The sequence below is a fragment of the Zea mays genome, chromosome 5, assembly GCF_902167145.1.
Source record: "Zea mays cultivar B73 chromosome 5, Zm-B73-REFERENCE-NAM-5.0, whole genome shotgun sequence".
Classification (NCBI taxonomy): Eukaryota; Viridiplantae; Streptophyta; class Magnoliopsida; order Poales; family Poaceae; genus Zea; species Zea mays.
The window spans coordinates 219528755-219600843 of NC_050100.1; the positions used below are offsets into that span (position 1 = coordinate 219528755).

The 72089-nt window shown below is 45.4% G+C and overlaps 2 protein-coding genes across 9 annotated transcripts in view; both read left to right on the forward strand.

Annotated features, from left to right (window-relative positions):
* The first annotated feature begins 35125 nt into the window (after nucleotides 1-35125).
* On the forward strand, nucleotides 35126-46431 carry LOC100274011 (uncharacterized). 8 transcript variants are annotated; one of them, XM_023302428.2, is made up of 14 exons: nucleotides 35126-35731; nucleotides 37046-37445; nucleotides 37664-37999; nucleotides 38101-38719; nucleotides 38810-38981; nucleotides 39950-40313; nucleotides 40782-40892; nucleotides 42852-43206; nucleotides 43588-43807; nucleotides 44179-44400; nucleotides 44954-45568; nucleotides 45663-45742; nucleotides 45817-45904; nucleotides 46000-46431. In XM_023302428.2, the coding sequence occupies exons 1-11, from the start codon at nucleotides 35226-35228 to the stop codon at nucleotides 45105-45107; spliced, it is 3459 nt and encodes a 1152-aa protein (XP_023158196.1). In that variant the 5' UTR covers nucleotides 35126-35225; the 3' UTR covers nucleotides 45108-45568; nucleotides 45663-45742; nucleotides 45817-45904; nucleotides 46000-46431. The 8 variants fall into 8 exon arrangements, with proteins under 8 accessions (XP_023158196.1, XP_020408764.1, XP_008681521.1 ...); XM_020553175.3 differs by having other exon boundaries at nucleotides 38813-38981; XM_008683299.4 differs by having other exon boundaries at nucleotides 45663-45904.
* Nucleotides 46432-71492: 25061 nt separating this feature from the next.
* Nucleotides 71493-72089, forward strand: part of LOC100193673 (Adenine nucleotide alpha hydrolase-like superfamily protein) — a 1543-nt gene continuing 946 nt past the window's right edge. The window contains exons 1-2 of the mRNA NM_001138766.1: nucleotides 71493-71702; nucleotides 71820-71929. Coding sequence (NP_001132238.1) covers nucleotides 71525-71702; nucleotides 71820-71929 — 288 coding nt within the window. The 5' untranslated portion in view covers nucleotides 71493-71524. The remainder of the gene's footprint in view (nucleotides 71703-71819; nucleotides 71930-72089) is intronic.

Here is a 72089-nt window from a genome sequence, read left to right on the forward strand (position 1 = left end):
TGTTTTTGCGAATTACAAGGGCGAATCAGCCCTGATGAGTCAAACAAAAAATTTGCGGAGGTTGTCGATGTTCCAGGAGTGCTCCAGGTCTTCGTCGTTTGGCGTTGTGAGCCTGTAAGCGCTGGGGGAAGCCTTCGTCTTGACTATAAAGGGGCCCTCCCACTTGGGCTCCAGCTTGCCCTTGGACTCGGTCCGAGCTGTTCGGACGAGTACGAGGTCCCCTTTGCTAAATTCCCTCGGGATGACTGCGTGGTCGCGCCATGCTTTTGTCTGGGCTTGGTATTTGTTTAGGGCTTGTAGAGCGAAGACCCGGTCTCCGTCAATGAGATCCTTTGAAGTTGGCTCGTCCACGTCGGGGACGGCTGACGGAACTGTTCGCGGGGACCCATGTTTTATTTCTTGTGGGGTCATGGCCTCCGATCCGTATAGAAGGCGGAAAGGAGTAAACCGGTCGCCCTGCACTCAGTCGTGTTTAGTGCCCAAACTGCCTCGGGTAACAAATCGGTCCATCTGCCCTTTTTTCATTGAGGAGCGTCTTTTTGACAGATGTGAAGATTTTTCCATTGGCGCGTTCCACAACTCCGTTGGACTGCGGATGATAGACTGAGGCGAAGGCGAGCTTGGTGCCAATGGAGAAGCAAAAATCCTTGAAGTCTTGGTTGTCAAACTGCTTGCCGTTGTCAACTGTTAGTTCGGACGGTACTCCGAAGCGGCAAACAATGTTTTGCCAAAAGAACTTTTGTGCAGTTTTTGACGTTATTGTGGAAACAGCCCTTGCCTCGATCCATTTGGTGAAGTACTCGACAGCGATGAAGGCGAACTTAAGGTTCCCCTAAGCGGTGGGCAAGGGCCCGACAATGTCCAGGCCCCAGCGTTGGAGAGGCCATGTGTGGGCGATCAGCTTTGTATACTTCGAGGGGCTGCCTGACCGAGGGGAAAACTTCTGGCAGGCTTCGCAGGACCTTGTTACCCGATTTGCGGCGCAGATCATTGTGGGCCAGTAAAAGCCTTGGCGGATCACCTTAGCAGCTAGGGCCCTTGGCCCTGCGTGTGAGCCGCACGTGCCACTGTGGACTTCGCGTAGTATCTGGATGCCTTCGGCTTCGGTGACGCACTTAAGCATTGGCTGACTGACCCCTTTTTTGTAGAGTTGGCCTTCAATCAGTGCGAAGTCTCGGCTTCGATGTCTGAGGCGCTTGGCCTCACTGATGTCGGCTGGATGATAGTACCCCTGTAGGAACAGGGTTATTGGTGCCCGCCAGTCTTCGGTCATAATAAGGTTGACTATGCGGTGGCCCTCGCTGTCGTTGGTTATTTGGAGCCCTTCGGGGCTCCGGACGGCTGGCGTGCCGATGACGTGAAAGAACACGTCGGAGGGCAAAGATGCGCCCCTGGCGGCAGCCTTGGCCAATGCGTCGGCCTCTTCATTTTTGGCCCGATCCACATGCTGCAGGGTGAATCCCTTGAATTGTCTCTCGAGACTTCGGATGGCCGCGAGGTACTGCATGAGCGTGGGGTCCTTTGCTGCATAGTCTTTCTCGACTTGGCCGGCAACTACCTTGGAGTCTGTTTTGATGATGCAGGTGGTGACTCCGAGGGCTCTTAACTTGCGGAGGCCGAGGATGACTGCTTCGTATTCTGCTATATTATTTGTGCATCTGTCGGATTCCAGAGCGAAGCTGAGGCGTGCTGCATATCTGTGCTTGACCCCGACTGGTGAGGTGATGACTGCAGCGGCGCCTGCCCCCGCATGGCACCATGCGCCGTCGCAATGGATCGTCCAAACCTTTTCTGTGGAGGGATCTGGCTGTGTTGTTGGCCCAGTCCAGTCAACGACGAAGTCTGCCAGGACTTGTGACTTGATGGCTGTCCTGGGCTCGAAGCTGATGTGATAGCCGGAGAGTTCGGCCCCCCACTTGGAAATCCTCGCCGATGCCTCCGGGTTTCTGAACAATTCGCCGAGTCCCCTGTCGGAGGTGACTCGGACCTTGAATGCTTCGAAGTAATGGCGCAGTTTGCGTGAAGACATGACGATTGCGTAGGCAATCTTCTCCAGCTCTGTCATGTTGCATTTGGACGGTGTCAGCACTTCGGAGACATAGTAAACGGGGCACTGCCTGACCACGCCCTCAACTGTCTGCTCCTGCACTAGTGCCGCGCTGACCGCATGCGGCGAAGCCGCGACGTAGAGCAACAGGGGGAGCGAGGAGTCGGGGCTTGTAAGGACGGCCAACTCTGTCAGGTACTGTTTTAATGAGGCGAAGGTCGCCGCCTGCTCTGGTCCCCAGGCGAAATCTTTTGCACCACGGAGTGTTTTGAGGAAGGGGAGACTTCGCTCGGCGGACCTGGAGATGAATCTGTTGAGAGCGGCCAATCTGCCTGTCAGGCGCTGGACGTCCCTGACGGACTGCGGAGGCGTCATGTCTATGATGGCCTGAATCTTGGTTGGGTTGGCCTCGATGCCGCGGTGTGATACCAGGTAGCCCAATATTTTGCCTTGGCGAACGCCAAAGACGCACTTTTCCGGGTTTAGGCGGAGTTTTGCGTCTCGCATGTTCACAAATGTTTCGGCGAGGTCGACGAGATGGTCCTCCTTGCTCTTGCTGGCGACGACGATGTCGTCCACATATGTGAATATGTTTCTGCCAACTTGCCCTTCGAGCACTGTTTTGGTAAGCCTGGAGAAGGTGGACCCGGCGTTCTTGAGTCCCTCCGGCATTCTGATGAAGCAATATGTGCCGAAGGGTGTTATAAAGCTGGTGCTAGCTTTGTCTTCTTCCTTCATGTATATCTGGTGGTAACCGGAGAAGCAGTCGAGGAGGGACATGACTTCACATCCGGCCGCGCTATCGACGATTTTGTCGATCCGCGGCAGCGGGAAATTGTCCTTCGGGCAGGCTTTATTGAGACTGGTGAAGTCGATGCACATTCGCCACTTCCCGCTCTTTTTCTGCACCATCACGACATTGGAGAGCCATGTGGGGTAAGCCACCGGCTCGATGAATTTGGCTTCCAGGAGGCAATGCACTTCTGCCTTGGCGGCCTCCGTTTTCTCGTCGCACATCTTGCGAAGCCGCTGTTTTTTCGGCCTTACCGAAGGGTCGATTCCCAAACTGTGCTCAATTATGGAACGGCTAACCCCGACCAGATCGAGGGCTGACCAGGCGAAGACATCTTTATTCTTGGACAGGCAGCAGAGGAGCTTCTCCTCTTCATGCGAAGTAAGGTCTTCGCTGATAATGACTGTCTGCTTGGGCGTGGCCTGGTCGAGGGGGACAGTCTTGGTCCCGTCGTTGCTCTGTAGCTGTACCTTGTCGTGCTGTTTATTGGTTGGGCTGGCGGGCGCGGGGACCTCGCGCTGGGCCGTGAGGCAGTGCACGTTTCTTTGACCGGGTACAAAGTCCCGCTCTATGTTGCGCGCAGTCTGTTGATTGCTGAAGACCGTGATGACGCCTAACGGACCTGGTATCTTCATACATAGGTACAGTCCGTGAATGGCTGCTTCGAACTTATTGATGGAGCCCCGGCCCATGATGGCATTGTATGGATATACCATATCCACGATATCAAAGGTTACTTGCTCACTTCGGGCATTGGGTGCTACACCGAAGGAGAGAGGCAGCTCTATTTTGCCGACAGGGAAGGTGCCCTTGCCGCCGAAGCCATACAACGGGTTGTCCGAAGGCTTAAGCAGGCTGTGGCTTATGCCCATGCGATCGAAGGCGTGGAGGAAGATGATGTCCGCCTGACTGCCGTTGTCAACTAGGACTTTGTGTAGGTCCCAGCCTGCCACGCTGCAATTGATAACCATGGCGTCGCAGTGGGGGGCGCTACGCAGGTCGACGTCTCGTGCGTCGAAGGTAAGCGGTATGTGGGACCACTTTGTCTGCACGACTGGGCCGGTGACGGCGACGTGGTTGATGCTGCGGTAGTGGTCCCGCTTCTGCCGCTTTGTGTCGAAGTCGGTGCTGGACCCCCTAGTTATCATGTGAATGACTCCGCAATATGGTTGATCGGCGAAGTCTTCCTGCTTTGGTGCATGGGGGATGTTTTGATGTTGCTGATGTGGTGGTGGGGGTGGGGGACGTACGATTTGTACTTCCTGATGGTGTTGGTAAGCGTGGTGCGGTGGATGCGGAGCGGGGGCGTGGATATATGGTGGAGGGGGTTGCTGGTAAGTGTGCGCGACAACCCGGGGGTTGTCGGCTGGTTGCGCCCGTGCCATCCTGTCTCTGGTGGCCTTCGTCTCTGGGCAGTCTTTGGTTTGGTGGGCGCAGTCTTCACCGTGGAAGAGGCAGTAGAATTGGCGCGGCGGCTGCGCGCGCCCCCGACCCCTACCACGAGTACCATTTCCGCGGCCCTGGGGGGGTACTCCTGGCGACGGGGGGCGTCAGCAGCGGGGTGCTAGTTGGTGATGTTGTGCACTTGCTGTTGACTGCGACCGTCTCGACCGGAGTCCGTGAAAGGGAAATGTGCCCTTGGGCCATTTCTAAGTATTTTGGTGATTGAGTGCCAACACAAGTGCTTAAATGTGAATTTATGCTCATGGATGGACAAAGTGCAAATCAAGAACAAAGGTATGTTTCTAAGTCTTAGTACATTGGTTTTGTGTACTAATATACTTGTCTAAGTATTAGAAACAGAAAGAAGAAGAAAAGAGAAGAGTTGGCTGTGTACAGCCAAAAGGCTGTTTCGGTCTGGGGGCACCAGACTGTCCGGTGGTGCACCGGACAGTGTCTGGTGCGCCAGGCTGCCTCGAGCGAAGTGGCCGCTCTCGGGAATTCGCCAACGGCGTACGGCTATAATTCACCGGACTGTCCGGTGTGCACCGGACTGTCCGGTGAGCCAACGGTCGGCTGGGCCAACGGTCGGCCGCGCGATCTGCGCGGGACACGTGGCCGAGCCAACGGCTAGAAGGGGGCGCCGGACTGTCCGGTGTGCACCGGACATGTCCGGTGCGCCAACGGCTCCAAGTCTGCCAACGGTCGGCTTCGCTATTTAAGGAAGGAAATCGGGCACCGGACAGTGTCCGGTGTGCACCGGACTGTCCGGTGCACCCGACGACAGAAGGCAAGATTGGCCTTCCAGATCTGCTCTCAACGGCTCCTAGCTGCCTTGGGGCTATAAAAGAGACCCCTAGGCGCATGGAGGAGAACACCAAGCAACCTTAGAGCATTCTTGATCATCCACACTCAGTCTTTGCGCATTTGTTTGTCATTCTCAGTGATTCGAGCTCCGTTCTAGTGAGAACTTTGAGATAGTCTTTTGAGCTCGATTCTTGGCCGTGTGTGTGCGCATATTTGCTGTGGATTTGTGTGTGTTGCTTCCCTCCCTTACTCCGTATTTCTTTGTGAATCTCAAGTGTAAGGGCGAGAGACTCCAAGTTGTGGAGATTCCTCGCAAACGGGATATTGAAAGGAAAAGCAAAACACTGTGGTATTCAAGTTGGTCTTTGGACTGCTTGAGAGGGGTTGATTGCAACCCTCGTCCGTTGGGACGCCACAACGTGGAGTAGGCAAGCGTTGGTCTTGGCCGAACCACGGGATAAACCACTGTGTCATCTCTGTGTTTGATCTCTTGTGGTATTGTGTTTTGTTGAGACTCCTCTCTAGCCACTTGGCGATTATTGGGCTAACACTTAACAAGTTTTTGTGGCTATAAGTTTAAGTTTCACAGGATCACCTATTCACCCTCCCCCTCTAGGTGCTCTCAATTGGTATCAGAGCCGTTCTCTTCACAAAGGGACTAACCGCCCGAAGAGATGGATCCTTAAGGGAAGGGAATCGTGATCAACGACAAGGAGAAGGAGTCCTTCGTCAACGAGCCAAGGGATGACAAGTCCAACGACTCGGGCTCGGGTCACAGACGCAAAGATGGGAAGAAGAAGAAGACAAGACGCATCAAGGAGATCGTCTACTACGACAGCGATGAGTCTACTTCCTCCCAAAAGGACGACGACCACAACGACTACGAGAAAAAGAAACCGGTCAATTCGAACTTTTCTTTTGACTACTCTCGTATTCCGCATAGTTCAAGTTCACATTTGCTCTCCATTCCACTCGGCAAGCCCCCACACTTTGATGGAGAGGACTACGGATTTTGGAGCCACAAAATGCGTAGTCACCTATTCTCTCTCCATCCTAGTATATGGGAGATTGTAGAAAGTGGAATGCACTTTGATAGTTCCGATAGTCCCATGTTCATTAATGAGCAAATACATAAGAATGCACAAGCTACTACTGTTCTTCTAGCTTCTTTGTGCAGGGATGAATACAACAAAGTGAGCGGCTTGGATAACGCCAAACAAATATGGGACACCCTCAAGATCTCTCATGAAGGGAATGACGTCACCTTACTCACCAAGATGGAGTTGGTGGAGGGTGAGCTTGGACGGTTCGCAATGATAAGGGGCGAGGAGCCAACTCAAACATACAACCGGCTCAAGACCCTTATCAACAAAATAAGGAGCTACGGGAGCACGCGATGGACGGACCACGACGTCGTTCGCCTAATGCCAAGGACATTTACCGTTCTTGATCCTCATTTGGTGAACAATATTCGTGAAAATCCCAGGTACACCAAGATGTCGCCCGAAGAAGTTCTTGGGAAATTCGTTAGCGGGCGAATGATGATCAAGGAGGCGAGGTACGTGGACGACGCCTTGAATAGTCCGATCAACGAGCCGCAACCCCTTGCTCTCAAGGCAACACGAAGCAAGGAGGCGCTACCTAGCAAGGTGGCACAGTTTGAGGCGGCCAGACTTAATGATGAAGAGATGGCTCTCATCATCAAAAAATTCAAGACGGTGCTTAAAGGTCGCAAGGGACAACCAAGCAAGACCAAAGCCAAGGGGAAGCGCTCATGCTTCAAATGCGGTAAGCTTGGTCATTTTATTGCTAACTGTCCCGACAATGATAGTGATCAGGATCAAGGGAACAAGAGGGAGAAAAATAAGAACTATAAGAAGGCAAAGGGCGAGGCTCATCTTGGCAAGGAGTGGGATTCGGACTGCTCTTCGTCCGACTCCGACAATGAAGGACTCGCCGCCACCGCTTCAACAAGTCATCCCTCTTCCCCAACGAGCGTCACACTTGCCTCATGGCAAGGGAGAAGAAAGTAAGCACTCATAACACTAGTACTTATGCTTCTTCAAGTGAGGATGAGTCTAGTGATGATGATGAGATAGATTGCTCATGCTTATTCAAGGGATTAGATAGAACCAAGGTAGACAAAATTAATGAATTAATTGATGCCTTGAATGATAGGAATATACTCTTAGAAAAGCAAGAGGATTTGTTGTATGAAGAGCATGATAAATTTGTAGAAGCTCAGAAATCTCTTGCTCTAGAAATTAAGAGGAATGAAATGCTCTCTAGTGAATTATCTTCTTGTCATGAAACTATTGCTAAGTTAAAAGGTTTTAATGATGATTTAAATGCTAAACTAGAAGTAGCCTGTAAATCTAATTCTTGTGTAGAGATTGTTGAAACTTGCAATAGGTGTAAAGATTTTGACATTGATGCTTGTAGTGAACACCTAGTTTCAATTTCCAAACTTAATGATGAATTGGCTAGTCTTAATGCCCAACTTAAGACTAGCAAAAGCGAATTTGATAAATTAAAATTTGCAAGGGATGCCTACACAATTGGTAGACACCCCTCAATTAAGGATGGACTTGGCTACAAGAGGGAAGCCAAGAACTTGACAAGCCATAAGGCTCCTATCTCCGCCAAGGAGAAAGGGAAGGCTCCTATGGTTAGTAGTGCTAAAAAGAACCATGCTTTTATGTACCATGATAGGAGACAAACTAGAAATGCTTATAGGAGTTATAATGCTTTTGATGATTTTGATTCTCATGCTATGTTTGCTTCTAGTTCTTCCTATGTGCATGATAGAAATATTGGTAGGAGAAATGTTGTTCATAATATGTCTAGGAAAAATGTTGTCAATGTTCCTAGAAAAGTTATGAATGGTCCCTCTACAATTTATCGTGCCTTAAATGCTTCCTTTGCTATTTGTAGAAAGGATAGGAAAATAGTTGCTAGAAAATTAGGGGCAAGATGCAAGGGAGACAAAACTTGCATTTGGGTCCCTAAGGATATTTGTGCTAACCTTGTAGGACCCAACATGAGTTGGGTACCTAAGACCCAAGCCTAAATTTGCCTTGCAGGTTTATGCATCCGGGGGTTCAAGCTGGATTATTGACAGCGGATGCACAAACCATATGACGGGGGAGAAGAAGATGTTCACCTCCTACGTCAAGAATAAGGATTCCCAAGATTCAATAATATTCGGTGATGGGAATCAAGGCAAGGTAAAAGGGCTAGGTAAAATTGCAATCTCCAATGAGCACTCTATCTCCAATGTGTTTTTAGTAGAGTCTCTTGGATATAACTTGCTATCTGTTAGTCAGTTATGTAATATGGGATATAACTGCTTATTTACAAATGTAGATGTGTCTATCTTTAGAAGATGTGATGGTTCACTAGCTTTTAAGGGTGTACTAGACGGCAAGCTTTATTTAGTTGATCTTGCAAAAGAGGAGGCCGGTCTAGATGCATGCTTAATTGCTAAGACTGGCATGGGCTGGCTGTGGCATCGCCGCTTGGCACATGTGGGGATGAAGAACCTTCAAAAGCTTCTAAAGGGAGAACACGTGATAGGTTTGACTAATGTGCATTTCGAAAAAGATAGACCTTGTGCAGCTTGTCAAGCAGGTAAACAAGTGGGAGGAGCGCATCACAGCAAGAATGTGATGACCACTTCAAGACCCCTGGAGTTACTACATATGGACCTCTTCGGACCCGTCGCCTATCTAAGCATAGGAGGAAGTAAGTATGGTCTAGTTATTGTTGATGACTTTTCCCGCTTCACTTGGGTATTCTTTTTGCAGGATAAATCTGAAACCCAAGGGACCCTCAAGCGCTTCCTAAGGAGAGCTCAAAATGAGTTTGAGGTCAAGGTGAAGAAGATAAGGAGCGACAACGGGTCCGAGTTCAAGAACCTTCAAGTGGAGGAGTTCCTTGAGGAGGAAGGGATCAAGCACGAGTTCTCCGCTCCCTACACACCACAGCAAAATGGTGTGGTAGAGAGGAAGAACAGGACACTCATTGATATGGCGAGGACGATGCTTGGAGAGTTCAAGACCCCCGAGTGCTTTTGGTCGGAAGCCGTGAACACGGCTTGTCACGCCATCAACAGGGTCTACCTTCACCGCCTCCTCAAGAAGACGTCGTATGAGCTTCTAACCGGTAACAAACCCAATGTATCTTACTTTCGTGTATTTGGGAGCAAATGCTACATTCTAGTGAAGAAGGGTAGAAATTCTAAGTTTGCTCCCAAAGCTGTAGAAGGGTTTTTGTTAGGTTATGACTCAAATACAAAGGCGTATAGAGTCTTCAACAAATCATCGGGTTTGGTTGAAGTCTCTAGCGACGTTGTATTTGATGAGACTAATGGCTCTCCAAGAGAGCAAGTTGTTGATTGTGATGATGTAGATGAAGAAGATGTTCCGACGGCTGCTATACGAACCATGGCGATTGGAGAAGTGCGGCCACAGGAACAAGATGAACGAGATCAACCTTCTTCCTCAACAATGGTGCATCCCCCAACTCAAGACGATGAACAGGTTCATCAACAGGAGGCGTGTGATCAAGGGGGAGCACAAGATGATCATGTGATGGAGGAAGAAGCGCAACCGGCACCTCCAACCCAAGTTCGAGCGATGATTCAAAGGAATCATCCCGTCGATCAAATTCTGGGTGATATTAGCAAGGGAGTAACAACTCGATCTCGATTAGTTAATTTTTGTGAGCATTACTCCTTTGTCTCTTCTACTGAGCCTCTCAGGGTAGAAGAGGCCTTGCTAGATCTGGACTGGGTGTTGGCCATGCAAGAGGAGCTCAACAACTTCAAGAGAAATGAAGTTTGGACGCTGGTACCTCGTCCTAAGCAAAATGTTGTGGGAACCAAGTGGGTGTTCCACAACAAACAGGACGAGCACGGGGTGGTGACGAGGAACAAGGCTCGACTTGTGGCAAAAGGTTATGCCCAAGTCGCAGGTTTGGACTTTGAGGATACTTTTGCTCCTGTGGCTAGGCTAGAATCAATTCGTATCTTGCTAGCATATGTCGCTCACCATTCTTTCAGGTTGTACCAAATGGATGTGAAGAGCGCGTTCCTCAACGGGCCGATCAAGGAGGAGGTGTACGTAGAGCAACCCCCTGGCTTCGAGGATGAACGGTACCCCGACCACGTGTGTAAGCTCTCTAAGGCGCTCTATGGACTTAAGCAAGCCCCAAGAGCATGGTATGAATGCCTTAGAGACTTTTTAATTGCTAACACTTTCAAGGTTGGGAAAGCCGATCCAACTCTCTTTACTAAGACATGTGATGGTGATCTGTTTGTGTGCCAAATTTATGTCGATGACATAATATTTGGTTCTACTAACCAAAAGTCTTGTGAAGAGTTTAGCAGGGTAATGACGCAGAAATTCGAGATGTCGATGATGGGCGAGTTGAACTACTTCCTTGGGTTCCAAGTGAAGCAACTCAAGGACGGCACCTTCATCTCCCAAACGAAGTACACGCAAGATCTGCTAAAGCGGTTTGGGATGAAGGACGCCAAGCCCGCAAAGACGCCGATGGGAACTGACGGACACACCGACCTCGACAAAGGAGGTAAGTCCGTTGATCAAAAAGCATACCGGTCAATGATAGGGTCTTTACTTTATTTATGTGCTAGTAGACCGGATATTATGCTTAGCGTATGCATGTGTGCTAGATTTCAATCCGATCCTAAGGAGTGTCACTTAGTGGCGGTGAAGCGAATTCTAAGATATTTGGTTGCTACGCCTTGCTTCGGGCTCTGGTATCCAAAAGGGTCTACCTTTGACTTGGTTGGATACTCAGATTCCGACTATGCTGGATGTAAGGTCGATAGGAAGAGTACATCAGGGACGTGCCAATTCTTAGGAAGGTCCCTGGTGTCGTGGAACTCTAAGAAACAAACCTCTGTTGCCCTATCCACCGTTGAGGCCGAGTATGTTGCCGCATGACAGTGTTGCGCGCAACTACTTTGGATGAGGCAAACCCTCCGGGACTTTGGCTACAATCTAAGCAAAGTCCCACTCCTATGTGATAATGAGAGTGCTATCCGCATGGCGGAAAATCCTGTTGAACACAGCCGCACAAAGCACATAGACATCCGGCATCACTTTTTGAGAGACCACCAGCAAAAGGGAGATATCGAAGTGTTTCATGTTAGCACCGAGAACCAGCTAGCCGATATCTTTACCAAGCCTCTAGATGAGAAGACCTTTTGCAGGCTGCGTAGTGAGCTAAATGTCTTAGATTCGCGGAACTTGGATTGAATTGTAGCATACATATGTTTATGCCTTTGATCATGTTCATTCTGCATTTTGTTGCTTATTGTGGTGCTCAAGTTGTACAAACATTCCCTGGACCTCACAAGTCCTTGTGTAAGTGATGCACATATTTAGGGGGAGTTGTGTTACAACTTGACCCTTTGAGACTAACCATATGCTTGAGTTTACTTGATTTAGTCTCAAAGGAGAATTGAAAGGGAAAAGGTGGACTTGGACCATGAAAGACTTCCACTGCACTCCGATGAGAGGGTAACTTATTCCAAGTTCATCTCATGAACTCTTATTGCCATTTGCTCTTAATTGAAGATTTTGGTGAGGCAATGGGGTTATCGGGCCAAGATTGATCCCGTTTTGGTGCTTGATGCCAAAGGGGGAGAAAATAAAGGCCAAAGCAATAGATGGATCAGCTACCACTTGAGAAATTTTGAAAATAGTAGAATAGATCTTTTGGTTTGTCAAAACTCTTGCATTGTCTCTTTTGTCAAAAGTTGGCCTCTTGTGGGGAGAAGTGTTGATTATGGGAAATAGGGGGAGTTTTTGAAATCCTTGATCAATCTCTTTTGGAATGACTCTCTTTATGCTTCAACATGTGTGTTTGACTTAGAGATAGAGATTTGAGTTTGATTTGCAAAAACAAACCAAGTGGTGGCAAAGGATGATCCATATATGCCAAAAATGAATCAAAATAAATTTGAGTTTTATTTGAAGTGATTTTACCCTTATTTTAGTTGCTTTATGTTGTGTTGGCATAAATCACCAAAAAGGGGGAGATTGAAAGGGAAATGTGCCCTTGGGCCATTTCTAAGTATTTTGGTGATTGAGTGCCAACACAAGTGCTTAAATGTGAATTTATGCTCATGGATGGACAAAGTGCAAATCAAGAACAAAGGTATGTTTCTAAGTCTTAGTACATTGGTTTTGTGTACTAATATACTTGTCTAAGTATTAGAAACAGAAAGAAGAAGAAAAGAGAAGAGTTGGCTGTGTACAGCCAAAAGGCTGTTTCGGTCTGGGGCACCGGACTGTCCGGTGGTGCACCGGACAGTGTCCGGTGCGCCAGGCTGCCTCGAGCGAAGTGGCCGCTCTCGGGAATTCGCCGACGGCGTACGGCTATAATTCACCGGACTGTCCGGTGTGCACCGGACTGTCCAGTGAGCCAACGGTCGGCCGGGCCAACGGTCGGCCGCGCGATCTGCGCGGGACACGTGGCCGAGCCAACGGCTAGAAGGGGGCATCGGACTGTCCGGTGTGCACCGGACATGTTCGGTGCGCCAACGGCTCCAAGTCTGCCAACGGTCGGCTTCGCTATTTAAGGAAGGAAATCGGGCACCGGACAGTGTCCGGTGTGCACCGGACTGTCCGGTGCACCCGACGACAGAAGGCAAGATTGGCCTTCCAGATCTGCTCTCAACGGCTCCTAGCTGCCTTGGGGCTATAAAAGGGACCCCTAGGCGCATGGAGGAGAACACCAAGCAACCTTAGAGCATTCTTGGTCATCCACACTCAGTCTTTGCGCATTTGTTTGTCATTCTCAGTGATTCGAGCTCCGTTCTAGTGAGAACTTTGAGATAGTCTTTTGAGCTCGATTCTTGGTCGTGTGTGTGCGCATATTTGCTGTGGATTTGTGTGTGTTGCTTCCCTCCCTTACTCCGTATTTCTTTGTGAATCTCAAGTGTAAGGGCGAGAGACTCCAAGTTGTGGAGATTCCTCGCAAACGGGATATTGAAAGGAAAAGCAAAACACTGTGGTATTCAAGTTGGTCTTTGGACTGCTTGAGAGGGGTTGATTGCAACCCTCGTCCGTTGGGACGCCACAACGTGGAGTAGGCAAGCGTTGGTCTTGGCCGAACCACGGGATAAACCATTGTGTCATCTCTGTGTTTGATCTCTTGTGGTATTGTGTTTTGTTGAGACTCCTCTCTAGCCACTTGGCGATTATTGGGCTAACACTTAACAAGTTTTTGTGGCTATAAGTTTAAGTTTCACAGGATCACCTATTCACCCCCCCTCTAGGTGCTCTCAGTCCGGCTGCGGAGTCCTTGTCCACGTGCGGCTGGACTGTGGAGCATCTTTTGGCTTCCTTTGGGACTCAACCTTGCGCTGGTGGAGCTCTTCGGATTTGGCGTACTTTTCAAACAGCTGATATAACTCCTGGAGGTTCTTTGGCGGATCTCTGATGCAGTGGCTGTAAAGGACGCCGGCGCGAAGGCCACTGATAGCGTAGTGGATGCCGATCTGGTCATCGACTGAGGGCAGCTGTGACTTGAGTGTTAAAAATTTGCGGTAATACTCCCTCAGAGTCTCCTTTTCCAGCTGCTTGCAGAGCGATAGTTCGGCCAAGGCGTCGGTGTCTGGGCGGTACCCTTGGAAGTTGAGTAGGAACTTGTGAAAGGGAAATGTGCCCTTGGGCCATTTCTAAGTGTTTTGGTGATTTAGTGATCAACACAAGTGCCTAAGTGTAAAAAGGTGGACAAAGTACAAATCAAGAGTTAAGGTATGTTTCTCAGACTTAGTACATTGTTTTATGGACTAATGTATTGTGTCTAAGTGCTGGAAACAGGAAAAATCCAATTGGAAATGTCTTGGCTCGAGCAGCCAAGAATCTGCTGAGTCTGGGAGCACCGGACTGTCCGGTGCGCCAGGCTGGCTCGAGCGAACTGGCCGCTCTCGGGAATTCACCGGCGACGTACGGCTAAAATTCACCGGACTGTCCGGTGTGCACCGGACTGTCCGGTGAGCCAACGGTCGGCCGCGCAATCTGCGCGGGACACGTGGCCGAGCCAACGGCTAGAAGACGGCACCGGACTGTCCGGTGTGCACCGGACATGTCCGGTGCGCCAACGGCTCTCAAGCTGCCAACGGTCGGCTTCGATATTTAAGGGAGGAAATCGGGCACCGGACAGTGTCCGGTGTGCACCGGACTGTCCGGTGCCCCCGACGACAGAAGGCAAGAATGGCCTTCCAGATTTGTGCTCAACGGCTCCTAGCTGCCTTGGGGCTATAAAAGGGACCCCTAGGCGCATGGAGGAGAACACCAAGCATCCTTTGAGCATCATTGATCACTCACACTTCATTCTTGCGCACTTGTTCGACATTCTAGTGATTTGAGCTCCGTTCTAGTGTGCTAGTCTCTTGAGCTCAAGTCTGGGTTTTGCGTGTGCGTATTCGCTGTGATCTTTGTGTCGTGTGTGAGTTGCTCATCCCTCCCTTGCTCCGTGATTCTTTGTGAACATCTTTTGTAAGGGCGAGAGGCTCCAAGCTGTGGAGATTCCTCGCAAGTGGGATTAAGAAAAGCAAAGCAACACCGTGGTATTCAAGTTGGTCTTTGGACCGCTTGAGAGGGGTTGATTGCAACCCTCGTCCGTTGGGACGCCACAACGTGGAGTAGGCAAGCGTTGATCTTGGCCGAACCACGGGATAACCACAGTGCCATCTCTGTGATTGATATCTCTTGGTTATTGTGTTGTGTTGAGATCCTTCTCTAGCCACTTGGCAAATTACTGTGCTAACAATTAATCAAGTTTTGTGGCTTAAGATTTTGAAGTGTTACAGGATCACCTATTCACCCCCCTCTAGGTGCTCTCAATTGGTATCAGAGCCATTCTCTTCAAGAAAGGGACTAACCGCCCGAAGATATGGATCCTAAAGGCAAGGGGATGGTGATCAACGACAAGGAGAAGGAGTCCTTCGTCAACGAGCCCAATGATGACAGGCCCACCGACTCAGGCTCGGGCCACAAAAGAAAAGACGGGAGAAAGAAGAAGACAAGGCGCATCAAGGAAATTGTCTACTACGACAGCGACAAATCTTCCTCCTCCCAAAAGGACGACGACGACCACGATAGACGAAAGACGGTTAACTCAAACTTTTCTTTCGATTATTCGCGCATCCCGCATAGTTCAAATGCTCAATTGCTCCCTATTCCACTTGGCAAGCCCCCTCACTTTGATGGAGAGGACTACGGATTTTGGAGCCACAAAATGCGTACTCACCTGTTTTCTCTCCATCCAAGCATTTGGGAGATTGTGGAAAGTGGAATGAAATTTGATAGCTCGGATAGCCCTGTGTTTATTAATGAACAGATTCATAAAAATGCACAAGCTACTACTGTGTTGCTAGCCTCTTTGTGCAGGGACGAGTATCACAAGGTGAGCGGCTTGGACAATGCCAAGCAGATCTGGGACACCCTCAAGATCTCTCATGAGGGAAACGACGTCACCTTGCTCACCAAAATGGAGTTGGTGGAAGGCGAGCTTGGACGGTTCGCGATGATAAGGGGCGAGGAGCCGACACAAACATACAACCGGCTCAAGACCCTTATCAACAAAATAAGGAGCTACGGGAGCACGCGATGGACGGACCACGACGTCGTCCGCCTAATGCTAAGGTCATTTACCGTTCTTGATCCTCATTTGGTGAACAATATTCGTGAAAATCCCAGGTACACCAAGATGTCGCCCGAAGAAGTTCTTGGGAAATTCGTTAGCGGGCGAATGATGATCAAGGAGGCGAGGTACGTGGACGACGCCTTGAATGGTCCGATCAACGAGCCGCAACCCCTTGCTCTCAAGGCAACACGAAGCAAGGAGGCGCTACCTAGCAAGGTGGCACAGATTGAGGCGGCCGGACTTAATGATGAAGAGATGGCTCTCGTCATCAAAAGATTCAAGACGGTGCTTAAAGGTCGCAAGGGACAGCCAAGCAAGACCAAAGCCAAGGGGAAGCGCTCATGCTTCAAATGCGGTAAGCTTGGTCATTTTATTGCTAACTGTCCCGACAATGATAGTGATCAGGATCAAGGGAACAAGAGGGAGAAAAAGAAGAACTATAAGAAGGCAAAGGGCGAGGCTCATCTTGGCAAGGAGTGGGATTCGGACTGCTCCTCGTCCGACTCCGACAATGAGGGACTCGCCGCCACTGCCTTCAACAAGTCATCCCTCTTCCCAAACGAGCGTCACACTTGCCTCATGGCAAGGGAGAAGAAAGTAAGCAGTCCTAATACTAGTACTTATGCTTCTTCAAGTGAGGATGAGTCTAGTGATGATGATGAGATAGATTACTCATGCTTATTCAAGGGATTAGATAGAACTAAGGTAGACAAAATTAATGAATTGATTGATGCCTTGAATGATAGGAATATACTTTTAGAAAAGCAAGAGGATTTGTTGTATGAAGAACATGATAAATTTGTAGAAGCTCAGAAATCTCTTGCTCTAGAAATTAAGAGGAATGAAATGCTCTCTAGTGAATTATCTTCCTGTCATTAAACTATTGCTAAGTTAAAAAGTTTTAATGATGATTTAAATACTAAACTAGAAGTAGCTAGTAAATCTAATTCTTGTGTAGAAATTGTTGAAACTTGTAATAGGTGTAAAGATTTTGACATTGATGCTTGTAATGATCATTTAGTTTCAATTTCTAAATTAAATGAGGAATTAGCTAGTCTTAATGCCCAACTTAAGACTAGCAAGAATGAATTTGACAAGCTAAAATTTGCAAGGGATGCCTACACGATTGGTAGACACCCCTCAATTAAGGATGGACTTGGCCACAAGAGGGAAGCCAAGAACTTGACAAGCCATAAGGCTCCCATCTCCGCCAAGGAGAAAGGAAAGGCCCCTATGGCTAGTAGTGTGCAAAAGAACCATGCTTTTATGTACCATGATAGGAGACAATCTAGAAATGCTTATAGGAGTTGTAATGCATATAATGCCTTTGATTCTCATGCCATGGTTGCTTCTAGTTCTTCTTATGTGCATGATAGAAATGTTGGTAGGAGAAATGCTGTTCATAATATGCCTAGGAGAAATGTTGTTAATGTTCCTAGGAAAGTAAATGAACCTTCTACAATATATCATGCTTTAAATGCTTCTTTTGCTATTTGTAGAAAGGATAGGAAGATAGTTGCTAGAAAATTAGGGGCAAGATGCAAGGGAGACAAAACCTGCATTTGGGTCCCTAAGGATATTTGTGCTAACCTTGCAGGACCCAACATGAGTTGGGTACCTAAGACCCAAGCCTAAATTTGCCTTGCAGGTTTATGCATCCGGGGGTTCAAGCTGGATTATTGACAGCGGATGCACTAACCATATGACGGGGGAGAAGAAGATGTTCACCTCCTACGTCAAAAACAAAGATTCCCAAGATTCAATAATATTCGGTGATGGGAATCAAGGCAAGGTAAAAGGGCTAGGTAAAATTGCAATCTCCAATGAGCATTCTATCTCTAATGTGTTTCTAGTGGAGAGTCTTGGATATAATTTGCTATCTGTTAGTCAATTATGCAATATGGGATATAACTGTTTGTTTACAAATGTAGATGTGTCTGTCTTTAGAAGATGTGATGGTTCACTAGCTTTTAAGGGTGTACTAGACGGCAAGCTTTACTTAGTTGATTTTGCAAAAGAAGAGGCCGGTCTAGATGCATGCTTAATGGCTAAGACTTGCATGGGCTGGCTGTGGCATCGCCGCTTAGCACATGTGGGGATGAAGAACCTCCACAAGCTTCTAAAGGGAGAACACGTGATAGGTCTAACCAATGTTCATTTCGAAAAAGATAGACCTTGTGCAGCTTGTCAAGCAGGGAAACAGGTGGGAGGCTCTCATCACACCAAAAATGTGATGACAACATCAAGACCCCTGGAGCTGCTACATATGGACCTCTTCGGATCCGTCGCCTATCTGAGCATAGGAGGAAGTAAGTATGGTCTAGTTATCGTTGATGACTTTTCCCGCTTCACTTGGGTGTTCTTTTTGCAGGATAAGTCTGAAACCCAAGGGACCCTCAAGCGCTTCCTAAGGAGAGCTCAAAATGAGTTTGAGCTCAGGGTGAAGAAGATAAGGAGCGACAATGGGTCCGAATTCAAGAACCTTCAAGTGGAGGAGTTTCTTGAGGAGGAGGGGATCAAGCACGAGTTCTCCGCTCCCTACACACCTCAGCAAAATGGTGTGGTAGAGAGGAAGAACAGGACGCTCATAGATATGGCGAGGACTATGCTTGGAGAATTCAAGACCCCCGAGTGCTTTTGGTCGGAAGCCGTGAACACGGCTTGCCACGCCATCAACAGGGTCTACCTTCACCGCCTCCTCAAGAAGACGTCGTATGAGCTACTAACCGGTAACAAACCTAATGTATCGTATTTTCGTGTTTTTGGGAGTAAATGCTACATTCTAGTGAAGAAGGGTAGGAATTCCAAATTTGCTCCCAAAGCCGTAGAAGGGTTTTTATTAGGTTATGATTCAAATACAAAGGCGTATAGGGTCTTCAACAAATCATCGGGTTTGGTTGAAGTCTCTAGCGACGTTGTATTTGATGAGACTAATGGCTCTCCAAGAGAGCAAGTTGTTGATCTTGATGATGTAGAAGACGTTCCAACGGCCGCGATACGCACCATGGCGATTGGAGATATACGGCCTCAAGAACATTTGGAGCAAGATCAACCGTCTTCCTCAACTATGGTGCATTCCCCAACCCAAAGTGACGAACAGGTACCTCAAGTGGAGGCGCATGATCAAGGGGGAACACAGGATGTTCAAGTTGAAGAGGAAGAAGCACCTCAGGCACCTCTAACCCAAGTTCGAGCAACGATTCAAAGGGATCATCCCGTCGACCAGATATTGGGTGATATTAGCAAGGGAGTAACTACTCGCTCGAGATTAGTTAATTTTTGTGAGCATTACTCTTTTGTCTCTTCTATTGAGCCTTTCAGGGTAGAAGAGGCCTTGCTAGATCCGGACTGGGTGTTGGCCATGCAGGAGGAACTCAACAACTTCAAGCGCAATGAAGTTTGGACACTGGTGCCTCGTCCCAAGCAAAATGTTGTGGGAACCAAGTGGGTGTTCTGCAACAAACAGGACGAGCACGGGGTGGTGACGAGGAACAAGGCTCGACTTGTGGCAAAAGGTTATGCCCAAGTCGCAGGTTTGGACTTTGAGGAGACTTTTGCTCCTGTGGCTAGGCTAGAGTCAATTCACATCTTGCTAGCATATGCCGCTCACCATTCTTTCAGGTTGTACCAAATGGATGTGAAGAGCGCTTTCCTCAACGGGCCGATCAAGGAGGAGGTGTACGTGGAGCAACCCCCTGGCTTCGAGGATGAACGGTACTCCGACCATGTGTGTAAGCTCTCTAAGGCGCTCTATGGACTTAAGCAAGCCCCAAGAGCATGGTATGAATGCCTTAGAGACTTTTTAATTGCTAATGCTTTCAAGGTTGGGAAAGCCGATCCAACTCTTTTTACTAAGACTTGCGATGGTGATCTTTTTGTGTGCCAAATTTATGTTGACGACATAATATTTGGTTCTACTAACCAAAAGTCTTGTGAAGAGTTTAGCAGGGTGATGACGCAGAAATTCGAGATGTCGATGATGGGCGAGTTGACGTACTTCCTTGGGTTCCAAGTGAAGCAACTCAAGGACGGCACCTTCATCTCCCAAACGAAGTACACACAAGATTTGCTAAAGAGGTTTGGGATGAAGGACGCCAAGCCCGCAAAGACGCCGATGGGAACCGACGGACACACCGACCTCAACAAAGGAGGTAAGTCCGTTGATCAAAAAGCATACCGGTCCATGATAGGTTCTTTGCTTTATTTATGTGCTAGTAGACCGGATATTATGCTTAGCGTATGCATGTGTGCTAGATTTCAATCCGATCCGAAGGAGTGCCACTTAGTGGCGGTGAAGCGAATTCTTCGATATTTAGTCGCTACGCCTTGCTTCGAGATCTGGTATCCAAAGGGGTCTAACTTTGACTTGATTGGATACTCAGATTCCGACTATGCTGGATGTAAGGTCGATAGGAAGAGTACATCAGAGACATGCCAATTCTTAGGAAGGTCCCTGGTGTCATGGAACTCTAAGAAACAAACCTCTGTTGCCCTATCCACCGCTGAGGCCGAGTACGTTGCCGCAGGACAGTGTTGCGCGCAACTACTTTGGATAAGGCAAACCCTCAGGGACTTTGGCTACAATCTGAGCAAAGTCCCACTCCTATGTGATAATGAGAGTGCTATCCGAATAGCGGAAAATCCTGTTGAGCACAGCCGCACAAAGCACATTGACATCCGGCATCACTTTTTGAGAGACCACCAGCAAAAGGGGGATATCGAAGTGTTTCATGTTAGCACCAAGAACCAGCTAGCCGATATCTTTACCAAGCCTCTAGATGAGAAGACCTTTTGCAGGCTGCGTAGTGAGCTCAATATCTTAGATTCGCGGAACTTGGATTGAAATGTAGCATACATGTGTTTATGCTTTTTCATTCTGCATTTTGTTGCTTATTGTGGTGCTCAAGTTGTACAAACACTCCCTGGATCTCACAAGTCCTGTTTGCAAGTGATGCACATATTTAGGGGGAGATGTGCTACAACTTGACCCTTTGAGACTAACCATGTACTTGAGTTTGGTTGTTTTAGTCTCCAAGGAGAATTGAAAGGGAAAATGGTGGACTTGGACCATGCAAGACTTCCACTGCACTCCGATGAAAAGAGTAACTTTTCCAAGTTCATCTTTATACTCTTATTGCCTATTTGCTCTTAGTTGAAGAATTTGGTGAGGCAATGGGGTTAAAAGGGCCAAGATTGATCCTGTTTTGGTGCTTGATGCCAAAAGGGGGAGAAAATAAAGGCCAAAGCGATAAATGGATCAGCTATCACTTGAGAGATTTTGAAAATAGAGATTTTGAAAATAGTAGAATAGAGTTTTTGGTTTGTCAAAACTCTTTTGTTGTCTCTCTTGTCAAAAATTGGCTTCTTGTGGGGAGAAGTATTGATTATGGGAAAAAGGGGGAGTTTTTGAAAATCTTGAATCAATTTCTCTTGGAATGACTCTCTTTATGTCTTAACATGTGTGTTTGACTTAGAGATAGAAATTTGAGTTGGATTTGCAAAAACAAACCAAGTGGTGGCATAGAGTGATCCATATATGTCAAAATTGAATCAAAACAATATTGAGTTCTTATTTGATTTGATTTTGTACTTGTTCTACTTGCTTTATGTTGTGTTGGCATAAATCACCAAAAAGGGGAGATTGAAAGGGAAATGTGCCCTTGGGCCATTTCTAAGTGTTTTGGTGATTTAGTGATCAACACAAGTGCCTAAGTGTAAAAAGGTGGACAAAGTACAAATCAAGAGTTAAGGTATGTTTCTCAGACTTAGTACATTGTTTTATGGACTAATGTATTGTGTCTAAGTGCTGGAAACAGGAAAAATCCAATTGGAAATGTCTTGGCTCGAGCAGCCAAGAATCTGCTGAGTCTGGGAGCACCGGACTGTCCGGTGCGCCAGGCTGGCTCGAGCGAACTGGCCGCTCTCGGGAATTCACCGGCGACGTACGGCTAAAATTCACCGGACTGTCTGGTGTGCACCGGACTGTCCGGTGAGCCAACGGTCGGCCGGGCCAACGGTCGGCCGCGCAATCTGCGCGGGACACGTGGCCGAGCCAACGGCTAGAAGACGGCACCGGACTGTCCGGTGTGCACCGGACATGTCCGGTGCGCCAACGGCTCTCAAGCTGCCAACGGTCGGCTTCGATATTTAAGGGAGGAAATCGGGCACCGGACAGTGTCCGGTGTGCACCGGACTGTCCGGTGCCCCCGACGACAGAAGGCAAGAATGGCCTTCCAGATTTGTGCTCAACGGCTCCTAGCTGCCTTGGGGCTATAAAAGGGACCCCTAGGCGCATGGAGGAGAACACCAAGCATCCTTTGAGCATCATTGATCACTCACACTTCATTCTTGCGCACTTGTTCGACATTCTAGTGATTTGAGCTCCGTTCTAGTGTGCTTTGCGTGTGCGTATTCGCTGTGATCTTTGTGTCGTGTGTGAGTTGCTCATCCCTCCCTTGCTCCGTGATTCTTTGTGAACATCTTTTGTAAGGGCGAGAGGCTCCAAGCTGTGGAGATTCCTCGCAAGTGGGATTAAGAAAAGCAAAGCAACACCGTGGTATTCAAGTTGGTCTTTGGACCGCTTGAGAGGGGTTGATTGCAACCCTCGTCCGTTGGGACGCCACAACGTGGAGTAGGCAAGCGTTGATCTTGGCCGAACCACGGGATAACCATCGTGCCATCTCTGTGATTGATATCTCTTGGTTATTGTGTTGAGATCCTTCTCTAGCCACTTGGCAAATTACTGTGCTAACAATTAATCAAGTTTTGTGGCTTAAGATTTTGAAGTGTTACAGGATCACCTATTCACCCCCCTCTAGGTGCTCTCAACTTGTCCCGGAGACTTCTCCAGGAATCAATGGACAGCGGAGGCAACCTGGTGAACCAGGTGAGAGCTGGGCCCTCTAGGGCGATGATGAAAGACTTCGCCATTGTGGCGTCGTCCCCTCCGGAAGATGCAACGGCGACCTGATAACTCATTATGTATTGTGCCGGGTCGGTGCTGCTGTTGTACTTGGGATAGGTCCCTGCCCGGAAATTAGCTGGCCAATGCGTCACTTGCAGGTGTGGCGCCAGGGGACTTCGCTCGTCGAGATAGTTGACCCCCTGGAATGGCGCGGCGTGCGGGAAGGTGTGGTCACACTGGGGGAAACGCGGGTCTTCCGGTTGCGCGCGGTGTTGCAGGGGTGGCCCATGCTGCAGGCCGAGGTGGCCTTCGCGCGTGTCTTCGAGTTGTGCGCGCTGCCGGAGGGGTGGCTCGTGCTGCAGGCCAAGGTGGCCTTCGCGCTGCATCAGCGCGATCTCCCGCTCGAGTTCCTGGGCCTTCTGCTCTTCGTCGTGTATCATTTGCCGCACTTTGGCTAGTGCGGACACGCGCTGGCGCTTGGCCTCCAGTATCTCTTTCTGCCTCTGGAGATTGTGGTTCTTGAGGCGCAGGGCGCGCAGCTGTAGCTGTTCTTCTGCTGAGACGCCGAGGACTTCACCGTCCTCGGTGAGGTCCGCGCCCTCCAGTGGTGCGAAGCCTGAGGGTGGCTGCGGTTGTCCTTCAGGGCCGCAGGTGCGGAGAGTGTCGTCTTCGCAGGTGCGGGGAACGTCGTCTTCAGTGGCCTCTAGGTGGGTGGATTGGGTGAGGGCGAGGGCCTTGCCCTTTCTTGCGGCGAGCAGTGCTGCCTTCGCAGCCTCGTCAGCCTTCGGGTTAGCTCTCTTGGGTGCCATCGCGGGTGGTTTGCTCGTAGCACGAACGGTGGGCGCCAAATGTTGGAACTTGCTCTCAGTTGCAAGGGGATCCAACAAGGGGGAACAATGACGTCAACAGGGTTCTCGCGCAAGATGGCAATAGCTCTGTTAATCTGCGCCCTCACGGGCACTGTGCGGGGGTATTTATAGGTGTCTGAGCGCCCAGCGCCTTGTGTTAAGGACGCATGTGCCCTCGGATACCTAGATTATCCCCAGAATATTCCCATAAAGCAGGGTTACAGACTGTAATTACAGGAATGCCTTTGCAAATTAGGCCCGTAACACGCAGCGGCCATGCGGGGCCCGTTACAATGGGCCGGATCACACATGGGCCTCTGAGCTGGACGAGGCCGCTTGGTGGGATGACGATGTCGCAGGCCTTCGTCTGGCGCCATATCAGCGAAGGCCTGCTTTGTCTCCGTCGGACCAGCGACTGACAGCGAAGGCCTGCTTTGCCTCCGTCGGACCAGCGACTGCAGCGAAGGCCTCGAGCGAAGGGTGGCGTCTTTGCCTTTGCCCCAACATTAGCCTATGTCGCTCACCACTCTTTCAGGTTGTTCCAAATGGATGTGAAGAGCGCTTTCCTCAACGGGCCAATCAAGGAGGAGGTATACGTGGAGCAACCCCCTGGCTTTGAGGATGAACGGTACCCCGACCATGTGTGTAAGCTCTCTAAGGCGCTCTATGGACTTAAGCAAGCCCCAAGAGCATGGTATGAATGCCTTAGAGATTTCCTAATTGCTAATGCTTTCAAGGTTGGGAAAGTCGATCCAACTCTTTTCACTAAGACTTGTGATGGTGACCTATTTGTGTGCCAAATTTATGTCGATGACATAATATTTGGTTCTACTAACCAAAAGTCTTGTGAGGAGTTTAGCAGGGTGATGACACAGAAATTTGAGATGTCGATGATGGGCGAGTTGAACTACTTCCTTGGGTTCCAAGTGAAGCAACTCAAGGATGGCACCTTCATCTCCCAAATGAAGTACACGCAAGACCTGCTCAAGCGGTTCGGGATGAAGGACGCCAAGCCCGCAAAGACACCAATGGGAACTGACGGACATGTCGACCTCAACAAAGGAGGTAAGTCCGTTGATCAAAAGGCATACCGGTCTATGATAGGTTCCTTGCTTTATTTATGTGCTAGTAGACCGGATATTATGCTTAGCGTTTGCATGTGTGCTAGATATCAATCCGACCCAAGGGAATGTCACCTTGTGGCCGTTAAGCGGATTCTTAGATATTTAGTTGCTACGCCTTGCTTCGGGATCTGGTATCCAGAGGGGTCTACCTTTGACTTGATTGGATATTCAGACTCCGATTATGCCGGGTGCAAGGTTGATAGGAAGAGTACATCAGGGACGTGCCAATTCCTAGGAAGGTCCCTGGTGTCTTGGAGTTCAAAGAAACAAACTTCTGTTGCCCTATCCACCGCTGAGGCCGAGTATGTTGCCACAGGACAGTGTTGCGCGCAACTACTTTGGATGAGGCAAACCCTCCGGGACTTTGGCTACAATCTGAGCAAAGTACCACTCCTATGTGACAATGAGAGTGCAATCCGCATGGCGGATAATCCTGTTGAACACAGCCGCACTAAGCACATAGACATCCGGCATCACTTCCTGAGAGACCACCAACAAAAGGGGGATATCGAGGTGTACCATATTAACACCGAAAACCACCTAGCCGATATCTTCACCAAGCCTTTAGATGAGAAAATGTTTTGCAGGTTGCGTAGTGAGCTAAATGTCTTAGATTTGCATAACTTGGATTGATCTATAGCATACATGTGTTTTATGCCTTTGATCATGTAAATTTATGCATTTCAGTCTATTTTGTTCATTTGTGGTGCTCAAGTTGTAAACATGATCCCCGGACCTCACAAGTCCATTTGCAAGTGATGCACTTATTTTAGGGGGAGGCATGCTACAACTTGACCCTTTGAGACTAATCTTGTGTTTGAGTTTACTTGTTTTAGTCTCAAAGGTGAATTGAAAGGGAAAGGTGAACTTGGACCATGCAAAGACTTCCACTGCACTCCGGTATTAACTCCAAGTTCATATCTATGCTCTTATTGCCTTTTTACTCGTAATTGACAATTTTGGTGAGGCAATAGGGTTAAAGGACCAAGAATGATCCCGTTTTGGTGCTTAATGCCAAAGGGGGAGAAATTAAGGCCAAAGCAAATGGATCAGCTACCACTTTTGAAATTTCGAAAAGAGTAGAGTTAGAACCTTTTGATTTGTCAAAATACTCTTAGTGTCTCTTACTGTCAAAAGTTGGTTTCTTGTGGGGAGAATGTTTGATTATGGGAAAAAGGGGGAGTTTTGGCTCTTAATCAATTTTTCCATTGGAATATCTCTCTTTGTGCCTAAACAAGTGTGTTTGACTTAGAGATAGGAAAATGAGTTTGATTTCAAAAAATAAACCAAGTGGTGGCAAAATATGATCCAAATATGCCAAATTTGAATAAAAACAATATTTGTTCTCATTTGCATTGATATTGCACTTCGTTTGATTGCTTTTGGTTGTGTTGGCATAAATCACCAAAAAGGGAGAGATTGAAAGGAAATGTGCCCTTGGGCCATTTCTAAAGTGTTTTGGTGATTAAGTGCCTAACACATACTCTCTAAGTGTTAATTTGTGCCAAAGATTGGAAAAATGCAAATCATACAACAAGGTACGTTTCTAGACTTAGTACATTGATTTAAGTACTAATGTATTGTGTCTAAGTGCTAGAAACAGGAGAAAATGGATTGGAGAAGAGTTAGCTGTGTACAGCCAACTCCCACTCGGTCTGGGTGCACCGGACTGTCCGATGGTGCACCGGACAATGTCCGGTACGCTAGGCCAGCCTCCGGTGAACAGGCCGCTCTTGGGACTCGACGGCGGCGTACGACTACAACTCATCGGACTGTCAGGTGGTGCACCGGACTGTCCGGTGAGTCATCCGCGGCGAAGTCGTCGCTTTCGGGAAATGTTCAACGGCGTACGGCTAAAATTCACCGGACCGTCCGGTGAGGCACCGGACTGTCCGATGAGCCAACGGTCGACTGCGCCAACGGTCGGCCGCACAATCCGCGCGCGACGCGTGGGCACGCCAAGGGTCGGCAGGGGGCACCGGACTGTCCGGTGCGCCAACTGCCACGACACTGCAACGACCATCTGCGCTAGGAAAGGAAACAAATCCGCACTGGACCGTCTACAGTGGGTGTCCGGTGGTGCACCGGACTGTCCGGTGCGCCACCCGACAGAAGGCAATATTAGCCTTCCAAGAATGCCTCCAACGGCTCCTAGCTGCCTTGGGGCTATAAAAGGGACCCCTAGGCGAATGGAGGAGTCGCCCAAGCATACTTTGAGCATTCTAAGTCTTCCACACTCTGTCTCCGCGCGCTTGATTGACTTTGTTAGTGATTTGAGCTCCGTTCTAGTGGTGAACTTGTTGCGCTTCATTTGAGCTCAAGTTTTGGCTTGTGTGTGTGCGTATTGCTGCAGATTTGTGTGTGTTGCTTCCCACCCTTACTCTTGTGCTTTCACTTTGATATTTGTTGTAAGGGCGAGAGACTCCAACTTGTGGAGATTCCTCGCAAACGGGAAAAGAGATAAGCAAAGAATAACACCGTGGTATTCAAGTTGATTATTGGATCACTTGAAAGGGGTTGAGTGCAACCCTCGTCCATTGGAACGCCACAACGTGGAAGTAGGCAAGTTTTGTACTTGGCCGAACCACGTGATAAAACTCTGTGTCTCTTGTGATTGTCTTTCTGTGTGATTATTGTGATTCGCAAGAGCTCACTCTTTAGCCACTTGGTTTTATCGGACTAACACTTAACCAAGTTTTGTGGCTATTAGTTGTTGAATTTTACAGGATCACCTATTCACCCCCTCTAGGTGCTCTCACTACTATTAAAACGACTCAACCGATTATGTGTTTATGTTGATTTTGAATGGTTTTTGTTCCAACGAATTTTATAGAAGCTGACTGAAAAGCTGAGCGTTTGGCAGTCTGCAATAGCTTTTGGTGGCCAGAAGCTGCCAGAAGCCGAAACAAACAGACCCTTTGTGTATCAAGATTCAAGAGTACATGAGCAATGCTTATATTACTAGTATTTGTGTTCAATGTTGTATAATCTAACTAGTGTGTGACTAATGCACATATGACATATTGGCACTTGAGGTTGTCATTTTTTATGTTGTAGTTTCAATTTAGAAATTCTCTACTTTTTCAATAAAATGGACGTGTCCAAAGCTTTTGAAATACGTGGCCTTTAAAACATCTAGCTTGCTTGTTTGCGGTTGCAGCTATGAATAATTTGCAGGGTCATAATATCATAACACAGCCACTACCATAATCATAACAGTGCCATTGCATGGAGTGTAATGGCATGTCCGAACAGTGATTAAGCCTGCTTCTTTGGAAGGCAGAAAAGGAAAAGAAAAAACTAGACAGCCTTTCAGGTACCCTTGACAGGAAGCTAGCAAGCTGGCTTGGACAGACCCAACGCAATCTGCAAGTAATGATCATGCAACAAGACAAGAAATGGACATGCATGCTGGTCCCAGACGTTGGACTCAACATGGCTGGATGCATCATGCACGTATACACAGCAGCATTACGCACACGTACTACTACATTTCGGCGTCAATTAAGCATCTAGCTCTGATCCATCAGCCAATAGCCATGCAAGCCCCTTAACTCTTCCAGCTAGATCGACATGGGCACCCAGGGCAGGGCAGGGCAGAGCAACTAGCTGGCTTGATCGGCCGATGAGCTGCTGCCCTCCTGCCTGCCTGTCTGCCGGCGTGCTAATATTAATCAGCGAGCAGCGAGCTACTCCAGTCTTCGGACGGTCAGTCCACAGGGCACGACAGCCTCGTGTAGTCCTGTCAATGAACGTCGCCAACATGTTGCACAGAGGGCATGCAGCCTGGTCCATCCTCCAGTGACCAGTCCTCCTCCACGGTTAATTACGCCATGATAAGGTTTAAAGCTTGCTGGACGTACTGCGACTGCGTTTATGGCGCTGCGGCACACCTGCGGCGGTCGCAGGCTCCGCGGACTGCAAAGTGATTCGATGATGACCGGTGGATCTCCCTTGCAGCCTTGCAGGTCGACAAGATCAGAAAAATAAAAGGTAGAAGGTGCCCGTACGTGCCGGGTCTAGGATTCCACAGGTTTGCTCGGGGCTGAGGAGGTCGAGCCATTTCCTTTCCACCTTCAGTTTTCAGACGATCGGCGACGCAAGTCAGCGACAGGACCACCAGATGCCGGCGGACGCCCGATCGATATATGTAGCGCGGGTTTGCCGGAGATCTTGTCCCTTCTGTTCTGAATCTGGATGGTAAACTGTTTCCCTTCCATAACGCATCGATCTTCAGACGAACCATGTTATTATATGCGTAAAAGAAAGCATTGATCTTCAGACAAATCTGATTGTCCTCGTGATCTTTTCGTCAACTACTGCACGTCCAGGTAGTATCCAACAGGCAAGGCTGCGAAGCATAATTTGATTTTTGATGGCTATAAAATTACGCGCTAAAAATGGAGCGTCTTTGCAACTCACCGATAAATAGGAGTTCAGGAAAGATGCAGCTCCACACCATACATATGAACGTTCATCAAGGCGGTTGTTTAGCAAAAACCGGGCAGGGTCGATATTTAATTAATCGCGATGAAATGGTAGAAACGGGCTAAATTCAGATCCAAATTAGTTTTTGAATTGAAACGGAAGACTGATTAATCGGTTACTGAACCGATAAACCAGCAGCACAAGTGTAGAAAACGAACCACTTGTTTTTTTTGCAAACAAAGCACATTGAGGTCCTAAAAATTGAACAGAAGATGACTCAAATGTTATCACAAGTCCAATAACAATATTTAACAGTTCAAATACATTGAAACCGTACGCATAGTGGGTCTGAGGGTTCAAAGCCGCAGCCGTAGAAGATATAGTTAGTAGTGATTCATGACATGAACATTGAAAATCGTACTAAGTGCTCCCTTCCTGCCTTGGTCAACGAAACGAAGAAAACCAAATAATGGCTCTATTGCATCAACCACATACTTCATTTGGTACGACCATGACAAGCTCGTGAGGGTTTCATATATGTACTTTCCATCTGGTATGCTACTGAACTTGCATTGTAAGGATCCCTGAGAACCCATCCATTCCATGAAGTTTTCCTTCCCGTGAAGAAATCTCTCTAAGAATGCATAATTTGTTTCAAATTTGGTGGCATTCCACTGAACCAACTCCCCACCGATTGTGTCCTTCATCATAATGTAACTTATTATGATTTTAAAGAAACCATGATATCCAACTATCGCTATAGATATCTAAACAGTGTGGGCCACCCGTTTTACCCGTGGTCCGGCACGTGTTTGGCCCAGCCACGCACGGCACGACCCGATGGCTTTCGTGCTCAGGCCGGCACGACCCGATCAATGTGTCGGGCTTGGGTGACGTATGCGGCCCACGTGCTATGGCATGGCCCGGCACGAATGGTGGGTCGACCCGATGACACCCCACTGACTAATAACCATAGCCGACTGCGAGCCCCCACGCCCGCCCCCACACACCACATTTGCGTCCCTAATCCCCTGGTCGACCCATGGCTGCTGGCTCTGTGCGACTCTCCCCGCCGCCTCCCCCCGCTGTGGACGACGACTCGAGATCGATCTCGGCCGACGGCTCGCCATCACCGACGTCTCTGGTGTTCTCGACCTGCTTGCAGAGTTTAGGTTTCCTCCCTCTCGTCCTTCCCTCTGTCTCCTTGTGTATAACCCTAATCCCACCCGGATCTAATGACTGGTGGTGCTTGTTCATCGCTGGTGCTCCTCGGATCGCCGGATCGAGTTGTAGCTTGATAGCTTGTACACGTGCTTGGCTTCTTCGCTGTCTCTGGTCTCTGCCTATCCGGGATCCGGTTGCTGGTCGCCTAGTCTGGTGCCCTGCTTGGACATCTATATTTTTGTTCTATTTTCATCCTCCTCCCATTCTCGCCCTCCTTCTAATTTGTCCGGATGTCCGACTGTCTCTGGTCTGGTGCTCCCACTATCTGCTCGGCTGCTCCTCGACTCTGTTCTGTCGTCTCTGGTGCTCCAGTTTGAAAAGGTGTGTTTAATCTCTCGCCCTTTAATTCATGTAATCGTCTGGAGCAGTTAGATGTACGTTTAATTCCATTTTTGTTGCCTTGAACCTTGTAGTCGTTGAGGTAGTTGGAGGCGACTGTCCGTTGTAGCCGTCGGGCTCGTGGTTGCAGTCAAGGTCATGGACCTTGACGTGGTTGTAGAGGAGGAGGAGCGTCGGCTCGAGAACCACAATGAGGCGGAGGATGCTAGGTTCTTTATTTGTTTTGATGAGACCCATGGAGATCCTATTGAGATTGATACTGTCGCTGGCTCTGGAATAGGGACTGGCACATGCTCCACGAGCCCGGTAGAGTCAGTCCCTGATCTTGATGCTGGTGATAGCAACTTGAACTCGAAGAAAAGGTCTAAGTATTGGAATGACTTTGATGAATTGACTAAGATTATGAATGGTAAGAAAGTCAAGAATGTTGCTCGTTGCAAGCACCGTAAGCAAACGCTTACTACCCGATCTACTTCTGGTAGTGGACATTTGTTTCAACATAATTGCTTTGGTAAGAATCACAGTATCATGCTCAGGAAAATTTCTAATATCCTTCAACATCAAATTTATGGTATAAGACACACACGACTTCGTGACTACCATATGCCATGTCTTTTTTTAGTTCGCTACATTATCAGTGACAATCTGAACCACGTGCTCTAGGCTAATTTATGTCACCACGTCCATGATTTTCTACATTTATCATACACTTCTCTTGCAATATTTGCACCTGAATCCGAGATACGGACTGTCCCCTGTTCTCAAACCAAAAACCAACATTCCTGAAAATAGCAATAACATGATCTATTATTACAAGTATTGTTAGCCTATATTGCATATAACAGTGGTAATTTGGAAAGGTTTCTAATGAAAAGGAGCAAAAAAATTCCCCCAACCCTAGCTCCTACTCGATCACCGTCTAATCAGTCCTACACATCGATTAATCAGCTTTAGGGAGAGGCTAATCAACAATCCTAGCTAACATATCAGTTTTTTCTTTATTTATTTTCCCCAAAACCTCCATGATTTTTAGGTTGAAATCCGTTGAGTATTATGAAATTTGGTTTCAGAAGTCTTCAAATAATCCGTGGTATTTATAAAAAAATGGGATCAAAAGTTTTAAAATTTTACAATTTTTTCAAATTCAAAATCCAATATCGGTGTATTGGCATTAGAGGCCAACGTCGATTACCGGTTAGTCGGCCGACAAGTCAGATTAGCCAACTAGCTCTGCGACCCTTGTGAGCTACTTTCACCTCATGATAAATGCATTATGCATGTCTTATATTTTAATTGATCTTAAACTAATTTCTCTAATCGATTTTGGTGCTCGGTGACAATCACAACCATTCAGACTAATTAATTTATATAGTCCTTGATCCATAGGTTAATAAGTTCAACAAATCAACTTCTAAGTCAGAATCAACCCAAAACCAACCAATAAAGGATGAAACTTGGAATTGTTGAACTATTGATGAAGGCAAGTGTCCTTTGACCAATTTATGTCCTATTCACATGATAAATCATTTCCTCGCATTACATAATTGAAACCTAGGATTGACTAGCTTTCTATTTATCTTGGTCTTGATTACCGTTTGTGTTATTATGGTTAGCTTTATGCGCTAGCGCTATACTTTAATAAATGAACATGACGAGATACAATTATGATACGGTGCTTTACATTTTGATTATGATTATGAGCTTGTGATATTAAAGGAGGCTTGGGCTATTTCCTGAGTACTTCTCCGTAAAGACCTGTTCATTGAATGACCATCCTGGAAAATAGTGCAGCCATGAGGATGGTATGGAACGCCCTTGACCAAGTAATTAGGAAAGTCTTATGTTTGGTGTTGGTTTTTGTCATGGGGGATGGAGGCATCTGTTATGCTCTTATATTCTCGCTCAGGGGTCTAGGTATAGGCGTCGTTCCCGTTACTTTTTCCTAAGGTTGGAGGATATAGGCTTGGGTAAGTCATATGGTCTATATGTAGTGGTCGTTTCCAAAATTTGCATAGTGAGGACTCTAACGAAAAGCCTCATAGTGATACCTTGCCGACTCACCTTGAAAGTGTTTGTGGGTTCGTACAACCCAAGGCAAAAGGGATCACAACTCATGGGTAAAGTGTGCAGCCTCTACAAAGTGTTATGAAACTGATATATCAGTCGTGCTCACGATTAAGAGTGGCCTTGGGAGCTCCATTGGTTAGAGATACAGATTGCTCGAGATACAATGATTCTATTTATGGATTGGTTACGATGATGATAATGTTTTCCCCGATGAGGAATGATTCACGAGTTGGTTATTGCTAAAACTTAGCTTCTACTACTAATAAATACCTGACGAACTAAAAGCAATTGCTTTGAGCCTAACCCCACATAAAGCTAGTCCACCTTAGTCAAACGGGACATTGTTGAGCTTGTTGATGTGCACTCACCCTTGCTTTCACAAACACCAGGTGCCTTTGGTGCAACCTATGCTCAGGTAAAGAAGAAGAAGAAGGCGTCGAGGCGGATCTCTAGGAGTTATAGTATTTTGACGAGTTTGAGGATTAGGCTAGCGACCTCCCCAGTTAGTTGCCTGTGGTGGGTTTATTTACGTTGGCTACATTTATATCATGTGCACTTTGATATATATTATGTTAATGAGACTTAAGTCTGTAATAATTTTACTTACTCTTTGTGATTATTCGAAGCATTGTGCTATGATGAGTCATTTATGTAATCACTGTATATGTGAGTTCTGATCATGACACGTACATGGTTCGCATTCGGTTTGTGTTGGGGAATTGTTCTCAAATGCTATGAGTTAAGAACAAGTCAACACAGAATGTTAAAGGTTAATGCCCTTCGTCTTTCGAAGCATTATCTCCTTTAGGATATAATGATCTTCAGACGAAGTAATGATGACAGATGAGGTTATCTCCGACATAATGATCCTTATGAATCACACGTCGAGGGATACTGGAACGTCTACGCCTATGACGTGCAGCCTCAATGGAGACGGTAAGAAGGGTGGCAAGTATAAGTGTGTTGTCGTCACTATCACTCGAATCAGAATCATCGTCCCTACGCAAAGGCGACATAACGCACAAAGGCTTGTTAGCTTGAGTTGAGGAGCAGGATGTGCACATAAATGGGAAGAGCATGTACGTATATATATGCGAGATGGAGGTAGCTTGTGTCGCTAGCTCGTGTCTTGCACTGGAAGCCTGATGTGTCTTGCTGTATACGGTTGTCGACCGGGTGCTTGCAAGGAAAGCTTGGTCGGATATTCATGTCATAGTTCAATCGTGCAGAAATATTCGGTGCACAACAAATTCGTAAACATATAAATGTACACAATGTTTAAGAAAAATCTGGACGACCCAAAATAATTAAGTAGTTATTCAATTTCGAAATTACATTAAACTTAATTTGAGGCATTATGGTCTGCACAATTTTTAATGGACATTTAATTTGTACTTAGGATTTTTTTTTAAAATGAACATGTCACGTGTAGAAAAAAGAATGGAAAAATAAGTTGGTTATGGTAGTTGGATTGATACATATATTTTATGTGTAAAGGGATATATAGGGAAATTTAGACTGTCCACACGAGTTGCCGCTCTGGCTCCCTCTCCCCTTGTATGCCAGCTGCAAGAGACCCCCACACGCGCATCGCTTGTCCCTGTAGAGCCCCCTAGTGAGCGGAGCGCTTCTCTCTCCCTCCATTCTTGGCGTGTCACTGTTCACGCGCACTAACACTGTTTGATATTGTAGCTGTGGGCCCGCGATTGATTGTCAGTAGATGAAAAATTGATAGTGAATGAAAAGTAGGTATAGAAAATGATATTTTATGGTTGTAGTGGGGTATAGAGAAAGATTTAGGGAGAATCGCTGCGGGAGATGAAAAGCAGGGGATGTAATGTTGATGATGTAACCAAAAAAATGATATAGGGAGAAAAATTTAGGAAAACCGCTGCAGATAGCCTTATAGGAAGAACCATTGCACAAAGAGTGAATATAGGAGAGAATCTTATTAATGTGACTGCATAAGAGCAACTCCAAAAGAAAATGGAAAAAAATTCCTTAAAAACTGATTATGAGGGACATACACAAACATTTACAGGTGTGAAACAAGGTGATCCTCCAACAATTCCCTCAAAATAAAAAACTAAAAACCAAACTAGGCCAAATTTTAAAAATTGCTGGGCCATTTCGCCTAAATTGCTGGTCCATTTCATTTCATGCATGTCGCTGGCACTTTTATTTGTGTTGCATGTCGCACAGACTCGCCCGTTGCGCAGGATTGGGGGAGAAATCTATTCACTCATATTTGCGGGATGCTTAGCTTCGTTTCTGGGACGCGGAAAATTATGGACAGTTATTGGAGTTCTGTTGGAGTAATAAAAACTGAGTTTCACCTTTAAACAAAAGTTTTGGGAGCTTTTGAGTCGTTACTTGGAAATGCTCTAATAGCATTTAGGGATAAAAATTTACAGGAAACGCTGCGCACAGTCTCATTGCTTATTCCCCCGCCACCCCCGCCCAAAAAAGAAAAAGAAAAAAAACACCCTCCCTTCTCCTTGCTTGTCAGCTCGCACCCATGGAACCCTCGTCGCCGGCCACCACGGCCACCTTCCCTGCTGCCGTAGAAGAACATGAGACGTACCCTCCCATGGTGTCATCCTCTCTATTCCCACTTTTCCCCTTCGCCGCCTCCACCTCCTCTGCTCCCCCCGCCGAATCCCAATGGCTTTCAAACCCTAGCTTCTCCTTCGATGCCTCCTCCCTGAACATCCCGGCTACCACCTCATCGTCGCTCCCGTCGCCGCAGAGCCACTCGTCCGATGAGGACACGCCGCTGCAGGCCGCTCCTGCGAAATACGAGCTGGTGCCTTCTTCGCCGTCCTCCGACGAGGAGAGGGGGTCGCGGAGGAAGAGAAGTGGGAGGAGGAAACGGAAGCGCGAGAAGGAGCGCTATGATGGGGCAGCGACATCGCGGAAGGCTGGGATTCGTGCCTGGGCTGGATTGGAGACGAAGCCAGCCAAGGATTACTATGTCGACGCGAAGGGCGACCATGATAACCTGGCTTTTGGATCCCTCTACAGGTCTGATCATGAAGTATTTGATGTAGCATGCCAATCCAATTGCTCGTAGTAAATCTATGTTGCTGCATTCATGTTTAATAATTTTGCTGTGCTATTAGTTTGTTGAAGTTGTTTATTCGTAGCGTGATGACTTGTGCAGAAATTTTAGTGTGAATCAAAGGTCTCAGCATCAGTATTATTTCAAAATGTCACACTAAGCAGAGACCTGCTCCAGGCTAACCAAGTTGTCTGAAATCCTAGGCCTAGTTATTTGTACACAAGATTCTAAAATATTCTCCACTAAACCCAGAATATATGTTGCTAAATGCAGGGTTGGATTAGCATTTTGAATATATTTATGTGTTAACCATGGTTCATTCTATGCAACCTTTGCCCATTCTGTACTTGTATTTGATACATCTAGAATGTTCTAATATCAGACTATTCCAAAGGCTAGTGAATCAACATAATAGTATGATGCACCGTGTCTTGATCGTCGGTAACACTACAACATGTTTATATGAAGTAACTGAGCTTCAAATTGTACCACAGCACAATATTATACGAATACTGTAAACTATGTTTAAATTACTCCCTCCAAGCAAATACTTGAGGTTTTGGGCAATGGCACAGACTCCATACATAGCTTTCACCACTATTTTCTATTAAAGTATAAATGGACTTGTAAAAAAAATTTGATCTTCAAAAGTTTGAACTAGATACTTAAAAGTTATTTGTAGTCAACGTTTTGAAACTTTGATTCAAACCTTCTCAAAACATCGAGTATGGGCAAACTATAGGGAGTACTGCAACAATTGATTTGACCAACCTTAACACTAATGTATAATTAGCTATTGTTTTCTATAGATGTCAGAAAATAGCATAAATTTAGCTACTGACATAGTGACATTTCAGTTTTTTATATAGACCTGCTACTTTCTATCTCCAACTAATGCACTGAATTCTCATTTCTAGTCTATTTTAACACAAAGTAGGCGTTACAATCTTCAAAAAATCACTATATCATTGAACCCCATTTGGTTGAGAAATATGCATTGCCATAGTTGGAATTGTTAGCACCAATGAGGGCAAATGTATAGCATGAATTCCAATAAAGCATGCAATATTTTGACTATCACCAAGCTACAAAAGTTTGTGTATTCATTTCATGGCTTGGTTAGAATATCATTACTTACCTATGACTAATAACTATTACTGGATCTTAAATCTTCTGTAATTCTGTTTCAGTCTTGTTTACTTGGACTTGTTTTGTCAGCACATCTTAACATGCTGTTCCCTGAAAAGTGAAATCTAACACCTCAAGGACATATGCAGAATGGATGTTGCACGCTACAGATCCCAGAATATGATGGAGGCATTTGGTTTAAATCATCTGAGGTTTGGTTCATCACATATTGATTTGGATTCAGACTTGGATGGAATGGATAACAAAGTAAGAGCTGGAGGCCGTTACTATTCTGCAAAAAATGCAGTTTCTGAAAGAAATAAAGGTTTCAAACATCTGAAAATATTTAAGGGAAACACCTCTGTAATGCTCGCTGAAGATTTTGTCCCATTTGGTACACAATCACTTCCTTTGAAAAGCACAACTGTGGAACAAGAGCTAGAGGAGTCTTGGGAAGATGAAATACTTCGCCGGACTAGGGAATTCAATAAGATGTCTCGTGAACGCCCTCACGATGAAAAAGTTTGGCTGGCTTTCGCTCAATTTCAGGTACCATGAATTTCTATGGTTTTATTTGTGATGTTTCTTTGAAGAAGCTATGCTTATTCTGCCCTAGTGCTCCATTGTCAGTTATTTTGCTCATTTCGTTCTGGGACAAATAGTTTGCTCTTACAAATGATTTTTACAATTTTGACACACCACTAGAGTTTTGTTTCAGTCATCATTTCACATTTCTGTTCTGTATTATCTCTGCCACTGAACTACAGGACAAAGTTGCTAGCACTCAGCCACAAAAGGCTGCTCGTTTACAAACTACCGAAAGGAAAATTAGCATATTGGAGAAAGCTGTGGAGCTCAATCCAGATAGTGAGGAATTATTGCTTTGCCTTCTGAAGTCATATGGCAAGAGGGACAACACTGAGACTCTATTGACTAAATGGGAGCAAATACTTACGAAGCACCCAGATAGCTCTACGTTGTGGAAACAGTATCTGCTTCTGTGCCAAGGGGAATTCTCCAGATTCAAAGTTTCTGAAATTCGGAAGTCCTACGTGTATGCTGTACAGGCTCTATCTGCAGCTTGCACCAAGTTATGTAGGCAGGTTATACTTCAATGCTTCTCTGTAAATTACTTTGTCTGTTTCCCATACCCCTATGAACTACGAAACATTGCTAACGCCTTTTCTTTTTCTTTTCCATACAGGATAATAAAAGCATGGATTCCAAATCTTCATCCTTAGTTCAACTAGAAGTGGGGTTGGTGGATATATTTGTTAATCTGTGCCGATTTGAGTGGCAGACAGGACATCGGGAACTAGCAACTGGGCTATTTCAGGCGCAGATGGAGTTTAGCTTATTTGCCCCTCCTTTGTATCTGACAACAAGCAGTAAGCAAAGGCTCTTTGAACACTTCTGGAACAGTGGTGGTGCCAGAATTGGGGAAGATGGAGCTCTTGGATGGTCTGAATGGTTAGCAAAAGACGAGGAGAGTAGACAAAAGTTGTCTATGCAAGAAAATTCACAAGAGACTGAAACAGGAGGCTGGAGTGGTTGGTTTGATCCTTCTCTGGGTAATACTGAGACAAATGATTTATCAAACAAATCACTGGAACCATCATTGACCGATGGAAATGATGCTGAAGACCTTGATGCTGAGGACTCACCAGCACAAGATGATGTTGAATCCTTGCTGAAAAAGCTTGGTATCGATGTAGATGCAGAGTCCAATAGTGAAGTTAAAGACGCAGAAACCTGGAATAGATGGGCCTCAATGGAGCTGTCACGGGACAATCAGCAATGGATGCCTCTTCATGAAAATTATGGTAATTGGAGTTTGTCCCAATTATTACTAGGTTTTTGTTTGTTTGAAGTTAACTTAATGCTAACACTGGATTTTTTTTTCTTGGTAAAAGTAGGATCAATTCATTGTGGTGATGCTCCATCTGGGGAAGACAATGACCAGCTTTCCAGAGTAATTTTGTTTGAGGATGTAACTGAGTTCTTGTTTTCTCTATCTTCAGAGGAGGCCCGCTTTTCTCTGATGTGCCAATTTATTGATTTTTATGGTGGCAAAATCTCAAGATGGTATTCTTCTTACTTTCTTATAAGCTATGATCATCCGCTTCACACAAGAAGAAATTAGTCAAGAATATATCGTATGGCTCTTTTTTCGCATAACATGGTGCATATCTTGTGCATGTAGCGAAATGGCCTCAAGCGTAATGGTTAAGGCTTCCGAGTAGCACCTCCAGGTCCCGGGTTCGATCCCCCTCGGGGGCGAATTTCGGGCTTGGTTAAAAAAAATCTCCTCGCTGTATCCCGCCTGCTCCCGGGTTACGTCCTGCGCGTCATCCTCCGGCTGGGCTGTTGCAGAGTGGGCGGTGACGGCCCGCTAGTGATGGAGGGCTAGGGTTCGGGATTTTTCTCGGCCGGGACCATGTTTTTGGTCTCTTCTTAATACAATACCGGGAGGGCGGTCTTTCTCTCCCCGACCGAGTTTATCTTGTGCATGTAGCTTAGTTTTTGTTGTCGAAACTAATTCCTTAAAAACCATGGTGATATGCTTTCAGCCATTTTTTATGGGCAGCCTATATGTGCAAAAGGAATTGAACTTGCCATCTGGCAATTTGGTGAGGCTTATGCCTCTATATACTACCCTGGCATGGGTCCTCTTTGAATTGAAATTGGATGCTTGTATTCTTAAATTGGCCCAGTTCTTTTTACATACTCCCATTTTTAGTTCATGGTCCTAAAAATTCATAGAATGTGATGGTATCCCTAGTTGCTACGACATGACAGTATATTATCTAATACCGGGATCTATTTGTTGGTCCCTACTAATTATTTTGGTCATGTCATGTGCTGGATTATTTGTTATGTAAATTTGGAAAATGCCACACTTTGTTACTGCTGTTTGTTTTAACTCTTTGCAAACTTATGGCATCTAAAGTAGTGACATACAGAGCCAACAACTGTCTATGTAATATTTCCTCACTTATGAACTTTGATATTATTATTGGTAAGTGAATTCGCCAACAATTCTTAAATTCCAGGACATCAACAAACAGTCCAAGTTGGCTCGATCGAATATTGAGCTTAGAGAATATTACAGATGACATCCTGGAAGATCTAGGTGCTGTATCTGACGTTGTAAACAAGAACCAAAGTTCATATAGTTGTAAATATAAATTGGAATCATTACTGGGAAGCATGTGTGACCTTTCACAAAGGCCGGGCCTGATGAAATTTCTCAAAAATGCGATACTGCTTCTGCTTGGTGTTTTCCCTCGTAATCATATCCTGGAGGAAGCTGTTCTTGTTACTACCCAAATGTTTACTCCTCAAGAGAACTCTTCCTCCATTCAAACTAATGCATCACGGGCTTTGGCCAAAAGTATGTTGAAGAAAGACCGACAGGTATTATTTGTTCTTTTTTCTTTCTTTTTTGCATTGCTTTGTTGAGGAGCGACATACTGAAAATCAGGTGGTAGTGCCTAATTGCGCAGTTAGTTAGCTACAGAAGACAATAGAGCGCCGTCTTGTCATCTTCAACCAGCTTATTGATTTGATTAGTTTGTCATTTGGTATTGTTAATTGTAATCTGCATCACTTGATGGACTGAACACATCATGCACCTGTGGAACTCAAAATAAGCAATGCATTTAGAGATTTGTGATAGAATTCCATCTTTCATCTTTAAAATTTAACTGTAAATAATTCTCTAGGTGCACCTTTCCAATTCTACACATGTTTTTAGTTCTGAAAAGAGAACTTGCACTTACCCAGTAAAAACTGAACCAACATGCTTTGATCAGGATAATTTCACATGAACCCAATAATGGATGATTGATGTAAACGTTTTTACCATAATTGTTTGTTTGGCAGGATTTTTTGCTTTGTGGGATATATGGACGAACTGAGGCAATGAATGGGAACATTGAACAAGCAAGGAAGATATTTGACATGGCACTGTTATCAACTGAAGCAACTTCTGAGGTAAAACTATGAATTATTATATCTGTTTTTAATAAAACTCACATGGTTACTTGCATTTACTCTCCACTGAATTTGCAGTCTTAATTTGCAACGCTGCTGGTTTTGAATAGTTTGTTTCTTGGATGCATGTTTACAAGCATGGGTTGCTGTTGCTAAGGGTTTTCTCATTTTGTCAGGGTAACAACTCTGTGCTCAGATGAGAACATTATGGCTCCTTTCAGTCCAAAATAGATGTTGCTTTAGGAATTTTCTTTTGTTTTGTGAATTGATGCCATTCTAGATTTAACGGTAACTTCTTTTAACACCAAAAGACGTTCATTAGCGGTAGTATTGTAGAGTTTATTGCTAGTTGTATTTGGGAGATGGTATACACTCAACATTGGCAAGCTATCTAAAAATAAAATAAAACACTGGCTCATTCGTTGTTTTCTTTTATGGAGCTAACTTGTAATTTTGACTGGAGGAAGACAAAGTAGTTTAAGTATTTTGACGATAGCTTATTGTATGCTCTCTTGAATAGTCCCTCTGTTCAAACGTATAGATCACTTGAGTTTTGTCCTAAGTCTAACTTATCAACTTTGACCAAGTTATTTGAAAAATATATTACCACCTACAAATTCAAATAAATGCACTATCAAAACATATTTCATGGACGATGCAATGCTGTTATTGTAGATGTATTTTTCTATGAACTTGGTCAAAGTTAAATAAGTTTTGTCTTGGGACAAAGCTGAAGTCGACTATAGTTTGGAGCAGAGTGAATAATTCTCTTTAAGGAGGTAATGCTGTTGTCAAATTGTCAGCTTTATCAGCAACACTATTATTTTGGTTACAGATGTCACTAGCTTCATGGTCATATCCAAGGTTATTAAAACGACGAAACGTTGAAACGCTCATGGGTGGAGTTTTAACTTTTAAACGGTTTAAACAAAGTTTAAACGTAGTTTTAAACAACATAGAGAAATTTCAATATATAATAATTTCAGACAATAACATAAAGTCAAATACCAAACAACCAACATAAGTTCACATAATAATATTGTGCAAAATAAAGTGGAATGCAATGTCCACAACCACAAGCACACATGTGTTACTCAAGCACTCAATAACCATCATCCAAATCATCTAAACCAACATCATCCGTGCTAAAATCAGCCATTTCTCCTCCAATCTATTCTGCAATAATGGAATGCATGTTCAGAACACAGCACTTCAATCCTTCAGCAAGCGAGCAACAGGCAAGCTGTTCGCTTGAGCAACTGCTGAAGTGCTGAAGCAACAGCAAGCGAGCAACATCAACTGAATGCAATGCTGTTCGCTTGAGCAATGAGCATACCAGATATATTAAACGTCGTCTGATGGGGATAGTGCTTGAGCATACCAGATAGTGCTGGAGCAAGCGAGCAGGCGGACTGGCCCTGCTTGGCGGGTGGCGGACGTCCCTGTTGTGGCCTTGTGGGGGCGGCGGATGGGCGGACGCGGACAGGGATGGCGCTGCCTGGCACAGGCGATGGCGGCCTGGACTCCTGGAGGCGCCGCGGCGGCTGCACCAGATGGGCGTGGGCGGACAGGGACAGGGACGGCGCGGACTGGAGGCACCGCGGCGGCTACAGCGGACTGGACGGACTGGGCAGGCGGAATCCCTATTCCCTAATTGGGCTGGCCGCTGGGCCAAAATTTGCTGGCGGAAGTAAAACGCCCGAAACGCGGCGTTTAACGCTATTTTGCGTTTAAACGTCAAAACGTGACGTTTAAACGTCGTAAAACGACGTTTTACGCGCAAGTGTTAAACGTTTTAGCGTTTCGGTGTTCTGGCAGCGTTTTATAGTTTAAACGTCGTTTAAACGACGTTTTAACGTCGTTTTAATAAGCATGGTCATATCCTTTTATTTTAAGTAGAATAAACTAATTGTGCCTTAATCTCATTTATGATTCATGGTCATTGCCTTTGCTGGGCAGGATCTTAGGAAGAAGGTTCCCATCCTTTATCTTTGGTACGCCGAGATGGAGATTACAGTGTCCGCTTCAAGAAACAACTCTGACTCAATGCATCGTGCAGTTTACATCCTATCCTGCTTAGGGAGCAATCTAAAATATTCTCCTTTTGTTGGCCCTATTTCAAGGCTTCAGGTCTTGAGGGCTCGCCAAGGGTTTAAAGAGCAGATTAGAAGCTCACGATCTGCATTTTCCTGTGGTGCTATAAACAAAGAATCAGTTGCTCTGATCTGCTCAGCTTCTTTGTTCGAAAGCATGACAACAGGCTGTTACTCGGGTCTTGAAGTGATAGAGGAGACTTTTCCAATGACATTTTCAGGTCTAGCATCTTATTTTGATAGATTTCAGTGGCATTATTTTAAGCTTCTATTTGGCTATTGTATATGACAACATGATTTGTTTATATGCATGAACTAAATCTAATCCCTCTTGTACTGGTTTGACTTAGTCAGAGTCAGGACTCGGGATTATCTTGTTGCATTGCACTCTAGCACTCATATTTGTAAATTCAGTGTTGCTGTTGCACTATTCATTTAGAGTACTATATGTCATTGATAATGTCTGCTCTTGTTATTTTCACCTTTACATCCTTTACTTTTTCGGTTGCTTCACAATGTCTGTGAACTGCAATTTGTTCTCTTTCCCCGAAATTTTCAATTGGTAAATGATCTTATATTAATTGTATATCTATTCTGTTCAGAGAGCAATAATTTGGAGTGTGAGGATTTGTGGGTGTACTACATCAAAATGCTTCAAAAAAATCTTAACCAATTGAATCTATCAAGGGTCTGGCCAAGCATATCACGCGGAGTGCACAAATATCCCTACAATCCAAAATCATATTCAGCGACGTTAACCCTGAGTTATCTTTACAGTGTATCCAACAATCTCCGTCTCACACTCGACAAATGTAGTCAAAGGTGAAACTTCCACCTTTTTTCCATTATAATTCTCTTCCAAGTCCATTTCCAGCTGCATATTGTTCTCTTTCTTTTGAAGAAACCTACTGTCACCATTAACTTGCCTCATGTTACCACTTTCAAGAAGTGTTTTTGTTTCGGAAATGATAATATTGCAAATAAAGGTGAATATGATCCTCCTTTTCACAAAAGTTCTTTATTTCTAAGTTCAAACTTCTTTTCTCTATGCAGCTTTTGTCAATGCATAACCTTGTTTTCTGTATGCAGTTTTCATGGGTGGTATATGCATTTTCTTCCACTAAATATCTTGAAGCTACACATTGTTGTATAACTACCTATTGACTCTGCTTTTTTTAATTTGAATGCAACAGGGACCCTTCTGTAATCACCTTGCTCTTTGCTTTGTCCTTTGAATGGGGTAAAGCTGGATCTGACAATAGAATACACAGCCTGTTTGAGAGAGCTCTAGCTGATGATAAGTTGCAGAAGTCTGTCCTATTGTGGCGCTGTTATCTAGCCTATGAGGCAGAAATAGTCTGCAACTCTTCTGCAGCACGGCGTGTGTTCTTCAGAGCTATACATGCCTGTCCATGGTATAATGCTGACATGTTTGATGTTGGTGTGGTTTTGTCTCCCTTGCAGCCTTCTCCTAAACGTTGTTCTGTAGTCAATTGAATAAAAAACAAGTTATTTGTTATGAAAATTGATCTACAATTTCTCCTGATACCGGACCATGAAAAGTTAATCTTGTTAGAGGATGATATTTCCTTTTCAGCTGTTGATATCTACTTAAGGGCAACCTTCTCTTTCAATATGGTTCCTGTATAAGAAAAAAATGCAGTCACTATTAATTTATGTATGTACTCATAACACCTGAACAGCTTATGAACTGTTTGCTAGGGACATCTTGCAGATTTTTTATTCCTTCCCATGTGATTGTAAAAAGTGTTTTGAGGACATCAAGTGCATTTTAGTTTCATCACGTTTACAAATTCTTTTGACATTTGTCATTATCTTATATTAACTAATCCTTTATCAGTATTTTTTGTTATGGTAAGATTTGAATGATAGTTGGGTCCTTCTGTCGTTGCTCATTTTAGTTTCTACTACCTATTCCTGATCAATTGTAGCACTTCAAATTTTCAGGTCTAAAAGATTATGGCTTGATGGTTTCCAAAAGTTGGGCTCTGTTCTGACATTGAAGGAGTTGTCAGATCTCCAGGAAGTGATGCGTGACAAGGAATTAAACATCCGCACTGACATCTATGAGATACTCCTAGAAGAAGAAACAAATACATGATTCTGGTTTGTGTGAAGATCCCGAAACTGCCCCGCATGACATGCTCTGCAGTTATAAGTTTCCAAAGGTTCATGAAATATTGGTTCTGCATTGCTGTTTTGTGGCCTATAAGCATCGAACTCTGAAGTCTCAATCAAGAACCTGCTATCTATCATCAAATAAGATGGATGGGAAGTACAATGGGCATGCCTTGGATTGACAATCTTGCCAAATATGACCATGTTTTACTATTTTTGTTCTTTCAAGATGGACCTTGTTGGCTGCCGTTCTGAATATCTCACATGATTCATTATCGGTATATAGATAGAAGTGGCTTCAGTGGGCCCTTCAACTGCACGATAAGATCAATGTTAGGAAGGCCTATTACAAATTCCTGTACGGAAATCATGCCACGAACAAAACCGAAACATCAAAAGCAGCATATATTTTTGTTTGACTATCAGTAAAGCAACTGCAGCCAGGCAAGCATTCATGCTAAATGCTATCTGAAGCAAGCGTGTTTTTCTAGTTTATTTATTGTACATTTTTGTTCTCATGGATCTTCTGGTGAAACAGGTTAGGGGATCCTGCAGTGTGCTTGAGTGTCCAAACAAAAAGGCTTCGAATGTATAGCTTCACCTGGCGTTTTGTTGAAGGTAGAAGGGGACACGTTCCTGCACCCTACACTAGCTTGCTGTACTAAACATTTACTGTGGTTTGTTTTTTAAAGGTCCCCAAAGTTATGGACTTTAAGATGCTGGTATATACTGGCTGGGAGCACAGATAAGAGAAGTAGCAGCACTGACATGACGGCCTCAGTAAGTAATAATGTTAGTTTTCATTCGCTGAGGATGGGTATTATTGCTAGCTGTGTTTTGTTTGTGCATACTGTATTGACTGTTCATTTCTCGAGGATTCGAGCCATCTGTTGTTCATGTGTGCAGTGTGCTTGTGCATACTGTATTGAGTGTTCATTTCTGGAGGAATCAAGCCATCTGTTTATGTGTGCTAGCTGGATAAAGCGCTGCTTGATGTACCTACAGGGATATGGCCACATGGCTATGTACGCCATAGGTCAACCTGCATTACAGGGTTGTTAATGTATCTCATCCTGGGTTGCGCCTTGATAATGTGACAGGCACGAAATGGTAGTGTAATTTGATTTAAGTAGTTGAGTTTTGTAGAAACACAGTTCCTGGCACGATGGTTTGTTGAGTGCATGACAGCATGAGACACCAAGCTCAGGGATGCAGGCATCCTCATGAAATTATGAAACCACGCTGCTGTGGTAGCTGGTATGTTGGACAAAGTTCCGAGGCTGCAGCTTATGTACGTCCAATTTAAATCCAGTGGAGTTTTAGCGTCTTATTAAACTAGATAAGAGAAGGCAGAAGCCAACGCGAGGGTGTATTTACATCCGTAGCTACTAATCTACCATGGTTATACCTAACAGCAGGCATCGCAACCTAAAAAAAGGAAAAATAGAGAAAGGAAATGGTAATGGTTGATGGTATGACAGCAATCATCTTGTTCTAATGATGGTTATGGTGCCGTTTCCTCTCGTCCTGATCTTGGTCAGGCTAACGACTGCCTTGCCGGACAGACTCAGGCCGTGAGCCGACACGGCGGGGCCGAACGCGAACGGGCCAACGGGGTGCCGAACTGGTCTTGCCGGTCTCTTGAGGATTCTCTGGTTGACGTCGTCCAGCGTCGTCATGCGGCCGTCGTCTAACCCCAGCGGCTTGACGACTGCAAAGGGGTACAGCACTCCGACACCTCTCTTCTCGTCCTCCCCTGAAACATGTTCGAACGCATGCTCCCCTGAAACATGTTCGAATGCATGCTTTTTAATAGCGAACGTAAAAAATGACTAGTCACCGAATTTCATAAACTCTAGGCTTATTTGTGTGCAGCAGGAATTGTAATGTAAGCTGTATGTATTGAAAGCCAAACGTTAGAGTGACAAATAAACCGAAGCCTGCGCAGAAATGAGACATGAGCAGCGACTGCAGCGAATGTGGCTGGCTGGGTACCAAAGCCAACACGTTCAAAATATTGCCCATGTTGCAGCGAGCCAGCGACTGCAGCAGCTGCTCTGTAGTCTGTACTCGGCACCAGTGCCTGTCATCGTCCCAGCCCAGCAGTGCAGACATGCACGGGCGAGGGCGAGTAAATGGTTCCTCACCGGTCATATAACCCAACCCACCTGACAGTAACGAGTGGCAGGCAGAGGCGGGCGCCGTCGTGGCGGCCGCACCCGCACCCGCACCCGCACGGAAGGAGTGTTCGCGGTCGACGACGGGTCGCGGGCGATCGTCGCGACGCGCTGCCGCGTGTGCCGTCCCCGCGGCAGCCTTTTGCAGCTGCAGGGGAGCAGCGGCTCGCACGGTGGCGGGGAAGCGACGAGGGGGGACTACAGCGGACGCCTTTGCCTCCTCATCTCCGCCCTTCGCCGCTGCCGCTGGCGTTGGTAGCAGCACCTGCGCGCTGGGGCCCCGCTGCTGCTCCTCCCTGCTCGATGCACCTGCCCCGTCGCCCCCGCCTGCACGTCCGAGCTTTAAACTGGAGTAAGTTTCATGTTCAACTGTTCGTGTGGAGGCATGAGTAGTGCGACTATTGCAGCATTTAACCTAGCCTGCCGAGTGCTCTGCAGCGGCGGCAGCCTACTGAAATCCAGTGCACTAATGTGCTGTCAGCCGATCAGCATCAGAGCTGCTGCTGGCAAGAACAAGTACCCGCTATTTTGTCTGCAGCTGTTGTTGCCTACCGGCGCTCCCATTGTCTGCTTCCTCTGCTCGGCCGACAGTATGTATCGGCGTAGTAGGAAACAATGGCTAGTTTAATTAAACACGGAGTCAGTCGGAGCTACGTAGCCAAACACTGCTGGTTAAGCGAACCGTGACCGTGAGCAAATAAAAGCACAGACAGCGCGGCGTATTTGAAAAGGACGTGTCGATCGAATCACCTGAGACAAAGCTGCAGCGTGTCTCCGTCTCCGCGGCCGTCGTGGTGTTCAAATCATGGCGGAAATCTGCTCCTCCCTCGGCGTCGGCGCTAGAATCCCGCAAGCCCTGCAAGCCGGGAACAACAACGCGGACAAGAGGCGGCGACGACGCTACAGGTTAGAAAAGAAGAGGAGGGACAAGGCCACTGCCGGGCCGGCCTTCTCTGCATGCTTATCGTTTAGCGAGACGGTGAGGCTACTGCCTCTCGTTCTCGCTTTGTTTGGTGAATCGATATGGCGGTATGGTCCGTATGGACAGTGAGATGGGCTTGCAAAATGAAGAACAGCATGGCGACTACACACACATATGTTGCAGTACGTGTCGTATCGTATCTGCATATATTCTACGTATATGATTCAATTTCAACATGAGGAGCTAGTAGCCGGCGGCCGGTATGCATACCATTGCCATTTGTATAGGATGTATGTAACACAGTAACACACTAACAAACACTTACCGCAAGAAGGCACTGAAGGTCCCCGCAGACGGTCGCCGGACGCCGAGAGGGAGGCGTCGTCGTCGCCGCCGCCATCCGCTGCCGCTTGTTGCGACGGGCGCTCACTGGAGCGATGGCGTCGTGCAGGTAGCCACTGGACGCCTCCGACGGCGAGCACTGCACACCTGCTGCAGCAAGCACGCGAAGCCGGCTTACATACTTGAGCTCACTCCGCTACTAATCTCCATGATGCCCTAGCTAGCTAGTAGCAGTAGTAGCAGGTCTAGCGGCGAGAGCATGCCAGTCCCTCAGCTGAGCACTTACGCGTCTCCGGGAAGACGGCGGCAGCTCCAGCGCCTTCGAGAGTGTGGAACAGCAGCTCCGAGGCCCAGTCCCAGCAATCCAGCGGAGGCAACACCCAACAGTCGTCGTAAGAGCAGGTATCTAGGGCCATGGCGTGTTGTTGTTGCCGCCGGGGCCAGGTGAGATGGCTTGTTTGTCATCTACATCTACTGGGAGAGGCGTCGTGTCCTCTAGCCCTCTTAAAACAGGGAGAGAGGCTCGGCCCTTTTTCTTTTGGCGGAGCACCAAAAGCTGTGTCAAATTGGCCGTGGCCGGGGCCGGGTAGATGAAATGTAAAAGGAGAGTTGTTGCTACTACGAAATAACTCCAGTCCAGTGGCTTGCACTGCTACCTCTACGTACTAGCCCTGTTGATGTTTTGTTCGTATATATCCATGTGTTGCAGCACACGGGGACAACAGCAGCATGCAACACCAGTAGGCGCGCGGTAGCTTTAGCCCCCATCATCCCATGTACTTGTTACTACATGAATCACCAGTAATTGATGGCCAAAGGACTAACAGTATGTGCACAGCAGTGACAGCGGCAGTGGCAGTTGCAGAGATTGCTCGGATCACAGGGTGGTCTCCGGTACCAGAACATCATTGGTTTCAAATGAAGATTGTTATAAATAAATGCGACACAAATAGGATCAATCACAGAGAAAACACGGATTTAACGTGGAAAAACCCCTCCAAAGTGAAGGGTAAAAAACCACGGGCGCTGGCCGGCAACTTCTCACTATTTTCGGGTGGTTACAGATCGCAGGAGATTTACAATTGAGATGGATATATCCTGCGGCTTGCAAAGATATTTATAGAGGTGAAACCCTAAAACGATCCGTGCCTCCCGGCGACGGGCCTCCGCTTCGCTCACCAACTTGGCCGCCTTCTTCAGAATTTGGATCACAAACTCAACAAAGATGGCCATAGCGCGGCTCGGGAAAGGGCGTTCTTGGTCCCGGCCTGCTGTGTTGTTGACACCACCTACTTGAATTACCACAGTTACTAGTACAGGATTCTGCCCAGATGTAAATGCTCACCTTTTGCATGCCAAGCTGGAATTTCGAGTGCTGCAGATACTACTTGTATTGTTCGCCCAAAGAGATTATAATAATAAGCAATCTGTTGACGTCCACCGGGAACGTCCTACTCCTACGCGCTCCTCTTTGTTCCTGCTTGTACGCGTCGTTGGACTGTATGGAGGGAAATAAATTTCAGAGAAAAAAAGGTATATTCCGTCGGGAATTTTAAAGTTTGGGAAAAAATATATTACAATAAGAAAAACAGTATTATTAAAAAAACTACATTTTTCCTGAGTATGATGGCATAGACCCCGTTAAAATTGAAGTGTATTTGATAGGTAAAAAAAATAAAAAAATAAAAAACACCAAGCCTGTTACAGAGCTCGTGTACTCAATATTCTACCGTAGGAGTGTCCTTTAGCTCTTCGCTGGCATTCATGTGTCTCATGCATGCATAACCAATAATGTCGTATGGACAAGCGAGTTCTAGTGATATGGTCCGTTGTTGACTTTTTCGTTGATGAATTATATTGGAATGGAACATTCTTTCAGATCTATGGTTATGCTCCAAATGCCTAGAAAAATCATGGCATGGGTGAAGAGTGTACTTGGTACTCATGCATGAACTTGAATACTCCTGAAATCTTCAGAGAACTAACCCGCTCCGGGGTTATCTTGACATGCATCTTCAGAGAATTTGCGTGGGGGCCGGCGGGGAGAAAAGCAAACCTTCAGAGTTCAGAGAAATCGAGGAGAATAATATAATGCTACCGATCAGGCCCCGGGTGTTCATTTTAGAAGCCGTAATAACATATGATTGCATTTTTTACGCACAAGAAAGAACGTATTAGCACACATGTTCTGAACCTCCTGCAGTTGGTATATTAATTATCAGATTTAGGTAGATCTGATATTCTCCTGACTCACATGGATTGAGGACCTTTTTTTTTCTTAGAACACGCAAACTAACGATAGACATAGACCAAACACATGAAAGGTTTTATTGATTACAGTATCTTCTTTACACATGACGACACTTAATTACACTCCCTTTACGTACGCAGAGAATACCAACACGACCTTTATTTAGTCCCATATACAGCTAGCTACATAGCACTTAACAAGACCATGCACACAACTCCAATAATTAAAAGCAACGAAGTACAAGGACTCACTACGTACTGCGAATTCCATGAACCATGCGGCATGCAGCTTCTAATGGCGTATATATACGAAAGAATAATTTTAACTCCGCAATTCTCTGCATGAATATAAATAGTCACTTTGTCTTGGGGGACGAGCAACCGCAGAGGTAGCTCCAAATGCTCTTCTTCACGCGGTTACGCTTTGCCATCGCCCTTCACCCAAGAGCTCGATCGCACTACAGCTCAAAAGATGTTCCTGAAAATAACAAAATCATATTATTAGCTACGACGTACCCTCAGACAGCTTAATGACTTTGCTCACTGTGCAAATAACAAATGACCTATATATATATATATATGTCATTATATATATATCTATAGTAGGCGATGAGATACAAGAGTGAGAGACCTACACAATTAATTAAAATATATAGAAGCATACATGTGCCTGCTGCAGCTGCATGCGCCTCTTCAGATCGATAAAGACTGCACATACCTGAAACAGAAGCTCGTCCTCTGAGAAACCGACGAGGAATGGGCAATGCAAGGGTACGTCCGTACCGTACGTGGTGGTGTCTTTGCTGCAAGCTTCCTGCTGCTCCTTTTATAGGCGTATACCACACGTAGTAAGCTCGCTGAAGAGTATCCCGGCCGGCCCCCTTTACCTTAGCTTGTCTCTTATTAGTAAATTGCACGAGGATTTACACGGAAAAGCTCGCGACGATAGATAGACGCACGAATTCCCAGTGAAGAACGAGTCCAGCTTCCTGGACTTGAACAGGGAAATGTGCGGAAGTCCAGAGGCAGTTACTCGCCATCAGCTTAACTAAAATCTACCTCTACCTGCGCCCTGAATCTCAATGCGTACGTTCGTGTACAGCGAGTCTAGCTTAGACGTCGGAGTAGTATTAGAGGACGTTTGGTGGAGTTCTCGGAGCTCCGTTTTTAACGAGAATCACTTCCGCGTAGTCAAAAAGTAAAAAAAAATAAATTGCTCTACAGTGGAGCGGATTGAATATAGTCTTCATTTTATATTAGAGGGTGGGAGCCAAAAAAAAAACTCACTTCTCGCTGCTATCAACCTGCTCCCCACTCTTCAAACCTTCAAGAATCACTTTAAAGACTATTTATCAAACGATTTTCGTCGGATAGATTCACTTCTTTTAGAGAATCATTTAGTATGTTTAGCGTTGCACGTTTGAAACCCTGAATGACGTTTTAAACTGAATGGGACTGCGTATAGTTTCAGTGTATATTTAAAAATTGTACAACGCTTCGTTACGAGATCATTTGCTGCATGGCCGTTGATAGTCGCCTAGAGGGGGGGTGAATAGGGCGAAACTGAAATTTACAAATATAAACACAACTACAAGCCGGGTTAGCGTTAGAAATATAAACGAGTCCACGAGAGAGGGCGCAAAACAAATCGCAAGCGAATAAGAAGTGTGACACGCGGATTTGTTTTACCGAGGTTCGGTTCTTGCAAACCTACTCCCCGTTGAGGAGGCCACAAAGGCCGGGTCTCTTTCAACCCTTACCCTCTCTCAAACGGTCCCTCGGACCGAGTGAGCTTTCTCTTCTCAATCACTTGGAACACAAAGTTCCTACAAGGACCACCACAAGATTGGTGTCTCTTGCCTCAATTACAAGTGAGTTTGATCGCAAGTAAGAATCAAGAAAGAAGAAAGCAATCCAAGCGCAAGAGCTCGAAAGAACACAAGCAAATCTCTCTCTCTAATCACTAGGGCGTTATGTGGAATTTGGAGAGGATTTGATCTCTTTGGTGTGTCTAGAATTGAATGCTAGAGCTCTTGTAAGTAGCTGGGAAGTGGAAAACTTGGATGTAATGAATGGTGAGGTGGTTGGGGTATTTATAGCCCCAACCACCAAACTTGACCGTTGGTGGAGGCTGTCTGTTCGATGGCGCACCGGATAGTCCGGTGCACACCGGACATGTCCGGTGCCCCAGCCACGTCACCAGTGTCGTTGGAATCTGACCGTTGGAGTTCTGACTTCTGGGCCCGCCTCGATGTCCGGTGGCGCACCGGACATGAACTGTTCTGTGTCCGGTGCGCCGGTATGGGCGCGCCTGCCTTCTGCGCGCGCTGCGCGCGCATTAAATGCGTTGCAGGTAGCCGTTGGCGCGAAGTAGCCGTTGCTCCGAGGATGCACCGGACAGTCCGGTGCACACCGGACATGTCCGGTGAATTATAGCGGAGCAGCCTTCGTGAAATCCCGAGGCTGGCGAGTTCCGGAGCAGCGTCTTTGTTGGAGCACCGGACACTGTCCGGTGTACACCGGACACTGTCCGGTGTACACCGGACAGTCCGGTGAATTATAGCGCGCCGGTTCTGGATTTTCCCGAAGATGACGAGTTGGAGTTGGAGTCCTCTGGTGCACCGGACACTGTCCGGTGGTGCACCGGACACTGTCCGGTGCGCCAGACCAGAGGAGCCTTCGGTTGCTCGTTTGCTCTTTTGTTGAACTCAATACTTGGTCTTTTTATTGGCTAAGTGTGAACCTTTTGCACCTGTATAACTTATACACTAGAATAAACTAGTTAGTCCAAAGATTTGTGTTGGGCAATTCAACCACCAAAATTATATAGGAACTAGGTGTAAGCCTAATTCCCTTTCAATCTCCCCCTTTTTGGTGATTGATGCCAACACAAACCAAAGCAAATATAGAAGTGCATAATTGAACTAGTTTGCATAATATAAGTGCAAAGGTTGCTTGGAATTGAGCCAATATAAATACTTACAAGATATGCATGGATTGTTTCTTCATTTTTAACATTTTGGACCACGCTTGCACCACATGTTTTGTTTTTGCAAAATCTTTTGTAAAATTTTTAAAGTTCTTTTGCAAATAGTCAAAGGTAAATGAATAAGAGTTTGCAAAGCATTTTCAAGTTTTGAAATTTTCTCCCCCTGTTTCAAATGCTTTTCCTTTGACCAAACAAAACTCCCCCTAAATGAAATCCTCCTCTTAGTGTTCAAGAGAGTTTTTATGAATCAATTTTGAAATACTACTTTCTCCCCTTTTTGAACATATTAAGATACCAAATTGACAATTGAAAATTATATTTTAAAATTAGGTGATGGTGCGGTCCTTTTGCGTGATGGTGTCCTTTTGCGTGATGGTGCGGTCCTTTTGCTTTGGGCTAATACTTTCTCCCCCTTTGGCATGAATCGCCAAAAACGGAGTCATTAGAGCCCTACAAAATACTTTCTCCTCCTTTGGTTATAAAATAAATGAGTGAAGATTATACCAAAGTTGGAGAGATGCTTGGAGTGATGGCGTAGTAGAGTGGAGTGGAAGCCTTTGTCTTCGCCGAGGACTCCAATTCCCTTTCAATATACCTATGACTTGGTTTGAAATATACTTGAAAACACATTAGTCATAGCATATATAAAAGAGACATGATCAAAGGTATATTTATAAGCTATGTGTGCAAATTAGCAAAAGAAGTTCCTGGAATCAAGAATATTGAGCTCATGCCTAAGTTTGGTAAAAGTTTGTTCATCAAGTGGCTTGGTAAAGATATCGGCTAATTGATCTTTAGTATTAATGTATGCAATCTCGATATCCCCCTTTTGTTGGTGATCCCTAAGAAAATGATACCGAATGGCTATGTGCTTAGTGCGGCTATGCTCGACGGGATTGTCGGCCATTTTGATTGCACTCTCATTATCACATAGCAAAGGGACTTTGGTTAATTTGTAACCGTAGTCCTGCAGGGTTTGCCTCATCCAAAGCAATTGCGCGCAACAATGACCTGCGGCAATGTACTCGGCTTCGGCGGTTGAAAGAGCGACCGAATTTTGCTTCTTTGAAGCCCAAGACACCAAGGATCTTCCCAAGAACTGGCAAGTCCCCGATGTGCTCTTTCTATTAATCTTACACCCCGCCCAATCGGCATCCGAATAACCAATCAAATCAAATGTGGATCCCCGAGGGTACCAAAGCTCAAACTTAGGAGTATAAGCCAAATATCTCAAGATTCGTTTTACGGCCGTAAGGTGGGATTCCTTAGGGTCGGATTGGAACCTTGCACACATGCAAACGGAAAGCATAATATCCGGTCGAGATGCACATAAATAGAGTAAAGAACCTATCATCGACCGGTATACCTTTTGATCCACGGACTTACCTCCCGTGTCGAGGTCAAGATGCCCATTAGTTCCCATGGGTGTCTTGATGGGCTTGGCATCCTTCATTCCAAACTTGTTTAGAATGTCTTGAGTATACTTTGTTTGGCTAATGAAGGAGCCCTCTTGGAGTTGCTTCACTTGAAATCCTAAGAAGTACTTCAACTCCCCCATCATAGACATCTCGAACTTTTGTGTCATGATCCTACTAAACTCTTCACATGTAGATTCGTTAGTAGACCCAAATATAATATCATCAACATAAATTTGGCATACAAACAAATCATTCTCAAGTGTTTTGGTAAATAGCGTAGGATCGGCCTTTCCGACTTTGAAGCCATTAGCAATAAGGAAATCTCTAAGGCATTCATACCATGCTCTTGGGGCTTGCTTGAGCCCATAAAGCGCCTTAGAGAGCTTATAGACATGGTTAGGGTACTCACTATCTTCAAAGCCGGGAGGTTGCTCAACATAGACCTCTTCCTTGATTGGTCCATTGAGGAAGGCACTTTTCACGTCCATTTGATAAAGCTTAAAGCCATGGTAAGTAGCATAGGCCAATAATATGCGAATTGACTCAAGCCTAGCTACGGGTGCATAGGTTTCACCGAAATCCAAACCTTCGACTTGGGAGTATCCCTTGGCCACAAGTCGTGCTTTGTTCCTTGTCACCACACCATGCTCATCTTGCTTGTTGCAGAAAACCCATTTGGTTCCTATAACATTTTGATTAGGACGTGGAACTAAATGCCATACCTCATTCCTCGTGAAGTTGTTGAGCTCCTCTTGCATCGCCATCACCCAATCCGAATCTTGTAATGCTTCCTCTACCTTGTGTGGCTCAATAGAGGAAACAAAGGAGTAATGCTCACAAAAATGTGCAACACGAGATCGAGTGGTTACCCCCTTATGAATGTCGCCGAGGATGGTGTCGACGGGGTGATCTCGTTGGATTGCTTGGTGGACTCTTGGGTGTGGCGGCCTTGGCTCTTCATCCTCCTTGTCTTGATCATTTGCATCTCCCCCTTGATTGTTGCCGTCATCTTGAGGTGACTCATCTCTTTGATCTTCTCCTTCATCAACTTGAGCCTCGTTCTCATTTTGAGTTGGTGGAGATGCTTGCGTGGAGGAGGATGGTTGATCTTGTGCATGTGGAGGCTCTTCGGATTCCTTAGGACACACATCCCCAATGGACATGTTCCTTAGCGCGATGCATGGAGCCTGTTCTTCACCTATCTCATCAAGATCAACTTGCTCTACCTGAGAGCCGTTAGTTTCATCAAACACAACGTCACAAGAAACTTCAACTAGTCCTGAGGACTTGTTAAAGATTCTATATGCCCTTGTGTTTGAGTCATATCCCAGTAAAAAGCCTTCTACAGTTTTAGGACCAAATTTAGATTTTCTACCTCTCTTAACAAGAATAAAGCATTTGCTACCAAAAACTCTAAAATATGAAATATTGGGCTTTTTACCAGTAAGGAGTTCATAGGATGTCTTCTTGAGGATTCGGTGTAGATATAACCGGTTGATGGCATAGCAAGCGGTGTTGACCGCCTCGGCCCAAAACCGATCCGGTGTCTTGTACTCATCAAGCATGGTTCTTGCCATGTCCAATAGAGTTCGATTCTTCCTCTCCACTACACCATTTTGTTGTGGAGTGTAGGGAGAAGAGAACTCATGCTTGATGCCCTCCTCCTCAAGAAAGCCTTCTATTTGTGAGTTCTTGAACTCCGTCCCGTTGTCGCTTCTAATTTTCTTGATCCTTAAGCTGAACTCATTTTGAGCCCGTCTCAAGAATCCCTTTAAGGTCTCTTGGGTATGGGATTTTTCCTGCAAAAAGAACACCCAAGTGAAGCGAGAATAATCATCCACAATAACTAGACAGTACTTACTCCCGCCGATGCTTATGTAAGCGATCGGGCCGAATAAATCCATGTGTAGGAGCTCCAGTGGCCTCTCACTTGTCATGATATTCTTGTGTGGATGATTGGACCCAACTTGCTTTCCTGCTTGGCATGCGCTACAAATCCTGTCTTTCTCAAAATGAACATTTGTTAGTCCTAAAATGTGCTCTCCCTTTAGAAGCTTATGAAGATTCTTCATCCCAACGTGGGCTAGTCGGCGATGCCAGAGCCAACCCATGTTAGTCTTAGCAATTAAGCAAGTGTCGAGTTCAGCTCTATCAAAATCTACCAAGTATAGCTGACCCTCTAACACTCCCTTAAATGCTATTGAATCATCACTCCTTCTAAAGACAGTGACACCTACATCAGTAAATAGACAGTTGTAGCCCATTTGACATAATTGAGATACGGAAAGCAAATTGTAATCTAAAGAATCTACAAGAAAAACATTAGAAATAGTATGGTCAGGTGATATAGCAATTTTACCCAATCCTTTGACCAAACCTTGATTTCCATCCCTAAATGTGATAGCTCGTTGGGGACCTTGGTTTTTCTCATATGAGGAGAACATCTTTTTCTCCCCTGTCATGTGGTTTGTGCACCCGCTGTCGAGTATCCAACTTGAGCCCCTGGATGCATAAACCTACAAAACAATTTTAGTTCTTGACTTTAGGTACCCAAACGGTTTTGGGTCCTTTGGCATTAGAAACAAGAACTTTGGGTACCCAAACACAAGTCTTGGAACCCTTGTGTTTGCCCCCAACAAACTTGGCAACTACCTTGCCGGATTTGTTAGTCAAAACATAAGATGCATCAAAAGTTTTAAATGAAATGTTGTGATCATTTGATGCAATAGGAGTTTTCTTTCTAGGCAATTTGGCACGGGTTGGTTGCCTAGAGCTAGATGTCTCACCCTTATACATAAAAGCATAGTTAGGGCCAGAGTAAGACTTCCTAGAATGAGTTCTCCTAATTTTGCTCTCAAGATAGCCGGCAGGGTACAAAATGTAACCCTCGTTATCCTGAGGCATGGGAGCCTTGCCCTTAACAAAGTTAGACAAATTCTTAGGAGGGGCATAAAGTTTGACATTGTCTCCCCTTTGGAAGCCAATGCCATCCTTGATGCCAGGGCGTCTCCCATTATAGAGCATACTTCTAGCAAATTTAAACTTTTCATTTTCTAAGTTATGCTCGGCAATTTTTGCATCTAATATTGCTATATGATCATTTTGTTGTTTAATTAAAGCCATGTGATCATGAATCGCATTGATATCAACATCTCTACATCTAGTACAAATAGAAGTGTGCTCAACGGTAGATGTAGAGGGTTTGCAAGATTTTAATTCTACAACCTTAGCATGCAACATATCATTCTTAGTTCTAAGGTCGGAAATAGTAGTATTGCAAACATCAAAATCTTTAGCCTTAGCAATCAAATTTTCATTTTCTACTCTAAGGCTAGCAAGAGAATCATTCAATTCCTTAATCTTAGCAAGCAAATCATCATTATCATTTCTAAGATTGGGAATTGAAGCAACACAAACATGAGAATCAACCTTAGCAATTAATCTAGCATTTTCATTTCTAAGGTTGTCTATAGTCTCATGGCAAGTGCTTAGCTCACTAGACAATTTTTCATATTTTTCAACTTGTTGAGCATAAGCATTTTTAACCTTAACATGCTTTTTATTTTCCTTGATTAGGAAGTCCTCTTGGGAGTCCAAGAGATCATCCTTCTCATGGATGGCACTAATTAATTCATTTAATTTTTCCTTTTGTTGCATGTTAAGATCGGCAAAAAGGGTACGCAAATTATTCTCTTCATCACTGGCATTATCATCACTACAGGATTCATATTTAGTGGAGGATTTAGATTTAACCTTCTTCTTTTTGCCGTCCTTTGCCATGAGGCACTTGTGGCCGACGTTGGGGAAGAGGAGTCCCTTGGTGACGGCGATGTTGGCGGCGTCCTCGTCGGAGGAGGACTCGGTGGAGCTCTCGTCGGAGTCCCACTCCCGGCAAACATGGGCATTGCCACCCTTCTTCTTGTAGTACTTCTTCTTTTCTCTCCTCTTTCCCTTCTTGTCGTCGCCCCTGTCACTGTCACTAGATATAGGACATTTAGCAATGAAATGACCGGGCTTACCACACTTGTAGCAAACCTTCTTGGAACGGGATTTGTAATCCTTCCCCTTCCGTTGCTTGAGGATTTGGCGAAAGCTTTTGATGATTAAAGCCATCTCCTCATTGTCGAGCTTGGAGGCGTCAATTGGTTGTCTACTCGGTGTAGACTCCTCCTTCTTCTCCTCCGTCGCCTTAAATGCCACCGGTTGTGCTTCGGACGTGGAGGGTTCATCAAGCTCGTTGATCTTCTTGGAGCCCTTGATCATACATTCAAAGCTCACAAAATTCCCGATAACTTCCTCGGGGGTCATTTGAGTATATCTAGGATTACCACGAATTAATTGAACTTGAGTGGGGTTAAGGAAAATGAGTGATCTAAGAATAACCTTAACCACCTCGTGGTCATCCCACTTCTTGCTCCCGAGGTTGCGCACTTGGTTCACCAAAGTCTTGAGCCGGTTGTACATGTCTTGTGGCTCTTCCCCTTGGCGAAGTCGAAAGCGACCGAGCTCCCCCTCGATCGTTTCCCGCTTGGTGATCTTTGTTAGTTCATCACCCTCGTGCGCGGTCTTGAGGAGGTCCCAAATTTCCTTTGCATTCTTCAACCCTTGCACCTTGTTGTATTCCTCTCTATTTAGAGAGGCCAAGAGTATGGTTGTGGCTTGGGAGTTGAAGTGCTCGATTTGGGCCACCTCGTCCTCATCATAATTCTCATCCCCTACGGATGGTACCTGTGCTCCAAACTCAACAACATTCCATATACTTTTGTGGAGTGAGGTTAGATGAAATTTCATTAAATCACTCCACCTAGCATAATCTTCACCGTCAAAGGTTGGCAGTTTGCCTAATGGAACGGAAAGTAATGGAGCATGTCTAGATGTACGAGGATAGTGTAAGGGGATCTTACTAAACTTCTTACGCTCTTGGCGTTTAGAAGTTACGGAGGGCGCATCGGAGCCGGAGGTCGATGTTGATGAAGTGTCGGTCTCGTAGTAGACCACTTTCCTCATCCTCTTGTGCTTGTCCCCACTCCGATGTGGCTTGTGAGAGGAAGATCTCTCCTTCTTCTCTTTGTGGTGAGAAGAAGATTTCTTCTCCTTCTCTTTGTTGGAGGAGCTCTTCTTCTTCTCCTTCCTCTTGGTGCGGGACTCTTCCGATGAAGTGCTCCCGTGGCTTGTAGTGGGCTTTTCGCCGGTCTCCATCTCCTTCTTGGCGTGATCTCCCGACATCACTTCGAGCGGTTAGGCTCCAATGAAGCACCGGGCTTTGATACCAATTGATAGTCGCCTAGAGGGGGATGAATAGGGCGAAACTGAAATTTACAAATATAAACACAACTACAAGCCGGGTTAGCGTTAGAAATATAAACGAGTCCACGAGAGAGGGCGCAAAACAAATCGCAAGCGAATAAGAAGTGTGACACGCGGATTTGTTTTACCGAGGTTCGGTTCTTGCAAACCTACTCCCCGTTGAGGAGGCCACAAAGGCCGGGTCTCTTTCAACCCTTACCCTCTCTCAAACGGTCCCTCGGACCGAGTGAGCTTTCTCTTCTCAATCACTTGGAACACAAAGTTCCTACAAGGACCACCACAAGATTGGTGTCTCTTGCCTCAATTACAAGTGAGTTTGATCGCAAGTAAGAATCAAGAAAGAAGAAAGCAATCCAAGCGCAAGAGCTCGAAAGAACACAAGCAAATCTCTCTCTCTAATCACTAGGGCGTTATGTGGAATTTGGAGAGGATTTGATCTCTTTGGTGTGTCTAGAATTGAATGCTAGAGCTCTTGTAAGTAGTTGGGAAGTGGAAAACTTGGATGTAATGAATGGTGGGGTGGTTGGGGTATTTATAGCCCCAACCACCAAACTTGACCGTTGGTGGAGGCTGTCTGTTCGATGGCGCACCGGACAGTCCGGTGCACACCGGACATGTCCGGTGCCCCAGCCACGTCACCAGTGCCGTTGGAATCTGACCGTTGGAGTTCTGACTTCTGGGCCCGCCTCGATTTCCGGACAGTCCGGTGAATTATAGCGGAGCAGCCTTCGTGAAATCCCGAGGCTGGCGAGTTCCGGAGCAGCGTCTTTGTTGGAGCACCGGACACTGTCCGGTGTACACCGGACAGTCCGGTGAATTATAGCGTGCCGGTTCTGGATTTTCCCGAAGGTGACGAGTTGGAGTTGGAGTCCTCTGGCACACCGGACAGTCCGGTGCGCCAGACCAGAGGAATCTTCGGTTGCTCCTTTGCTCTTTTGTTGAACTCAATACTTAGTCTTTTTATTGGCTAAGTGTGAACCTTTTGCACCTGTATAACTTATACTCTAGAATAAACTAGTTAGTCTAAAGATTTGTGTTGGGCAATTCAACCACCAAAATTATATAGGAACTAGGTGTAAGCCTAATTCCCTTTCAGCCGTGCCTGAGGCAGGGCGCCAGGGGCAGCCGACCTGGGCCCCCATCTCCCAGGGGGCCCACCCTATATAAATTCCAATAGGATATTAGGATAATAGTCTTATAGGAATTAGGGTAGGCAGTACTGCGGGTTTTAATTCTTTATGCTTTCTTGTCGCCGCTTGCCTTCCTGCTGCCTGCTTTTCCTGTCGCCTGCTTTTCCAGTTTTCCTGCCGCACGCCGCACGCGCCCGCGTGCTGCCTGCTTTTCCTACCGCCGCCTGCTGGCTGCTGCCCACGCCGCGTGCTGCTAGCGCTGGGAGCTCAGCCGAAGACGCGACGCAGACACTGCCTTCTACATGATTGACAGGTTCTGGTGCTTTTCATTTTATAGATTATTTTATTGATTGCATGCAGATTGTTTTATTAATTTTTTTATTGATTTCTTGCAGATTGTTGTTGACATCATGCCTCCTAGAAAATATGCATCAGGTAGCCAAAAAAGAAAAAGAAGGAAGCACACGGAGGATTTTGTCTTGTCACAGAAAGGAGCCATGGATAAATTTCTTAAGAGGGATATGGGAGATCCGAGAAACACAAATGAATTGGCAATAGTGCTTGTGGAGCCGGTGGATGAACAAACTGGTGGGAATTCAGAATACCAAGGACCTACAGACCATAATGTAAGTGACCATGATAATATATCTCATCCAACTGCTACAGAATCTGCTAGTGTTGATGAACCGCCAGTAGTGACTATAGACATATATGATCCAAGAAATTGGAATAATCTTGATAACAAAGCAAGAGATACATTAGTCGAGAAGGGACCGATAAGAGAAAAGAATCTTATCTTTCCAATGGATGGCAACTCTAGGCATTTTTCCTATTCCCATTATTTTAGAAAATTAAGCAATGGTGAGGAACATGACAGAAAATGGTTAGTTTACTCAAAGCATGTTGATAGAGTGTTTTGCTTCTGTTGTAAGCTTTTCAATTCTGATAGCTGCACAAGTTCATTAGCACATGATGGATATAGAGATTGGAAACATATTAGTGAGAGACTGAAAGAACATGAAAATAGTGCTGAGCATATTACTGGTATGAACAGTTGGAATGAATTGAGGGATAGACTAAGGAAACAAGAAACATTCGATAAAGATTTGCAACGATAAATTACAAAGGAGAAAGAACGCATGAGACAAGTTTTATTCAGAATAGTTGCCATCGTGAAATTTCTGGGTAAACGCAATTTAGCGTTTCGAGGGTCCAATAATCATCTTTACAATGAACAAAATGGAAATTTCTTGGCTTGTGTTGAAATGGTTGCAGAATTTGATTTGGTAATGCAAGATCACCTTAGACGAATTGAAAGAAAGGATATTCATTACCATTATCTTAGTAATAAAATTCAGAATGAGTTGATATCTCTTTTGGCTTCTGATATTACTAACACTATCATAAAGATTATTAAAGAGGCAAAATACTTCTCTATCATTCTCGATTGTACTCCGGATGTTAGTCATGAAGAACAAATGTCTTTGATAGTTCGATGTGTCAACATATCTTGCAACAAAATTGAGGTTGAGGAGTACTTTCTGGGTTTTTTAAAGGTGGATGACACATCTGGTTTGGGGCTTTTCAATATTTTGATTGATTCGTTGGAGTCCTTTGGTCTTGATATTGATGACATAAGGGGTCAAGGTTATGACAATGGTTCTAATATGAAAGGAAAGCATCAAGGAGTACAGAAACGGTTGCTTGATAAGAATCCAAGAGCTTTTTATATGCCATGTGCTTGTCACAGTCTTAATCTTACTCTTTGTGATATGGCAAAATCTTGTAGTAAAGATGTTTCATTCTTTGGAATTGTGCAAAGAATATATACATTATTTTCAGGTTCTACAAAAAGATGGAAAGTTTTACTTGATCATGTGCCAAGTTTAACTGTGAAATCATTGTGCAACACTCGTTGGGAAAGTCGTATCAAAAGTGTGGCAGCAATTAGATATCAAGCTCCTCATATAAGGGCGGCTTTGTTTGAGTTACATCATGCTTCTGATACCGAGCCCATGGCAAAGAGTGATGCAAAGAGTTTGTATGACTTGATTGGTACCTTTGAATTCATTCTTGGTATGGTTATATGGCATGATATTTTATATGCTGTAAATGTTGTGAGCAAGAAGTTGCAATCATCATCAATGTGTCTTCACTCTACCTTAGAGCAAATAGATGGTATAATGAGTTACTTTGACAAGTATAGAAATGAAGGGTTTGCTTCTAGTATGGTGGTTGCCAAGGATATTGCTTCTGTAATGGGTGTAGAGGCATCATTTCCAGTAAAGCGTTGTGCTATAAGGAAAAAGCATTATGATGAAAATAATTGCAGCAATGAGGCAAATCTACAAGGTGAGAAAGATTTTGAAGTAAATTACTTTTTAGTTATGCTTGATATGGCAAGCAGCTCATTAAAAAATAGATTTGAAGACCTCTAAGTATTCAATGGTATATTTGGGCCTCTTCTTAACTCAGCATCGTTGAAATCATTGGATCACATTAAACTCAAGGATTATTGTACCATGTTGGCAAAAACTTTCTCTGTCGATGATTCATTTGATTTTGAGGAAAATAATCTGACATCAGAGTTAAGAATATTGCAAATGACACTGCCAGATAGATCAATGTCTGCTATGGAAATTTTTGAGTTTGTTAGGAGAATGGATTGCTATCCTAATATATTTGTTGCTTATCGGATATTATTTACTATACCAATAATTGTGGCATCAGCTGAAAGGAGCTTCTCAAAGCTTAAGTTATTGAAGAATTATTTAAGGTCTACAATGTCTCAAGAAAGGTTAAACGGGCTAGCAACTTTATGTATTGAGAAGAAATTATTAGATGATGTCAATATTGAAGCCATCATTGATGATTTTTCATCTAGAAATGTTAGAAGACATTTTTAAGTTGATCTCTTCAATATATTTGAGGTAATAATCTTACTTCTATTTTTTACTGCTCAAGTTTTTCTGTGATACATTAAGTATAATTAGTTGATATATATATATATATATATATATATATATATATATATATATATATATATATATATATATATATAATAGTAAAAAATAATTTTATGGTGTTGGGGCCTTTGCTTATAATCTTGTCCTGGGCCCCTTAAATGTCAAGAACAGCCCTGATTTGCTACGTGCATGCATACGCGTCAAAAAAAAGAAGAAGTCGCGTAACGTATTAGTGGTGGAATATGGGCCGGATTTTTTTGCCAGCACGAGCACGACACGAAAAAAAGTCTAAAGCACAACTCAACACGAAATAATATAGGTCGGGCTAGCATGGTCTGAAGACAGGCCTGTGCTAGATCTCAAATTCCGGCTCGTCGGGCCCCGGCATGGCCCACACAGATGGGCTGAGCTTGGGCCGTGCCGGCCCAATGAAGCCCAAGTTGTTTAATTACTTTAATTTAGTAAGCTACCAAATTTATATTGCTGTGATATTTAGAGTTTATGCGGTGAAATGATGCTAGGATTGTTTAATATCTTTATTTTATTAAGCTATGGACTTTATGTGGTTGTAATATTTTGATTTTATTTAATCAATTATATGGGTTGTGCTTGGGCCGTCACGACCCAACGAAGACACGACATGGTTAAGGACCAAGCTGGGCCACTATTTTTACAGTTCTGGCTGATATGACACGGTTCAAAAGTTTTTTTAGACGTTGCTGGTCCGAACCTGTTCACGAAACAAGGTTAGCTTGGGCCGGGCTGGTCGGCCCAATTCCCACCACTATAACGTATGGCGGGCGAGTGTTTGCTTCTGTTGTGACGGAAACGGAAAGCGCCGTCGGTGGATTGGAAGGTTCAGCTCAGTACTACTGGCACATGCGTCATGTGACCAAGCACCTCGTCGGGCACCACGGCGGCGGCCGGCGTCTTGGGGAATTGAACAGGCCATCGAAGCAGGACGGAAAAAGGCGGAATTGCCGGTGCCAGGGTAGCATGGCCCAAAAACCGTGGATTTCGCAAGGTTTTCCCCACGATTTCCTAAATATCTAAGTGCTAGTTTGGCAACCGCATTTTCCCATGGGATTTTCAATTTCCGAAGGGAAAATGAACTAATTTTCCTTGGAAAAACGAAAAAACCCTTAGGAAAATGTGGTTCCCAAACTAGCCCTAACAGATTCTATGCTATTTTGAATAATCCTTGGACTCAGTTGGTTTGGAGCAAATACCATACAGGTGGGCACCAACCCGGATCTGTTTATTTGAGATTATAATATATTCATATTATATAATCTAACTTATTTTAAAGTAACATTCTAATTTAAAATAAGTTAGATTATATAATTTAGTACTATAATTTCAAACAAATATATCCTTACTAGGGGTATTTGAATGTACTAAAGCTAATAGTTAGTGACTAAAATTAGTTGAGACATCCAAATAAACACCCTAGCTAATAATTCAACTATTAGCTGTTTTTGGTAAATTAGCTAATGGTTAATTAGCTATTTCTTAGCTAGCTAATTGTACTACCAATTTTTAGCCGACCAACTATTAGTTCTAGTGCATTCAAACACCCCCTAAAAGTTAGTTTAAAACTAAAATCTCCCGAATTAGATGAGTTGATGAGAAAATGAATCAATTTCCTCATCAATTATCTCTAATCTTGAAGGAGATTTAAGTATCCAAACTAGCGGTTTAGAGTTCGACTGCACGGCGCGGGAGTGGGAAGCCTTTTCGTTACAACTTGTCAACTTACAACTTCGATGTGCAAGGGTCGCGTTGAATTTGAAGCCCTGAACCAATGCGCACGTTAACAGAAAATTAACTGAATTTGCACAACGGAAAGCTTACAAAATCAAATGGAGCACACAGTAGTACACTAGATCAGTATTACCAAGCTTTTGCTATCCTATGCTAGCCGCCGCCAACTATATATGCCAGCCTTATTGCACATATCCTAATATCCTACCTCTATATATGATATATATGTTGAACAAATACACCATGGATATATTACTAGCTATCACACTAACACGGTTACATATGAAAATAGAGTATATACCATAACTTCACTGTGGAAGAGAGAAGCATGCATCAGCGACGTGCGACTAGCGTGGATCGTCGTCCATCTCAATCATCATCCGTCTTGGGTGAAGAAAAGCAGCTGCAGAGCATAGCCAGCATGCATGCTCTTCTTCACGCCGTTGTGGTCGGCCTGCATCCTTCCTAGCTTGCTTCCCTCCCTCTCGAGTCTCGACGAACAGCCGGAAACAAGCAATGGAAGACACGAAAGCTGTGCTAGCTATCTCTTGGAGCCTTGAGCTGGTGAGCGTGGTGACTGGTGAGCAAGCTGCAAGCCAAAGCTGAGTGTGCAAACCAGCAGCACTCCTGAAGCCCTTTATATAGCGCGTGCCGACTGCATGGCAATAGGTCACAACAAGCTTAGCTCTGCAGCTAGCTGTAGGGTACGGTCGTCGTCTTGCATTGGGCATAGGACGTGGGAGACTTTTGGCCAGCGAGCGACGAGCGAGGGAAAGGAGACGAGGAAAAACGCAGGAATCTCTCTGGGTGATTGGGTCCTTAATTCTGCAGCTGTCCACATCACAGAGCGTTTAGCAGTCAGTCGGAGAGAATGAGGGCTGTTTGCTTCGGATTAAGACCGATTGTTTGTTTGAACTGCTGCAATCTAGCTATGAACATAAATACACTGTATAAACAGTAGGGATCAGTATAAAATAAAGCCAAGCAAAGTCTGATCGAGAGAACCAACGGAACTTGGGCCGCACGTCGTATATGTAGCCATGCACTCCGTACGCGGTGAAAAGAACACGCAAGGTTAGACGTAGACCAGGACATGGTACTTACACGTCCGCTGTACCTACGCTTCTCACTTTAATTGAATTGTGTTTTTAGAGGATACTCAAAAGTGTGGTCGTTGAGCGCACATTTCTGGACGGCTTGTAGTTAGCTAGCATGACTCGCTGACAGTGACAGCGAGTGCAGAGTGATGAGTAGTGTGCGACTGGTCGACTTGACCTGGGTCAGCTGCTCTGATGCGTTCCGCTGATCTGGTCGGCCGGCATGCATGGTCCATGGAGCATTGACGACATAAATTTACGCGCTAGGCGCTAACACGGGAACTTTTTCGGCGGTCTGATGCCTGATAATAATGAATCGTCAACCTGGTCTGTTTAATTTAGGACTGTCTTTTTTTATTTTTTACCTTTTTGCCGTGTTTGGAACGGTTCAGCACTTGCACTTCAGCTGCTCCTTTCCTTTTCTTCTCTTTTCCTTTTCCCTTTTTACTTTTAATCATCACGATTTGACATTGCATATTTTGGCGCAATTTACCATAAGCTTAGTTAAAGTTAGAAAAAAACCGTGACTTCGAATTGAGCTGCATTTTAGTCACCATGATTTTTTAACCCATTTTTTGTTGCACTAGCTAGTGTTTCGTTAACTCCAATCCTCTTTTACATATACACCGCATGCATGCATGCACCAAATAGTAGCTCTCACAACGGTTTTTTTTTTTTAATAATGGAACAAGCCAGGTACCACTCGCTCATGATAGGTAATAATGAACACGTAAAAAAGATTCTGTTTCAAAGATTGTAACACAAAACACACAAGTAGATCAGCTGACAGGGACCATAAACAAATTGAATTGAAGAATCAAACAACAACAACACTGGAACGATCGATCGATCCGTTACATCTTTCGTGATGCACATAAGAAATAATACATATAAAAGACCGGACACAAACAAATTAAACGAATCAGCACAGTGGCTTATTGCATCGTCTGCCATGAAACAACTTCCGACGACGACGCTCTCAGAACGTGGAACGGTCATGCGTTGAGAGCTCTGAATCGATCAGTCCTTCGTCTGGGGTGACGAGCAGCCGCAGAGCAGCTGCCAGATGCTCTTCTTCACCTTGTTACGGCCTCCCATCCTTCTTCCAGTGGCTGCCGGTACGGTGCCGGGCGGACAGCACACAAGCTGAGATGCTCCGATAAGATGTTCCTGGAAACAGGAAACAGAACGCCCGGCCCGACATGAAAGCTAGTTCGCCAGTGCAAAGCTGCTGCCCAGCCCAACTAATAAAAATATACTGTACGTAAAAACTACTCATAGGTCATAGCTGTCTTCGATTCGAATACTGCAAGTAAACCTGCCAATCGGACAGGGCATGCATGCAAGTATGCAACTCGATTTCTAGGATAAGAAAATACCTGAGAAACTGATCGAACTGAGCAAGGCAGGTTTGCCTTCTTCCTTTGCATTGGTGCAAGTGCTAGCATGCTTAGCTCCTTTTTATAGTGTTAAGGATGTAGCGACTGCGCTTATTAGTAGCATCCCCTGACCTGAATACCTGATACTTGGTTTAGTAATTCAACGAGAATTTACTATAGGAAAAGTTCGCGAGGATCAACACGAACATTCAGTGAAGTGGTAGTCCAGCTTCTAGCAGGAGTGTATGTATCTTGAAACGTGTGGTCCCGGCGGGGCGGCAATCGCGGAACCTTGGATTGGAGCGCAAGGAAGTTGAATAATCAGTATACATGCTTGATGAAAAATGTAACCTTAAACTGACGACCCGTTTGGCCCCCGCGTCGCTCCCGCGTGCATAGAAGTGATAATAGATCAATGATCTAAATGTCCTTTCATAAAAAGTTAGGACCCGTGAATAATTTATAGTTAGATGCATTATCTATAACAAAAACAATATATGATGAAAAGTTAATATGTCTTATAATTCAGAATAATAAGATTATTAAACATTAAGTGATACTTATATATTTTTTTTTCCTAGAATTCTTGTCGGTGCACGAGAGAACGGATTATTGGACTGGTGCGGCCAATTCATTATTAGTCATCCCGTCGTGTAAAATCGAAGGTAGTACGTACAAAATATACATTGGACTTTTGGGCAGAATTAACGTGTCGGAAACTTATGTGCATGCGTGCATACGATACGCGTTAAATGAAACGTACGCGGCGTACCACATGGGTCTGCTGCTTACGTGGCGACGAAAAGCTGGCAGGAGTTGATGGTCCAATTGTCGACAATCCCCATGGAGATGTTTGGGCCTGCACCGGCGAGGCGGCGACGGCTTGGAGGCAGGCAGCCAGCATCCGTCTTCACCGAACACTATGGGGTATATATAATCCTATTTAATGTGATGTCTCTTGTTGGGTTTCTAAGAATCTAAGTGAAAAAATATAAGAGACGGACTCTTCGTAAAGAGTCTATCTCTTCACGAAGAGTCTATTTTTTCACGACTCTTTATACATGTTGTCTAATAGCTGTACTTATTATCTAAAGTTTTAGGGTTGTATTATACAGTTTTTTTAGTTATCTCTGTATTTTGAAAACCGAATTGGGTCTCAGGGGTTGACTGACATGTCTGTGTCGTCTGATTCCCACGGCCATTGGACCGAACGAGAGCCAACGAGATTTCATCCTACACAGTCCAGTTATCTGAAACTGCCTGCCTTAATGTGGAGGCCCATTCGATGGTTTGGTCCAGGTAGAGATGCAAGTGGTTCGTGGACTAGCCCATCTGTATCCCAGTCCCAGGGCCATGTGGCCTTGATAGGCGGTCTTTCTTCATTTGTTGCCGCGTCTAGTACGAGACAGCGCCTGCCAAGAAAATGTGGTACTGTTGGTCTGTTGCATATGAACCGGTCAGTACCATTGGTGTGTGACTAGACAAGAACTACAGGAGATTTTTTATTTGTGTTTCTTCTATTTTTGTTTTCTCTCTGCTGGCGCTATCGACTAGTATTAGGCTGTTGGGGACAACCGGTCCTTATTTGCAGTTACAACAGATCGTGTAAAATAGCAGATTTATATGTAGAGTGAAGTTTAAAATAAAGGATAAGGCATAGGATATGATACGATACGGTAGCTGTAAGAGACAGACTAACGTATCCTCGGATCAACGGGTATACGCTGTCATCCATACGTACGCACTGAACGCGCCTTTTCCAGGCATGTTTTGCGGTAGTATTTATTTATGCTCACATACTTGCCGAGACAAAGTTGACCAAAGCATAGATATGCAATGCACGACATCTTCGAGATGATCACTGAACACGCAAGCCTTTGCCTGCAGGTGCTAGCCAAGGATCGAGAGGTGGGGAAAAGGTCAGGGTATACGGTTCCATCCCAGCACCAGCTTGCAAACCCATCCCACCGGCCGGCCCGTGGTTTTAGCCTTGGCTAACCTCAGCAGCTACTACTGATCACGAAGCCACGTCGAGATCAACATGACGAACTGATGAACAATGAGGCAAGCCATATTCTGTTAAGAAAGCGAGAGTCTCTAGTTTGGTTTTTTGGATACCTCTCTTCCAGTTGAATTCAATGTGATTGCCCACAGGAAAGAGACCTGGCTGGGCACTGATAGATACCTCACGAACGACTGCTGCCTTCAACAAGTAGACTTGGAGACAGAAAACAGCCGAGACGCTTTACAAATTTGGGAGTCTTGGACCCAGCCACCGCTTCTTGGGCTTTCTAGACAGGTCGAGAGAGAGGCTCGGGGATGTTTACCAGCGCCATGATTAGCATGTGCAGCTGGCAATGCGCTCCCAATCGTCAGAAACCAAACCGACTCGATTACCTTTCGCCTCATCAGGCGAATAAAGCCAACCTAGGCTCCTACGAGTTGGATGCCAATTGGGCGGGATATTTGGCTCGACTCTGACTCCGACTCCGACTCCGACGATCTTTTCAACAACCTCAGAACAGAACCCGAACTCTTCCCAGGAACACCCCTATATATATAGCTGCCTCTGCGCCTCGGCCTTCCTGCACCACCTTCCTTTTCACAGCCTTCGTACACCGGAGAACCCCGCAAGAAACCTGCAGCAGGTCCGCCAGGCATGGCTGCCGAGAAGCGCACCATTGGCATGGGCATGGACTACTCGCCCTCCAGCAAGGCCGCCGCGAGGTGGGCGGTCGACAACCTGATCAAGGCCGGGGACCGTCTCGTCCTCGTCCACGTCCTCCCCAAGGGCGTGGACTCCAGCCACAAGGAGCTCTGGAAGACCACCGGCTCACGTAAGTACAACCATCTGTCGTCGTCTTTCCACTTCTTCTCTCGTCTCCATCGCAAAGATTGTCGGATGACAGCGCCGTTGATTCTGTTCCTCCTTTTTTTTCTCCTGTAATCTGCAGCTTTGATTCCTCTCTCGGAGTTCATGGAGATGAACCTGCAGGCGAGGTACGGGCTCAACCCTGATAAGGAGACACTGGAGATCCTGCGAGCTGTATCCAAGTCCAAGCAGGTAATACTTCAAGGGTTCTGCTCTGCTAGATGGTTAAGCTAGAGGATGAAAACTGTATTGTTGCATAACAACAGAACACATAGTTTGCAACTGATACAATGCAAAGTATTTTTTGTATTGAAAAAAGGCGGCACGATAGCAAGGTGTCCAACAAGAAGGG

Coding starts and splice junctions, on each gene's coding strand:
- LOC100274011 (XM_008683299.4), top strand. CDS start 35,226: ATGGAACCCTCGTCGCCGGCCACCACGGCCACCTTCCCTGCTGCCGTA. Junction 35,732..37,045: donor GCTTTTGGATCCCTCTACAG/GTCTGATCATGA, acceptor GGACATATGCAG/AATGGATGTTGCACGCTACA. Junction 38,000..38,100: donor GCACCAAGTTATGTAGGCAG/GTTATACTTCAA, acceptor TTTTCCATACAG/GATAATAAAAGCATGGATTC.